Source organism: Vipera ursinii (genome assembly GCF_947247035.1).
Source record: "Vipera ursinii genome assembly, chromosome: 3".
In the NCBI taxonomy this organism is placed as follows: Eukaryota; Metazoa; Chordata; class Lepidosauria; order Squamata; family Viperidae; genus Vipera; species Vipera ursinii.
This window is the reverse complement of record NC_139516.1, coordinates 31,071,808-31,134,989: the sequence shown is the minus strand read 5'-3', so window position 1 is coordinate 31,134,989 and position 63,182 is coordinate 31,071,808. Positions and strand designations below refer to the sequence as shown.

The window sequence follows — 63,182 nt, the reverse complement described above, 5'->3', positions numbered from 1 at the left end:
GAAAAAAAGGAGTAGGGGTGACATGATAGAAGCATTCTAGTATTTGAGGGGCTGCCACAGAGAAGGGGGGTCAACTTATTTTTGAAAGCATCAGAGGGCAGGACAAGAAATGATAGAAACTAATCCAAGGGGAGAAGCAACCTGGAATTAAGGAAAATTTCCTACATAACAGTAAGAACAATTAAGCAGCGGAATAGCTTGCCTTCAGAAGCTGTGGGTGCTTCATAACGAGGTTTTTAAGAAGAGACTGGACAGCCACTCTTCTGAAATGATATCCCGTCTCCTGCTTGATCAGGGTGCTGGACTAGAAGACCTCCAAAGTCCCTTCCAGCTCTATTCTAAATTGAAAAAAATTCAATCTTCTATAAAATCAGTTTTTAAAATGTATTACATTATAGTTTAAAACATTTTAAAATACAATTATATACTGTTCCATAATATTTTAGTACGATGTGTATTTCAGTACTTGATCCTTTATATCATTCCCATTAATCAATTTGAGAAGAGACGAACCAATCCCACTTGCATTAAGTTTTTCCTTTTCCTCACACTGAAAAGAACAGGCTTGTGAGCCAAGCTTGCTATGAGGAAGGTGAATCTGTTGTTTGGCCTTGTGGCAGGCAGGCCTCAGCCTTGTGGAAACAATTTAGGCTGGTGTTTTCTATGTATTTTAAACTTTAATACTAACCAGCATACTAGTTACAAGTGATTGTGACACTTGATTAAAGCATCTGGAAAATAGTGGGTTATATTTTGCCAACTTAGTCTATGGACAAGGCACGTCTGCCTATTGAATTTGTAGAGAAGCAGCTCTGTCAGCTGAACACTAGGAAGTGAGCATTTAGGGTCATTGTTTTCTTTCTCAGCTACTTCTGTCTGCAAGTCTTGCAGCTATTGGGAATGAGTAATGTTACAATAACTATTTTTCAATGATAGTTTTGATACCAAATTCAAACTTACAGACAATTGAATGTTCAAATTTTGTTTTTCACTTAGTGTCATATGAAAAACTAATTGTGCTTTTTAGACAGTGGAATACTTTTTTTCTTTTTTGCGTAGGAGTTGTCCCATTTACAGTATGTTTCAGGTTAAACATTTGTATTTCATAGTTAATGAATTGTTTTTTTAAAAGTCTATGCCCATGGCCTGTTGTAAGTCAAGGTTTATGGCTTTGTATGTTATTAATAAACCATTGTTAAATTAAAGCTTAGTTCAGTGTGTGAATCAGAGCTACATGTCACTGAATATGAATTGTTCTGGTACCTCGGAAAGGGAGGAATTATCTCTATGATTTGCTTATGAACTATTGTAATTAATAATAATCATAAGTTGGAAGGGACCTTGGAGGTCATCTAGTCCAACCCCCTGCTCAGGCAGGAATTGAAGTAATGTATTTGACAGTGCCAGATATGGGAAATAAAATGCTTTGATTGGTGGAATTTTCATCTGTATGTATGCTATTAATGTGAACTAACACATTATTCTACCTCGAGATGGTGCTTGGATTAGGACTGGGAACTAACCTGAAAGGTTGTCTACCATAGATTTCTCTTACCTGATGCCCTCTACTTGTGTTGGGACTGCCTCTCTTAACATTTCTAGTCATTTGACTGGAAATTCTGGGAGAAGCGATGAGTTATTGGGGGCACCAGGCTGAAGAAGGATGGTCTTCAGATTCAAGACTTCAGATATCCTGTTTCTAGCTAATCTCTTATTAACTGCAAGAATTTCTTCTAAATAGCCTCTTCTTTCCCCAAAGCATACACACACAGAGAGAAACCAAATGGAAAGCATTTGAAATAGGACAAAGGATAAATCAGCTGCATCTGTCTGGTAATAAGGGTGGGTAATGATGAATTTCTCATTATTTGATTTGACTTTCACCTTCTCATGGCCTAAAGTCAGCACAAAAACAGATATAGAGACCATAGGAAAAATAACTTAAAATCAGCAAGCTATTTTGCAAACATCAATAAATACAGCACACAAAGTAACTAGCAATTAGATTGTTTAATTACCTGATGAGTGGTAGAAGGAATAGTTGAAAACCTAGCTAACTTTCCCATCATATGGTTTGACAGGACAAAAAACATACATACCTGAAAAATATACATAATATTCATCAGATCTTCCTGATAGATTTACACAGAATAGATATCAACGGATAAAGTGTGTACACACTAGTCAGTGGATTATTATTTTTCATTTCAACTGATCAGTAATATAAATTCAATGCAGATAATCTGGATCTCTTAAGTCTGAAGCAGAGTTGATGGCAGAACATTAGAGCATACCAACGAAACGGCCCTTTGTTGATTCAAGCCTAAAAGATTTAAAAGATTCCATATTCTCATAAGTCATGTGATAGTCAAATGAAATGTTCAAGACGGCATGTTCGGAAACCCTTGCATTAAAACCAGTGAAATAGTGTAGAAAAGATGCACAGCAAGCAAGGCCACTAAAACACAAGCATCAGGAGCATGTTTTCTTTCTTTTTAATATAGCATTCAAGTCTCAGAAAAAAACGACAAAAGTCTTTTAAACCAACCCCTTTTAAAAAAATCTCTTTGAAGCACGTTATTTACGTTGTGATATCTGAATGCTGCATGAGTTGGGACTTTCGAAATTTATACATAAAACGAGGCAACTAATCACTGATTTTTATGGATGACGCTATTACGACGACTCAGGAACTGACGAAACAAGAATAATATTGTGTGTCTTAAGCACATTTATGCAACAGCGTCCCTTCTCAAGCAACACTACAACTCCCGGCAGCCTTTGCTGGTTATTTACACCCACTGAGCTGAGAGGGGGGGGGAAGACGGAGGTGGGCGGGGTTACCGCTGTTGCCATAGCTGTGTGAGTGACGTATTGGATCGGGGGCAGTTCTAAGACGGGCCGTGAGTCAGTCGGGGGGCGCTCGGGGCTGATGCGCTGCCGAGGGCTGGTCTAAGAGGGCGGTCAGCGTCGGGCCTTTGGCCTGGGCGGCCAACTAGCCCGCTTGACGGTTCGAGGGCGGGAGGGGACCGCAGGGATCGCCTTTCGCCGCCACGTCCACCTCAGCACCTCGGGAGCAACCACCGCATCTTCTAGACTAGAGACCCTCCTTCTCCTCCCCGTTTTCCTTACTTCCTCCGGGCTGGGGTTCTCGGTCGTTCGCTCTCCTCGCGCGAGGTCCAGCCATGTCCGGGCTGCTGGGGAAGTTGTTCGGGATCGGCCCGGGCGAGAAAGGCGGCGGGAAGGGGCCTTCTCCCCAGGAGGCCATCCAGAGGCTTAAAGAGACCGAAGACATGCTGAGCAAAAAACAGGAGTTCCTGGAAGAGAAGATCGAGCAGGAGCTGTTGGCGGCCCGCAAACACGGCACCAAGAATAAGCGCGGTGAGTCCGGCTGATCGGAGCGATGGAGGAAATCCCACCTAACGTTTGTGGGTGGACTCGGAGGAGGTGAATTTGAACGTCCTCTTTGGATGCTCAAGGGAGAGCGGGTGTACACACACACACACACACACACACACTTCTCCCAGAAGAACGAAGCTGAAGCCACCAGCCTGAGGATGACGGATGAGATTTCGTTGAAACGTTGCCCTGATACCTCCAATTCTACGTGGGGAAAAAACCCGAATGACCAAAGATCTACACACACACACACACACACACACATGTATGTATGTATGTATGTATGTATGTATGTATGTATGTATGTAGGTTCAGAATTGTGGACGTTGTGCACTTTCTTCAGCTGCCTCTTTGGCCTCAGAGTTATGTGATGGAATGGGTGCGATGTGAATGCTTGCAGAAGCAAAACGCACCAACAGCACATAAGCAAAATTTTTGAGAGAGGTTTCTACTGTTTCTGAAATCCCATTGAGGAAACAACCTTTGATTGTAAGGTGTAGGTCTCTTGGTGAAAAGCACCCTCCTTAGAATGGTTCCTTTATTCACATCTCAATATTATCGTGCGTGTTGGATGTTCAAATAATTTTGAAGGGAACCTCCCCACAACTCCAATAGCATCAAGGGCACAACAGGTATCTGGGGAATATTGTGTGGAGTTGTAATACATGTAAAAAGCCACTTTGGATTTTTAAGAATCTTTTAGATGTACAGTATAGTATGTAATCAACCATTTTATAATGCTTTTAGTTGATTTGTCTTTTATATTAACATTGGTGGTATATCATTTTGACCATATGAATTCCTAAGTACTAAGCCAGTTTGGTCTAGTGGTTTGGGCATCAGGCTAGAACCTGGAAGACTGAGTTGTAGTTCTGCCTTAGGCATGAAAGCCGGATGGGTGACTTTGGGTAAGTCACTCTCTCTCAGCCCAACCCACCTCACAAGGTTGTTGCTGTGGGGAAATAGGAGGAGGAAGGAGTATTAAGTATGCTCATCACTTCGGGTTATTTATAAAAAAATAACAAAGGCATGATAATAAAGAATAGGTGCACATGTAAATTGAAGTTACTAATTTGTCTGTTCCAATTCTTTCCAATAATATATCTCCCAATTCTTCCTCCCAAATTAAATTCTGTTATGGTATGGAGATCAGATATTGAAATAGCCTGAGTGGGATACTAAGGCAGTGGTCCCCAACCTTTCTGGCTTTGCAGACTGGCAGTGGCAGCAGTAGAGGGTGGGAGAGGAGAGGAGATGGCTCCACATGAGCAGCAGGTGAGCATGCTTGTGTGTGCAGCTCCATTTGTGCAAGCAGCAGGCTTGTGCAGCCCAGAGTTTAGGGACACCTGTACTAAAGGAATACTTTGGATTCATGCAAAATTACACAATACTGTGTATGACTCTGCTCAACTTAGCTTGCTTCCTTGTTCCTATTCGTAGCCTACATGGATTCTGTGGCTTAGTAAGTATGACCTGCAATTTAATTTCACACTGATACGCTTAAGTTGAATCCAGTCATAGGTAAAGTTAAAGGTTTTCCCTAATCCAGTCATGTCCGACTGTAGGGGCAGTGTTCATCTGTTTCTTAGCTGAGGGAGCCAGCATTGTCCAAGACACTTGGTCATGTGGCCAGCATGACTGTATGCTGAGGTGCTGTTACCTTCCCACCAAAGGTAATCTATTCGCATTTGCATGCTTTCAAACTGCTAGTTTGGCAGGAGCTAGGGTAAGTAATGGGAATTCACCCCAACATGTGGCGCTTGGGTCTCGAACCCGGGAAGGGCAGTCGTGTTGTAGAGGGTTCGGAGTTATTCTCACAAGCTCCACAAGGTAAGACTAGAATAGCATGAAACCTCAAGGATGTGGACATTAGGAAGAACATTTTGATGGTAAGAACTCTAATCAGTAGAATAAGTTACTACATGGACTTCTTTCCTTTCACTGGAGATTTTCAAATAGAGGTTGGTTAGTTGTTTACAAGGGATGATATAGTGCATCTTGCAGTGTAGATATGATGGATATGATAATGATAATGTCCCTTTCACTCTATGATTCTATGAAAGTACACATCTAGGGAACAAATTAGATATCTGAATGTCTTGCTGGTTCTGGTTCCCATGTTTAACATAATTATTTTATTGTTTTTCTGAGAGTCTACTTCAGTTTAGGGATTGCTTATATGTAAGTATAGGCTGTCACTCAATGCCTGAGAAAGAGTAGTATCATTTGGATTGCAGAATGGGTTGTATATTAATAATGTGTTTGAATGGCTTTAACTGTGAGTTATGACAACTAATGATCTATTCTAGTTTTTTTTGTTCTCTTTTGATATGTCTTTCCTGAGAATTGATGTGACTTTTATCAATTGCTTACTGATTTGATTGGGTAATTCAGTCCCCCCAAATCCTGGCTTAATTTCATCAATTGAGCATCTCAGAGCAAATGCATAGTTTCTAGTAGTAAATACTTGTTTGTTTTCTCAATGGAAGCTGGAGGCACGTGGCTGTGCATTATGACCTGTAGGTTTCCTGTACAACACGGTGTTTGTTGTCTATTGTGTAATTTTGTGTGATGTCAAGAAAGTGAACTTTTGTATAAATAGGTCAAAACTAAGGTTTGTGATGCAGTGTAAATTAAGATTTTGATGGAATTTAATGAGGGATTAAAGTAGATTAAGGGCTTTAGGATGTAAAATTTGAGAAAGCATGTCCTAGGTCAGCTGTGAAGATGTAGACACATTTTGGAGCCTTGAGTGCCATTCATTTGCAGATATGTTATTGCCAAAGATGAGGGTGAATACTAAGTCATGCAGCCTAATGGCAAGATAGGCTTTATTGACCTCACTTATGATATTCCTGACATTAAAATCTATAATTAATGGATGTTGTATACAATACCTCAATATCCAGGATAGTTAAAATGGTATGGGAAGGTTGCCAATGGATTTTAGGTGTTTTAGTACACGGCTTTTCAACCTTTTCACCCATTGTACCACTTTAAGGATAAGGCAATGTCCGAGTAGCACCAGTCGCCCAGCAAGGTGTCAAAAACTTGACCCCCCCAAAAAGGAAAAAAAATGATAAAGTACAGGTAGTCCTTGACTTACAACAATTCGCTTAGTGACTGTTCGAAGTTACGATGGCACTGAAAAAGTGACATGACCATTTTTCACACTTAGAACTGTTGCAGCATCTCCAGGGTCATGTGATTTACATTTGGATGCTTGTCAATTGATTCATGCTTATGACGGTCACAGTGTCCCAGGGTCATGTGATCACCTTTTGCAACTTTTTGACAAGCGAAGTCAATGGCCGGGGGGGGGGAGCTCATCACCCAGGTTGCAGGGTGCCTGTGTGTGGGGAATCCATGGGTCGCTGGTGGAGGGGGGTGGGACTGGGGTGGGTGCCCTTCTTCCTCCCTCTCTCCCATGTCCTTTCCTTCCTTCCTTTCCTCATTCTTTGTCCCTTCCTCCTTCCCTCCCTCCCTTCCATTGTCCCTCCCTCCCTCCCTCAGGTTGCAGGGTGCCTGTGTATGTGTGTTGGGATCCATGGGTTACTATTGTGAGTGGGCAGGAGGGAAACCAAACTTTCCAATATGCATGTTACTGTTTATACTCTGAAGGGTAAATATCCCTACCTTTCTTCTTTCCTTCCTTCCTTTCTTCCTTCCCTTTGTCCCTTCCTTCCTTCCCTCCCATTGTCCCTCCCTTTCTTCTTTCCTTTCTTTCTTCCTTCCCTCCCTTTGTCCCTTCCTTCTCTCCCTCTCTCTCTCTCTTTCTTCTTTCCTTCCTTCCTTCCTTCCTTTTTTTCTTTTTCTTTTAACTTGATCGTATTTGAAGAAGTTCTATTTATTCCTCCACCAACCTTGGTTCATTCTCAGCAGTTCACAATTCTGGGCTTCTTCTTTTGTCACCTTTTTGTTTTTTCAGTTCTTCCCTAAGATTTTTGGGTCGCTTCTTCTCTTCTTTTCCCCTCCATTCTCCGAGCAATAGTGCTTTCAACGACTCCAACTCCCCCACCCCACCCCACCTCGTCTCCTTTCCCCATTATTTCCTTTTCCTACCAGGCAATCTCGGTTTAGGAAAACTGCTTTCTGAAGTCCAAGATAGGGAGATATCAGACACAGTCACGCTTCCATTGCAGTTGCCATTAAAGTCCTGAAATTGGGCTTATTTTGCTTCCATAAAGATCGTTCTTTCCCACGCGGGCTTTGGCTGCCTCAGAAGGCGCAAGGGGCCTTGCTCCTTATCGGAGACACGCTGAGGGAGGCCAGAAATCCACCCTCAGACGGCGTCATTGGGTGGGGGCAGAGCCTGGAGGGAACTCTTTGGAGGGAACTCGCTACCCGCCCGCCCTCCTCCGCAGCTCCTTCCCCAAGTGCTTCACATCTAGCTCTACGGCAGGCCTGCAAAGGACGATGGGAGAGGAGCAGGCACAGGGCCAATCAGGAGCCCTGCTAGGGGGCAATGCTGCATAAAGAGAGAGAAAGAAGGGAAGTGCAAGTGCCTCTCTGTCTCTCTGCAAATGGAGAAGGACTGGGAGCCGTAGTTGAAGGCTGAAATGCCTTCAGCTGTAACTGCTCGCACATGTTTGTGTGTGTGTGTGTGTGTGTGTGTGAGGAGGGATCAGTGCTGCTTTCCAGGTGATTGGTGCTTATTCGGGGCTCAGCAGCTCCAGCTGGAGCCTGGCGCTGATCCTGATGCTTCCACTGAGCCCTGACAGCCCCTAAGAAGTGCTGATCAGCTGGAAAGCGGCACTGATCCTTGCGGAGCCCTGGCAGCCCCAGAAAAGTGCCGATCAGCTGCAAAGTGGCGCTGATCCTTGCGGAGCCCTGGTAGGCCCGAAAAAGCGCCAATCAGCTGCAAAGCGGCGCTGATCCTTGCTGAACCCTGGCAGCCCCCAAAAAGCTGCAAAGTGGCGCTGATCCTAGTGCTTGAGCCCTGGCAGCCCCAGCGCCATGCCACCACCTCCCTCCCAGCCTCCTCACTGGCCGGGGCTGCCGCCGGGAAGCCATCAGCCCGCCGGGAGCTCTCTGTGGACTGGAGCCCATCAGCGGAGGTTGGGGCTGACCGTATGGAGTTGCCAGCTGATTGGTGCATACGGCCGGCCCCGACTTCCACCGACAGGCTCCAGTCCACAGAGAGCTCCCAGTGGGTCAACGCAACAAGGCTGGTGCATGGCGTGACGCAGGCGGGGGGGAGGAAGGCAACGCTGCATACCACCAGCCCGGTGCTCGCGTACCACCAGTGGTACCCGTACCACCGGTTGAAAAGCCGTGTTTTAGTAAGTCTATGATGGTTCTTACATAGCCGGACTGCTGGTTGGTTAAGATCAGAACACAGTCTGTAGAATCTGATTTTGTAGTATGCTGTGGTGGTTCTAGTGCTTGAGACAATGGGATGATCAAAATTTCTTAGTTTATGTAATTTGAGGATTAGGTAAAAATACCCAACTGGGGCATCTGAGTTATTTCTATATAGTTCTATATGTCCTTAGAAAATTCTTTCATCAGATTACATAGTTCTTTTTGGTATGTTGTTGTGGGATCTGAGGACAGACATTAGTAGAATATGGTGTTATTTGCTTTTCCTGGGCCTCTTTTTTATAACTTCTGTTAATTTACTTGATACTAAATAGTTCTGGAGACCTTGGAGCACCTAGTTCTGCCTTACTAAGATTGTTACAGAATGAGAGGTTTTATTTTACTGATGAGTGTGGCTTCAATTTGTGATAAACATTTCATGTAGAAATCCATTGTAGTGTTACATCCATGCAGTATATTTAAAATGTGTTTGGGATTTGATGTGATCTGTACTTATGTGTTGTTCCAGGATGTATTAGGTTCATGATGGTTGTAATTCTATGTCTTGTTTCTTGTTTTGAAAGTACTCCTTAAACCTCAGGTGGTGAAAGTAACACAAAGGTGTATATTTTTTGTAGATTTGATGAGGCAAAAGGATAACTCTCATTATGATTTGCATATCATAAAATTAAAGGTGAATTTTATCATGATTTCTGTAGGTGAGATTTCTCAAGAATTGAGACATTGGAAAGGACTGCGTAATACATACTTCTGAATAGAGAGAAAAATGGAGAAAATTTATGTGGTTGCTAGGAGTCGAAAATGACTCAATGGCACCTAAAATGCAATAGGTATGTAATAAATTGCTGATAAGATAAAAGCTGCTGGTAATTTAATGGGCAAAATAAGTTCTTTGTCCTGTTTGTGTAGCTATTGACATTTGAGATACCAGTTCATATTGTATTTGTCATGGCAATTGATCAAACAGTTTTTTTCTAGTACAGCAAATTCAACCCTCAAAATTAAACAGCTTCATAGAAGGCATATAGGCTATTCATATAACTACTTAACTCATATAACTTCTTAACTCATTAGGCTTATAGGTTATGCACGGTGATGGTTTCCTGACTGGGTAATGGCATCGTTCTTCTTTCATAGTCTCTTAAAAATGCATTGTAATAAAACACCTTTCTACAAATTTCTTTCTTCCTTCGCTCGTATATTCTGGCTTCTTTTTAAGCAGTGAGAAAACTTTATTGCCTTGCTTTTTCTTTGTGATTTCCCCCGGAAACAGACTACCTTACAGCCTGGTCATCCAAAAGTATTTTTGTTGACCTGAGTCTCCTCTTCCGTGGCTCTCCATGTTTTCATTTGATTGACATATCATTTATCTTTTTTTTAACTCCATAGAAAAAGGGGAAAAGAAACTAAATCATGCAAAAGTTGTGCATTAGAAAAGAGTTATTGTCCTTAATATTTTTATATATGGGGAGTAGGTTTTCCTTTTTTCCAATAATTTTATTAAGAATTATATTAAACAGGTAAAACTAACAAAGAAATCTAAAATAAATATACACCCAGGTAGTCCTCAGTTAATGACTATTCACTTAGTAGCTGTTTGAAGTTATGACAGATCCCCCAAAGCTACTTACAACTTTGTTTTGAAGTTATGGCAGCTACAATGCCCCCGTGGTCATTCGCCCGTAGGCCTTTCTCTGGCCTCTCTTACTCCCATCCTATCCTGCCAAGTCCCCGTAGGCCTTGGGCTACTCCTCACCCTCGTGTCACCCAGTGCATGCTTATCTTTTGATTCAGAAATCTCATGTTGGGGAAGGAGGGCAGGCCACTTTATTGCTGGCTGCCTCCTAGAAGTGGTCATCCTTTCAGCACACATACAATTCCTTAAAAGTCCACTTAAATGGTGGCCATTCCCAGGAGGCTGCCATGTGGGCCAAGGAGCAACTGTCCCATTTTCCTTCCCTGAAGCAGTCTGCACAGCCTCCTCCCAACCATCCTTAAGTCCCATAGATAGGATTCTAATTCCTGTTTTCTTCTAGTTTCATTGTTTTTTCTCTGGAAGTTCTTTTCATCTTTATCCAAGTCCATTTGTACTTTCCATAAACACCAGTAGCTCCAATAAATCTTTTCTATTTCAATTTAAAAAGATACTCCACTTCGCTCCTTGAATATATTGTTTTTTATATAAAACTATATATGTAAAACAATATTATATATTGTTTGATTTTTAGTTTTCTTCTTTTTCACCTCCTGGTTTGGAGAAAAATGGACTGAAAGCTGTTCAGCATGCCTATTTGAGTTCAATAGGATATCAGTCTGTCAATGCTATGAATCTGATATGGCGTGAGATTTAGAGATAATAAGTAAAATTTATTTGCCTAGGAAAGAGTATCTGTTGGTAATAATAATGTTAATTTTGGAACAAAATAAAGAGAATAATTTTGAGCACACATTTGAAGTGGTTTTATATTCTGGGAAGCATTCTAGCAAAGACAGTTGTAGAGGCACATTATATTATCAATCATGCTTTGTGTTGTTTTTATCCAGCTGCACTCCAAGCTCTAAAACGAAAGAAGAGATATGAAAAGCAACTTGCTCAAATAGATGGCACACTCTCCACAATTGAATTCCAGAGGGAAGCCTTGGAGAATGCTAACACAAATACCGAAGTGCTCAAGAATATGGGCTTTGCTGCAAAAGCAATGAAAGCTGCTCATGATAACATGTAAGATATCCTTCTCATTGGTTTTCTGGAGGGATAAGTACAAAGCAAGGATTAGGATTTTTGATCATTATCTAAAAAACCCCAGCTTTTTAAAAATTTCATAATTGATCCAGGGAAAACAAATCACAAGTCTTAGAATTCAGATTGCTCCCCCCCCCAGCGTCTGAGTACTATAAAGAATTGGGAAATTATTAACATGCAGCATTATTGAAAAAAGCAAAGAAATACTAATTTTGCTTAATAATTACCAATCCCTTTGTTTTGTAAAAAATTGAACACTTATTATAGCTCATTTCTGTGATTATTTATTCATAAATGCATTCTACATTGTATACCTGAAATCATTTTTCATGTAGCATAAAAGGCATTTCATTCTATGATCTCAATTTGGATTTTAACTGGAATAAATCCTTATTGTGTTGCAGATAATTATAGTAACTCATCTTCATAAACTGTTAAGTCTAATATTAAAAGAAATTTAATTTAAATCAGTGTTGACATGATTTCAATATAGGTTTCCAGAAATGCCTGGTAATTTTAATTGCTCTCCAAGATACTCCCTGAATGGATGAAACTTACCAAATTGGTCTCTTACAGGGATATTGACAAGGTAGATGAACTCATGCAAGATATTGCAGAACAGCAAGAGTTAGCTGATGAAATTTCAACCGCTATCTCCAAGCCTGTAGGAATTGGTGAAGAATTTGATGACGTAAGAATAAATAACTAAAAATAATTACATTCTGTGTCAGACATACAGTGGTTAGGAAGCTCAGTGATTTAAAATACTTTGATAGAGTGCTAATTACCCACAACTAATGCATTATGATGGTTTAGAGAACATTGGACATGATGTGATCACCTATTAAGAACCACAGTTGTTAAAACATCCTCACTGTCCCTAACCTCTTGGCAACCTTCAATACCATCAATCATGGTATCCTTTTGGGTTGGCTACAGGGCCTGGGGCTGGGTAGCACAGTCTCGTCCTGGTTCGGCTCCTTTGTCCACAGCTGTTCCCAGTTGAGGTTAATAGGGAGTGAGAGGTCCAGCCCTTGACAGTTGTATGTCACAGGATTCGGTACTTTCTCCACTCCGTTTTGACATCTTCGTGAAGCTGCTGGGTGAGATCATCTATCACCATGGGTTGAGATATTGGTAGTAGACTGACAATACCCAAATTTATATTTCCACGCTTGGTGACGCAAGTATGCTGTTGCTGCCCTCTTGTGGTCTGGGCCTGGATGGGGGATGAGAGACTGACTGAACCCTGGAAAGACCGAACGGCTTTGGGTGCATGGGGCCCCGAGATCCGGTACTTTGTCAGTTTTACCTCTGGATGAGGTGGCACTGCCTTAGGTGGATCTGGTCTGCAATTTGAGGGTTGCCCTGGACTTGCAACTCCTCAAAGAGCTGGTGGCAGTTGCGGCTAGGAGAGCCTTTGCACAACTTCGGGCTGTGCACAGTTGCATTGTTTCCTGGATCAGGAGCCCCTACACTCAATCATTCAGGCCCTAATCATCTCACAATTGGACTATTGTAATGCGCTGAACATGGGACTACTCTGGAAGAGCATCTGGAAGCTATAGCTGGTTCAGAGTGCGGTAGCACAAATAATTCTTGGGGCCCAAAGAATAACCCATGTAACAATGCTCCAGAAGCTGCACTGGCTGCCAGTCGGCCTCTGGGTGCAATTCAAGGTGGTGGTAATCATCTTTAAAGCCCTTCATGGGATGGGTCCCACTGGGATCGGCCCGCCCCACCCATGCTGGCAGAGAAGGCATGCTGTGGACCCTGTCAGCCCAAATATTCTGGCCAGCAGAGTCCATGAGAGGGCCATTCTCTGCCATTATGCCTGTGCTCTAGAACATCTTGCTCCCTGGAGTAAGATTGGCTCCAACCCTCCTGACCTTCTGTAAGAGCCTAAAGGCCTGGCTTTGTCAGTTATCTTGGGGCTCCAATGCGGGAGCATCACAGTGGAGGTGGCTGAAAGATTAACAACAGATCTCACCTCCTCCCCCATTCTGCTCCTTCTCTCCTCATCTTTAATTGGACTGTAGTGTTTGGCTTGTATCAAGTTATGTTTTTAGTATATGGTAAGCACTTATATATATAAATGCTCAAATTCATCAATCCATCCATCAATCAAATAGTGAGACTCTGAGAAAATCCAGTTGCACCCAGTGGGTCATAAAAATTAAAACTATTATTCTCATAATACAATATTAATAAATGTGATTACAGATACTAATATAAGCAATGAAAAATTTTCTCACTTGTTCCATTACAGGATGAACTTATGGCTGAATTAGAGGAGCTAGAACAGGAAGAACTGGATAAAAACCTGTTGGAAATCAGTGGGCCAGAGACTGTTCCACTACCCAATGTGCCCTCTATAGCTATACCTTCAAAGCCTGGTAAATGTTGGAAAGTGATGTCCTATGACAAATGTAGATGCTGCACAAATCTATTCATATGTACACTATTTGCATAATTTATTTTTTTAAAAAAAATCTTGCCATACCTACATCTAAAATTTGTTTATTTTATAGGAATATCTGATCTCTTTTCCAATCACAATTTTATAGCACTATAAAAGTACACATTAATATTGTAAGCTACACTGGAAATTTGAGATTAGGACAATATTACAAATTGTGACTGGTACATGACAAAAAAGTTGATATGCCATTAAATGGTTCTTGGAAAATAGACTCATTATAGAGTGCATAACATTTGTACCAAGCTATTGTTCTTAAAATGGGAGTGGAAGGAGATTTATCTAAAGATGTATCAAGTAGACTTTAACATAGAACTATGAGAGGGGAAGAATAAAATTTAAACTAGGATAACCTTAAATCTGGATATGATATCTCGTTCATAAAAGATTTATTCATAGTGTAAGTAGTGAGACTATATTTTCATTTGCCAGTTTTTTTCTCTTGGTTGGTGTAATTTCCTATTATATTTTGATTTAATTTAACAATAGGTTTTGCATAAATTTTTAATTTCATTCAGCATAGCAGTCTATCTAATGATTTTTCTGACTTATAGGGGTTTTTATATCTTGCACGCTATGTGGTAATTCAGTCAATATTGAAAGTGAAATGCTTAATTCTTTACTATTGTGCCTTGCTTCTAGCTAAGAAAAAAGAAGAGGAGGAGGATGATGACATGAAAGAACTTGAAGCCTGGGCTGAAAACATGTAACTGCACCAGCATTGAGCTGGATAAATAATTCGGACTGGTCACCTGTTGCTAAAGGTGCACATATACTTGGGAAACTTCATTAAAGCTCAAGGTCTTTTATTTCTTTAAGCCCCAAACTGGGAATTACATTCTACAGAGCTTGTGTTGAACAAAGTAAAGAAAACTTTCCAAGAAGGGCACCTATAATATAGAGTGATGAATTCCTTTACATAATAAATCTTATTGGCAAAACTCCATTATTCAGCTTCTGGACTTAGCTAATGCCATTGCTGGATCCTCATCTTTCAGAATTATGACTGTGTTGAGACTTGGGATGTGAAAGTGGTAACTTAAGTTGAATGAAAGTTTTAGAAGTTCATGTAAAGCATTACAAAATGAAAACTCATAAGCCATTATCGGTTTACTGTGTTTAGATGTACAAATGCATTAGGCTTTTAGTACTTTAAAGTCTGTATTTATATTGGCAACATTGAAATGCCTCTCATAATGACACTGAACTTGGTCACTTTCCCCATTTTTATTGGTGAAGTGGATTTGGAATGATAAATTATTTTGTTATGGAAATAAATTAAATTTACACTTCTGTTCTAGCTGTATGTTTTTCTAGATAGCACTTGGATGATTACTATTTGTGACAACCGATAGCCCATGCAGAAACAAACATACATTTATTTTAAATATGAATGCACTGTATTAAACTGATTTTCATACTGTCTGATGTGTTCATTTGTGTATATATTACAAAACTTTGAAAAACCTTTTGGATTTTCTTCTAGTTTCTCAGTTTTTTTCCTCATCATTCTCTCAAAATCTGCCTTTGAGATAGAAATATGGTACAGATATTCCAAGTAGTTCTCCACAAGCTTTTCTTTTCTTTGTTTTTTATTCTTCAGAGAGAATGACCTAGAAACGAATATATTTCAGCATTAAGCAGAATTTCTGGGAAAGTTTTGAATTCATCTTCTTTGGATTGTTTACTGTGTCTACGTTTTTAACTTATTTTCCATGTGAGATTTCATAACGAGGTCTAAAAGAAACTTGGCACTAGATCAAAAAACAACTCCTTCCTAATAATACTAATGAAAAAATATTTTTTTCAGTTTGTATGTGCATATATTTTACAGTTATGTCATTTTTATATGAAACTGAGTGGGTGTTCACGTATACTTCATAAATGCATTTAGTCTTTACCAAAGTGCTACCAAATCCCAAAGCAACACACTTGATCCTAATGCTGGCTAATCATGCCAGGTTTTTTTTGTTCTTTAGTATGCTAGAACTTTAATTGGAAAACTTTACCAAGTTATAATTGAACATAATATTCTGATATGTGGAAACAGAAGTACAACATTCCTTGGTTTTTATTGGAAGCAGGATACAATTTTTAAAAACCCTAAAACAGATCACATTCATCCTTAGTATTGCTAAGGATGTATGTGCATGCCATGTTTCTCACAATTGTTTGAGTATGGATCTTCCTATTCATCTCTATGATTTTTTAATATCCTTCAGTGTTCTTTTTCTCAGGATTGTGAGCCCATTTTCTCAGGAAAGAAGATTATGTACTATTATACTGATGTACTGCTTTCCTCCATATACTTGCACCGGATGGTGAAAGCAAAATAAAAGTTACTAAAATACTCTTGGGTTTCAAAGTAACTGCAATTTTGTATAGTTGTCTTCAATAGAGACATAATGGCCTTGAGGGTGGCTGTAATACAGTGCCGACTTACCCATTCTCAGTAGCTGATTCTTTGGTTCATTTTCTCTGATGTATTTACTGTAATTCACTTTGTTGTTTAAGATTTATCACCTTATTGCCGATCCTGAATGAAAAGTCCTACAGAGCTTGTATGAGATTTTTTATGAACCCCCAAACTATAAGAATTCTAATTGATAAAATTGGTTATATGTCTTGCTTCTATGGAATAAACCAGAGAATGATACATAGATCTAGCTTTTACAGCTCTTTCCACAACCATGTTTTTCCTTCTGATAAAAGATTCAGCTGGATTGTTTTTAATTAGAAAAGTAATTAGAAAATTTACAAAAAACTAAGTTGTTTGAGCAAATGTAAAGGCTGTGTCACAGGCTCATTTTTGTTTGATAAATGGGGTGGATTGGATTTCACTAACACAAGATACTTTATTGATGAGCAGTTACAAAATTACTGTAAATTTGGTTCTCAACAAAAATAAAGCCTTTATTAAGTCTGTCATACCCTTGTGCCTATCTTATTCTTGCTTTCTACACTTCAGGCCTTTTTCTATTATTCTGGAAATATTAGGTACTTAAGTACATTTTATTTAGCTTCATATACTGTATCTCTTACCTGTTCCCCCCTTTACCAGCTTTCAGGTTGGAAGCATAAGCTGACTATACAGTAAAGCAAGCTGTTGCACAATCTCTGCAAAATTGGTGACTGACTCCTTTATATGTTGCGAAGTCAACTTCACCTACTCTGTTAGCATTTGGACTCTTCAACACAGCCTTTTTTATCAGCCAGTGTCCTGGATCGTTGCAGATGTGTAGATACTAGTAGATGTGTAGCTATGGCTTAGCCACTAAAGGATTCGCCTAGTGGCAAATTTCAGTTCTGTTGTGCTGCTGTTTTTCTACTCTTTCTGTTATTGTTGCAATGCATTGCTTTTCCTTTAACCAGACTGTCTATAGCTGCCTCTTCTTCCTCTTTGTTCCCGCCAATTTGCCAGTTGCTTCTTGTTCTTCACTTTACTTCTTTCTTCCTCCCAAACCCAAGTTTGCAGCCTTGAAATATGCACCTACTGTAAAAAGCAGAACTAGTAATATTTTCTACACCTTCCTGCTTTTATTGTAGTTCCTTTTCACTCCCAACTGTCCTGCTAGGAAACGGAGAAAAAAAATGGAAATGGAGGTTCTAGGAAGGCCATATAGCTTAATGAAGGAGAAAGGAGGAGGAAAGAACTTGCTTCTTTTAGAAGCTCTCCCACTCATCTTCCCAAAACAATAGAAAAGAGACAAAAGTACTGTTCTTTCACAACTATATTCTCCTTCAAAAACAATGGATTCAGATTTTTCTATGTGACCTCTCTTCCACGATCTGAACTAGCCGTGCATATATTTACATATTAAATGCATGTTATGTTTTATTCTAGATGAGGAAAGTAATATTTTATCTTTTTAAACTACTATACAGTGTGTGTGTGTGTGTGTGTGTGTATAAGCAGTTTCACACCCATTGAAATTATATAGAGTCCCATTTTAAATCAATCAATATATTAATCCATTAGTACGCTTTGCCCAGTATTTATAGACTTCAGAGCTCTTCCACTTTGGAGCTACACATGATTTTGCTACTATTAATACTCTTACAATTACTTTTATCATACAATCCCCTCTCCATCTTTCTAATTGCCAGAATAAATAGATAACTGAAATTCAGCATGAATGTTCCTGTTTCTTTGGTAGATTCCTAATTTGTCAATCTGCTTAGTTTCTTATAAACAAATTGTACAGTAGGGAAAAAGGGGCACATAACTAAGGCAGAATATCAGCAAATAGCCCGTTCCTGCAAAGATGAAGTGAGGGAAGCTAAGGCTCAAAATGAACTAAGGCTTGCGACCAAAGTAAAAAATAACAAAAAAGCTTTCAACATATAAAAAACAAGAAAAAAGTTAAGGAAATGATTGGTCCATTAGTGGGGGGAAATGGCAAGAAGGTGACAAACAACAGAGAGAAAGCAGAACTATTTAACTCATTTTTTGCATCTCTTTACACAAAGGGAAAAAAACAGTTCAACCTACCAAAACCAGTGCCATAAAAAACAGAATAGAAATGCAAGTTAAGATAGGCAAGAAAATGGTAAGTGAGCACCTGTCCAGCCTAGACGAGTTCAAATCACCAGGACCAGATGGATTACACCCCAAGGTTCTCAAGGAACTGGCAGACGTGATCTCAGAACCACTGAACTATATTTTTCAAAGATCCTGGAGCACTGGGGAACTACCAGAGGACTGGAAGAGAGCTGATGTAGTTCCCATCTTCAAAAAAGGGAAAAAAATAAATCCAGGAAATTACAGACCTACCTATCAGCCTGACCTCAACACCTGGGAAGATTCTGGAAAAGATAATCAAACAACAAATCAGTGAACACCTTGATGCAAACAAAATCATCACTAAAAGCCAACATGGGTTTGTCAAAAACAGATCATGCCAGACAAATCTTATTACATTCTTTGACCAAGTGACAAAATTAGTGAACCAGAGGAATGCTGTAGATATAATTTACTTGGACTTCAGTAAGGCATTTGATAAAGTAGATCACAACCTACTACTTGATAAGATAGAAAAATGTGGGTTAGATAGCATCTCCACCAGATGGATTCGTAGCTGGCTGACAGGCCGTACTCAGTGTCTGGTCCTCAATGGAACTGCATCTACATGGAAGGAAGTGTGTAGTGGGGTGCCCCAGGGCTCTGTTCTGGGCCCAGTGCTCTTCAACATCTTCATCAATGATTTGGATGAGGGGATAGATGGGGAACTCATCAAATTTGCAGATGACACCAAGCTGGCAGGAATAGCTAATACTCCAGAAGACAGGCTTAAAATACAGGAGGATCTGGACAGACTCGAACATTGGGCGCTATCTAACAAAATGAAATTCAATGGTGAAAAAAGCAAGGTTCTACATTTAGGCAGGAAAAATCAAATGCACAGGTATAATACAGGTGGTACCTTGCTCAATAGTAGTAACTGAGAGGGATCTCGGAGTCCTAATAGACAATCACTTCAATGTGAGCCAGTAGTGTGCTGCAGCTTTCCAAAAAAGCCAACACAGTGCTAGGCTGCATGAACAGAGGGATAGAATCAAGATCACATGAAGTACTAATACCACTTTACAATGCCTTGGTAAGGCCACACCTGGAATACTTCATCCAGTTTTGGTCACCATGATGTAAAAAAGATGTTGAGTCTCTAGAAAGGGTACAGAGAAGGGCAACAAAGATGATTGGGGGACTGGAGGCTAAAACATATAGGGAACGGTTGCTGGAATTGGGTATGTGTAGTTTAACGAAGAGAAGGGTGACGGGTGACATGATAGCAGTGTTCCAATATCTCAGGGGCTGCCACAAAGAAGAGGGAGTCAAGCTATTCTCCAAAGCACCTGAAGGCAGGACAAGAAGCAACGGATGGAAACTAGTCAAGGAGAGAAGCAACCTAGAACCAAGGAGAAACTTCCTGACAGTTAGCACAATTAACCATTGGAACAACCTGCCTCCAGAAGTGGTGAATGCTCCAACACTGGAGGTTTTTAAGAGGAGACCGGACAGCCATTTGCCTGAAATGGTATAGGGTTTCCTCCCTGAGCAGGGGGTTGGACTAGATGACCTCCAAGGTGCCTTCCAACTTACTTACTATTATTATTATTAAGTGTGTAGAGATTTCTCCCTTCCCCCCATGTTTAACTACTATAAACCAAAAGTAATGATCAAATATTTTTCATGAGTTTTAACAAAATAATTGGATAATAGATTATGTAATATCATGACTTTTAATGTTATATGTAGAAAAAAAATTAAATTATAAATGCCACCATTCTCAAGTATACTATTTATCTGAGAGATTTTTATAAATTATATTAAGAGAAAAAAGTTCCAGGTTGTTGATTGTTTATATCTTAATACTTCCAAATTGTCTTTAAAGTCCAAATACCCCTCTAGATTTTGTTTGCTGCTTAGAAATTCTCCTAGAGCTGATATTATATCCTTAAGCATTTTATTTTGTGCCTTTGAGCAGTGTTTTATGAAATTTGGCCAAGAAAAAAGTATTTTATAAAATATGTATGGAGTTGTATTTCAAGATCCATTGAAAATATGTCTTAATTATTGCACAAGTTCAAAAACAATATGGCTAAAAATGCATTTTGAGACATGACAATATTTTTAAAGGGATTATCTCCATACCTGCTGCTCTGTGTTCTTTGAGAGCAAATAGATTATTGCTTCAAGTGAATAAACGAATTCCTTATTTCAGACAGTAGATGTGAAATACTGATTTTTGAACACTGGGTGGCAAACTTGCACCATTCCAAATAAAATTCCATCTTGGTGTAAAGTGGAATGAGGAGAGATAAATAATGTATTTTTTTTTAAATGTTGCTGAAATTTCTTAACATGAGTTATTTTTAAGAAAGACAAATTTTCCAAGTCCATTTCATTTTTTTTACTGCAGCATAATTTTAAATGGAGCACACTACTGTTTATCAAGCAATATGACACATAAGCACTAATTGTGACTTGGAGTTGCACATCCTCTATGGATCATTTGCATGATTACATACTGCCGTGGTCTACAGCTATTCTGATGGCTAATAAAGGAATGATATGCTCTAAAACAGTGGTTCTCAACCTGTGGTCCACGGGCTCTGGGTGGGGGGCCTGTTATAATGTCACAGGGTCCACGAAGGCTTGAAGAAATGTTATGATTTAAATCTTAAGTCTTGGTGATCCATGGCCATGGTCTGTGGCCACAAAAAGTATGAAAAAAAGGTTGAGAAACCACCACTCTAAAAACAAACCACATGATTTGTACATGTAATCTGTCTGCTGAGCAAGAATCATTATCAAAAATCCTTTGTCCCCCTGTTTGTGCCTACCAGTATATATAATCACTATTGGCTCCATAAGCAGTTCCTTCCCACCTGCCTTGGCGTGTTCACAGTGGGCGGTGAGCAGCACAGGGCCTGGCTTCCTGGGTGATCCTTCCCCCTGGACGCCAGGCCCTGCGCTGCTTGCCACCTCCTGTGAGTGTGCCGTGGCAAGTTCAGCTTCTTGTTAGCTTTGCCTTGCCCAGCCCAACCTCTCCATGCTGTGAGGAGAGTGCTGCACTGCCTGCCAAAACTGGGCAGGCTAGGGGCTGGGTAGCAGATGCCAACTCTCACTCCGCTCGTGGCATCCCTTCCCCTGGAGCCCACAGACCCGTGTATGTGAAGTGGGCAAGGGCAAATTGCTAGTCACCTCCAGCCAATGGTGTTTTTCTTTATTCCTCACGGAGGGTGACACTTCCCCAGCTTGCCTATTTTTCTCCCTCTCTCATCGCAAATATCTTCCTGCCACTCTGCTCTTAAGGCTGTGTGGCTCTTGTCCAGGAATTTACAGTGGCCTTTCAAGCCATGGCCACCAGCAGCACAGCCACCAGCCGTGCTGGCAGCCTCTCCCTCTCCCCTTGTCCCTCCCTGGGCACAGAGGGAGGAAGGAAGGAGATGGGAATGAGAAAGAGAGAGGAGGGAAGGAAGGAGGGTAGGGATGGAGGAAGGGAGGAAGGAAGGAGATTGGAATGGGAGGGAGGAAGGGTCTGAGGGAAGTCCTGCCTTAGTCCTACCCTGCTGCCCTTTTGCCATCCCCTTGCCCCCTCCTCCTGGCCTATCCTGGTTGTCTCCCATCCTATCACTAAGGATGCTTTGGTTATAATCACTATTTTTTTTCCAAACTATAGTCCACCCCCCTAAAAATCTGAGGGACAATGTACTGGCTCCCTGTTTAAAAAGTTTGAGGAGCCCTGTTTTAGACCATTCTTGGGGCCAAATAGAAAAGAGTCTGACTTGCAACAGACAAATGGTCATTTTATCAGTGATAGGTGCAGCTGACAAAATAAAATATAATAACATCCCTCACAGTGCAATTGACCTAATTCATATTGTATTACCATTCCTAACACTAAAGTAATTGCTGTGACCATGAAGGCATTGATATTTTTCCCTTAAGGCTTAAGTCTTGTCCATTATGTTGCCATCTTCTTGCAAATCTTCCATATCATAGCATTTTTCACATATGGAGCTGAACCAACCTTCCTTCCTTCCTTCCTTCCTTCCTTCCTTCCTTCCTTCCTTCCTTCCTTCCTTCCTTCCTTCCTTCCTTCCTTCCTTCCTTCCTTCCTTCCTTCCCTCCCTCCCTCCCTCCCTCCCTCCCTCCTTCCCTCCCTCCTTAATAGTAACAGAGTTGGAAGGGACCTACTTGCTGTCTGCCTGCCAGCCTGCCTGCCCGCCTGCCTTCTGTTTCATCCTCTTCCTTTTGCCCATTTCCATGCATTCGTTCACTTTTCCTACCTCTTTCTTCTCCAGTCACTTTCTTTGCCTCATCTGAGCTGGACTTCAGGGCATCTTTATCTTTTTAATGTCAAATATACCTGCACCAACAGTAAATTTCCTATAGATGTCACTCTTCTCCCAGCCAAATTTTAGAGTCTCTCACTTTAGACCTGGGATTATGCCTGTCTATATGGTACTGCTGCATATTTCCAGCTCACAAGACTATGTTATTATAGGCATCAGTTAATTACCTGAACATTAATGTGAACATAAGGCTTCTCTCAGCAGAAAGTTCATCCCCATGATAACAGTCTTTGAGGTATGTTGAAAGGCAATTAAGATTTTTGACAGCGAAGATTTCTGAGCAACTGCTGTGGAATTTGGTCTCGTAAATCTTTTGATAAGCTGAATGACAGATGAAATTTTTGGTTAATCCAGACAGCTAGTCTGTATGTAATTTTTCCCTTGAATTACAGAGCACATGGGAAGGTAATGTGGGTTTTTAGACATGTTTCCCATGTGCCCAAATAAGGATTTGTGATGCCTGACAAGGCTTGTCTTCTTTGGACACTGTGTTTATTGTAAAAGTTTGGAAATTCAAATTGTTGTTACTTTATTTTGCACTCTATAAAAATATAGCAATACACTACACATGGCAATTCTGAGAGCATTTATGAGGTTTTGGTGTGCAGGGAGAACATCACACTATCCTCTGTCAATGAAGCAAGAAAGGGGAAACTGTTCAAACTAAATCACTTTGACTCAATATTTTGAATTTGGTTTATGACCATGGTAGGTATGAAGAAACCTTGATGTATGTCCACATAAAGGAAAACTTTAATCTGTCAGAGAGTAAATGCTTTTCCTACTTTATCTCTCTGATTCACCATATAGTATTACATGTACATTTATGATAAAACTTGTCCTCTATTTTGGATGACCAGTCTTGAATAAGTGCAGCTCAGTAGACAGGCTGTCTTGTTTTGAGTCTCATATAGTGGTACAAGAGATATAATCACATGGTCCTGGTTCAAAAGCCAGTACAAATAGTCATTGGGTTACAAAGGCAATTGGGACTGGAATTTCCACTGCTAAGCAAGTAGTCATAAAACTTGTCATCATACAATCACATTGCTCAGCAATGACAATCCTGGCAGTCTGGTAGCTGACATAACCCCAGGACTGAATGGGCCTTAAGTGGGAAAAAGGCAGTAGTTCCAGGCCAACAGACCAGCAGATGAGAGCTGTGGATGAGAACAATGAGTGGGTGGTTGAATGCAGATGCTACACAGTGTGGGCACTGCAAGCAAGTGCCATCAGGGGTGGGTGCCACTGGCAGTGCTACAAACATAGGTGAGTGGGTGGGGGCTGCAAGCAGGAAGGCAGGCAAAAGTGGGAGTGAATTGCGACCTTCTGCTGGCTTCCCCATTGACTTTGCTTGTGAGAAGCTAGCAGGGAAGTTTGCAAATGACATTCAAATCATGATCACATGGCAGGGCTCTGTGATGGCTGCAACTTTGCTGATTAATTATACATGCCCCTTGTTCACAGTCTTTGTTACTTTGATCAGTGAGCAGAGGGTGATAAACTGAGGGCTGTCTGTACAAATATTTACAGAAAAATAGGAAAACAAGAGCATCATAATTTTTCAGTTCAGAGTTGAAGGCAAAACCTATTCACAAATCACAGCTGAACCATGAAACCAGGTTTACAGACTACAATAGCTTGGTTCACATATCAGAGCAAATCAAAATCAAATAAACCATGCGACAGCAGGCCAGATACTTTGGCTTTTCACAAACATATTAGTACCAATGGTCCAACAGAAGCAGCCAGAAATGACACTTTAACTGTAATAACTTTTTCATAAAGAAAAAGAGCCTTGGTGGAGCAGTGGGCTAATGCCTCCTTAAGTAACACCAGCTGCCTTCAATTATTGCAGGTTCGCATCCCACCAGGCTCAAGGTTGACTCAGCCTTCCATCCTTCCGAGGTAGGTAAAATGAGGACCCAGATTGTTGGGGGCAATAAGCTGACTTTGTAATAATGCCGCTTGGGGGGGGGCGGGCGGGCGAAAGCCCTAATAATAAGCAGGCATATACATAAAATGAAGGCTATTGCTAAGCACATTGATTTGTGCTTAGATTGTAAGCTGCCCTGAGTCTTCGGAGAAGGGCGGGATATAAATGGGATTAAAATAAAAATAAAGGGTTGGTTTTGCAAAAGGAGAAGAAGAAGCAGGAGGAGTAGGAGGAGAAAATAATATTTCTGCTTTTCTCTTCACATTTCTCTTAAAGAAATATTAACAAGGAACCATAGCAGTTTCCTGCAATCTTGACCCTTAATTGGTTAATTCTGAGCTCAGCACCATTTCTTAATTTGTTGTCTGTAGGAAAACAGCTCTTTATTTGTGGATATTTTTAGGCTCCCTTCAGATCTGGATGGCATTCACAGCTACCAGATATTGCTTGTTTCCTATAGGCTGTAGGTGGCACTACAATTACCACAATGCAGAAGGGCACATTGTTGTTGTTTTAATTTATCTTTCATTGTTCCCAACTACATTTATGAATATGACATAGCTATGGGAATGACAAACCAAACTAATTAAGCAGTATGTTTTGAAATCATATTTAGTACTGAAATGCTTCCATCAGGATGCTATTTATTTAATTTCACATATGAATTATTGTAGAAAGTTAGTTAAACATTAGTTTGTAAAAAAACATTTTAAAAAGGAGTAATTTTTTTAAAAAAAGCAATAAATATAAATACATATAATAATGTAACATAATATTATTTATTTGTCTACCTTTCTATTTGACTATTCCTATCCATAATTGGACTCAAAATGAGGTCAGAATTATTGAAATATCTGTAAGTAGTGGAATGTCAGATGGACCATTAATGAGGATGCTCCAGATCAAGAAGACTTCTCTCTTGTACCACTTGCCCCACTTCACTTGATAGGAAAACTCCTAGTAAAGCGTCTAATAATGACCAAAATGTACAGTATAAGCAGAATATAAACTACTAAGACAATCTGTGCTATTTTCCTGCAGATCAGATGTTCTGTGAGATTTCAAAAGATACAGAAGCAGCATAGAGACACACTTCAAAAGAACCATTTGAGGATAATTCCATGTTGATGTCTTTAAAACGAGTGAACAATCAGCAGTAATTCCAGAGAATACATACTTGAATTAAGCTGTTTGTCTAGTGTCATCCAGGTGTAATCCTGTTATCAATACCTGCTTAGAAAGTTGCTACATCGTTTGAGCTTCACCCTGCTCATTTGTAGAGTCCTTGCAGTATCTGGAACTCTAAAGCATTTTCAGTGCCTCTTAAAGGGATATTAATTTTTCATGAATTAGAATGTTTTAAACATGTCTTATTACAGGAGAGAAATTCACCAGTCATCTCTGTTAATTAAAAACATTTTCCCTTCTTTTGAATTCGAGAGAGAGATAGAGAGAGAAACAAATTTGATTCAACAATGGGAAAGGCAAAAGGATATTTTTTCAGCTAATATAACTATAGCTATATAGTAATATAGTAATTTTTAGCATTCTGTTCATCCATTTGGTCTTTTTTCCTGATTTAGGGCAGATGGCATGTGTGTCTGATGCCCCAGGTTAACTTAAGAATTGTTTTGTCCCTGAACTTCTGTTTCATTAAAATTCAACTTCAGTGAGAAACTTTTAAAAATGGCAACAAAGTTTTCAGTGGGTCTTTGCTGTCGGCTAGTAGGCATTTGGAACTTCCCAGTCCAGACATGGCAGTTCTATGATTATAAGCCAGAATCAACTGAAATAGTAGTAAAAGCAACATGATAAAATAATAACACATCTATAAATTTAAAAACTGTGCAAATAAGATCTATGCATGTCTCACTCTTTGGCTTCTACCTGCAAGTAATGTCATTCTTTTCCAAGCACAATTCTCCTAGGCTTTGTTTAGCAGCATTTATTGAGAAGAAAGGTATAACATTACTTTTTCTCATCTAAAACTGATATATCCCCAAAGTGTAGTAGGGTGGTGATTTCTTTATTTTAGTTTTAGCTGCCTTCCTGCAAGTGGATGAATGAGCAGATCTTTTCACTCATAACAAATAGTAAGTAGCTGTTTATATAATGATCTCCTGATTTTTTAAATGTTTGGGAACCAATAATTACAGCATACCTTGCAAAACCTGTAAGACTGATACTCCTTCTTCCCCATGCTATATGCCCATGTCTTCTGAGATTGGTTATGACCACCTATTTTTGTTATGTATGCAGGCACCTGCATAGCAACAGCCACCAGGGGGCATTGGCCTGAACGGGTTTTGGTGGGAAACCCAGTTTTCGGCAGGAAACCTAGGGCCAACCCCATTGGCTGTCCGCTTACCTGGCTAGGTATTTAAGGAGGCCAGGTAACCCTCATTCCCCAGTACGCTACCCCCCCAATAAAGAGCTGAACACGTACTCCGGCTGGCGTCTCTTCCTTGCGTCGGCGACGAAGGTGGGATTTGCTGCCGACAAAGAGCTGAAGTCACTTGGGGAGCGCCCTGCACGCTGAAGGAAGGAGGAATCTTCCCTTCCTCCCAACACGACCGCCAGCCAACCGGACCACGCCGGTCACCGCAATCCGTGACGCAAGACCCGAACAGCACCGCGATGGCAAGGGCCGGACAACCCCGTGAATTCGACACCCGCCACCCCGAGACATGGGCCTGGTACCTGGCTCACACCGAACTGTACATGCGGTTCAACCAGATCTCGGAGGACGGCGCAAAGGTGGCAGCCCTGCTCTGCATCGGGGTACCTGCACTCCTAGAGATCGCCGCAAACCTGTTCACCCCAGAAGCCTTCAATACCGTTGTATACCGGGACCTCATTGCCAAGCTCAACACCAACTTCCGGCCCCGGCGCTCCAAAGTGGCCACGAGCTCACAGTTCGAAAAAAGGGACCAGCGCCCCGATGAGTCCGGTGCCGAATTCCTCGCCGCCCTACAAGAAGCCGCTGTTGCCTGCAAGTTTTCGAACTTGGAGGAGCGGCTACAGGACCGGCTGGTTTGCGGCCTACGAGACAGGCGGCTGCAAGAGCGCCTGTTCGAAAGAGAGGAGGTTTCGCTCCAGGAAGCCGAAGATGCCATCCTGGCCCACGAAGTGGCCTGCGGGGCTGTCCAAGCAGTCCAGAAGACCTGGACCGGCAGCCAGGCAGCCAGCATCCACCAGCAGGTTGCCACAGCCGAGGACGAGCAGAGCATCGACCTCCTCCAGCGGAAGTTGACCCCCAACCAGCAAGGCAGACGTCCAGACAAGCCCAGGCCTCCTAGCAATGCCACCAACCCTCAGAAGTACGCAGGGTGTGGTGGAAACCACGTGCACAGCCTCTGTAAGTTCCAGGCGGCCACGTGTCGGGCCTGCAAGAAAACAGGCCACATAGCCGCGGTCTGTCATAGCCGCCGCCCCCAAGAGGAGATCCATGAGCTGCAACTGGAGGAATCATCGTTCGAAGCTACTGGGGCCCCAACCAAAATGTGAATTGGCTATGTTGAGAGCCGACTGGTCATTAACCACACGGGTAGCCGCTGGCTGCTCAAACCCAAAATTAGATTAACAATCTGCTTGCAAGGCGTTCCTTGCAGCATGGAGCTTGACTCTGGATCAGCAGTCTCAATCATTTCAGATGAGACCCTTAACTATATTAATAGCTGGAGCAAGCAGCAGATTAAATTACGGCCAACAAATTTAACCCTGACCGATTTTCAGAATTCACTGGTCAAGGTAAAGGGGGAGGCTACCATTTCGGTGGGGTTTAAGGGTCGCGAAGAGCACCTGGAGGTTGTAGTGGTAGAGGGCCGGAGACCCAGCCTGGTCGGTCTAGACTGGTTTGAGGCCCTGGGAATCACAGTCTCCGGGATCCACCGGATCCAGGGAGACTCCATCAAGGCCGTCTGCAAGGAGTTTGCAGATGTCTTCGATGGAACGCTGGGCAGGTACACAGGGCCCCCCATCTCGTTCAAGCTTAACTCGAATGTTCCCCCTGTTAGGGTCCGGCCGCGGCGAGTCCCCTTCATGCTCAAACACAAAATCGAGTGCGAACTGGATAAGCTGGTGGCCCAGGGAATCTTAGAGCCCGTAGATGGGGGGAGTGGGAAACCCCAATCGTCACCCCCCTCAAATCCAACGGGGAAATAAGGATCTGCGCCAACTACAAGTGCTCAGTGACTTATGACTGTTTTTCACACTTGATGACAGTTGCAGCATCTTCATGGTCATGTGATAAAAATTTGGGCACTTGGCAACTGGCATATATTTATGACATTTGCACTGTCCCAGGGTCATGTGGTCACCTTTTGTAATCTTTCCAGCCAGCTTCTGACAAGCCAAGTCAGTTTTACTTAATGTTTGCACAATTCACTTAGGAACTGCAGTGATTTGCAAAAGTTGTAAAATGGGAGAAAACTCACTTAACAACTGACTTGTTTAGCAATGGAAGTTTTGGGCTCAATTGTGTTCATAAATCAAGGACTACCAGTATACCGGGAATTACTCTTCTTATTCCAAAAGATAACAGAAACCAACATAGATTTGGGGAACAAGCATAGCCTCTATCATGGGGAATATGTCATCATTCTTTTGCTCATGTTAAAAATTACCTGAGCTGTTCCTGTACTTCTCCTTCTTCTATCCCACCACCACAAACTCTGTTTTCTTGAAATGTCACTATCCTCTTCCCATCCTGATAAGGTAGGAAAAAAATAACCCTTTACTCATGATAGTGATTCATTACTTTGGTACCCTTGGCTTAAAAACAGAAAAACTCTAGCGATACAGAAGAGATATAGACAACTCTTTATATCCATTTAGTGGGCCATCAGATGTTAGCAAGACAGATGTGATATATCTAAGAAATAGTGCAGTTGAGAGGTAGGATCACCAGCATGCCGATATCAATACACTCTGTGTCTCTCATTTCTCTTAATAGTTTTATGTACGTTGAAATAATATTGAAAGATATGATAGATTTCTGTGGAACTGCAAGAGCACAAGGGTGGTTCTCTCCTTGCCAGTTATTTTGCTGTTTGCTCAGGCACCGCTCTCATATCTAATCCTGGAAAAAGCATCTCTGGTTGTCAAGTATTTACCTGACCATGTGGCAATCTGAACAATAATTGTTTATCATGCTAGATTGGATCAAAAATTGTCTTCCTGTAAATAGGAGAGCAAATTCTGATTGTGGAAGGCATGATAGGGAATCTATAGGTATGAAATATGTATATGTGGCAGCTTATCCATTTCTTATACTGCACTGCACATTTCTTATACAGTTTTGTAGAATGTGAGATGCTGAAGGAAGGGAGAAGCCCAACCTCAGTCATATTTATTCCAAGTCCTTGATGGCATATATTTTCTCCTTAAACTTTGTTTTCAAGTATGTGAAAGTGTTTCTGAGAGTATTTCTAATAATATGAAAAGTGCATTCTTCAGTTTCTCTGCTTAAAGTTGGATCTTTGTATACATTTATTTTTTCCAGTGTTATGTACTAGAAGAACTGAGGCAGTACTGTAGTAGGTGTTTTAAGGGTTTTGTTGTTACTTTTCACCAGAATTCTATTTAGTTTGTTGTGACCTATTTTGATCTTTTATAATATTTATCTCTCGGTTTACAGTGCAATAGTTTCTCTCAGGAAACTGGAACAAAACTACTTTTGAAATAGGACAGTTCTGAACAAATTGGTTAATACTGCTTACAAGTTAGGACTGGATGAATGTGATCTTGTTAGATCTGACAATTTCCAGAGGGGATACCTGAGTTAGTTCACTGCATTAAAATCAGCAGAATGTCTTCTGAAATTTTAAACAGATGAATATATTTATGATGGCATAAGCTTTCATGGGCTGCATTATGTTGAGATGCAAGTGGGGTTAAAGAGAGGTGAAATGCAAAATGCAATTACCTACATTTAATTTCACTGACCCATGCTTTACTACTTAAACCTTGCCTTCGATATGCATTTAAGTGTATGTACACACACATACATACACATTCATAACTTCATGGTGAAGTAGGCTGTGGTCCATGAAATTTAACCATAATAAATTTATTATTCTTTCAGATGTTCACCTGACTTTGTTCTTACAGTTGACAGTATATGCTGTGCTAGGGCAGTTGTTTGGTTCATTTTTGCAAGCATTGGTACCCTTTATGTTTATTATATATTTCAATAGTTTATTAGTTATATTTACACAGCAGGGATGAAATTTTTACTTTTTTATTTGAACTGGCCAAATGTGCCACTCATATTTTCTCAGCTGAAATTTCTCATGGTGTTGGAGTTTTTGTTTCAGAACCCTAAAATGGTTTGAAAAAAAGAAGTAATCAGATATAATGCCCATACCTGATTATGGAGCATGTCTCTGCATGCTTAATTTTCCAATTTATTTTGTTCTCAATCTTTATTCAATCTCTTTCCATTGCAGGTCCATTTACAAGCTACACTCGTTCCCCTCCACAGAAACAAAATTTGCAAGGTGTACATAGTAGATGGACCAAACCCCCAACTTAGTATAAGGGTTCATACACATCCTCCTTTACAAAGACAAAATAAAACTGACCATATGTTGTTTTTCTCAGAGCACCTTGATCAAATCTGACAATGACTTGTAGGTAAAAGACACCATTTGCTAGCCATCTGTCCAAGCAGAGTTTTGCCATATACAATTGGCAGAAGCCACTTGATCCTTTTAGCTGAACACTATGTGGTGTCAGAGATTGCTTACAGCTGTAAAATATGATGAGGCTTTCTCTTTCCAGTCATTTTTTCAGGATAATACTGAAAAATTGGGTGCTGTAGAAATGTGACATTTGCCAGAGGGTAAGCAAAATGCAGCAGGAGCTAAGCTAGATTTGCCAGGACTGAATGCTAATCAGGGAAATTGGTTCATAAGAAAGAGAACCTCAGAGTCCATTCTCCTTCTATCTCATTAGGTTACTTTGTGATAATGAGATATTAGCAGGATGTATATCAAAGCAGGCTGCCTGAGTAAAGAATTTCTTGAGTAAGCCATTAGCCAGAATCTAACCAAAGCTCCTATAAATCTGACAATACTTTACTAAAGTTAGGTAGGTTCATAAAAATAGTTCTTACTGATGTATGTATCTATTTTAATATTACTATATATCTATTCCTGAAATCTCCAAGCCTTCTTCCCCTGTGAGACATTTTTTTTTCTTTCACCCTCTAGGTACTTCAGTACTTCTTTATTCCTGGTGACTTCACATAGTGAATACCAGAAAAAAAGCTACCTTGGCACCTGTAGGACTTCCCTCTTGCAGTGTACTCCTTCCTCATAACTCCAACAAACCTAAGTGTATGGGTGTGGCTTCTATGTTTGAGTTGGGAAATCCACAGTTGGAAAAATCCAGAGGACCAAAAGATGACAGCAAAAAGATTAGATGACAGCTTCTCCAGCAACATATGAAGAACGGTTGCAGGACTTGGGTTTGGCTAGTCTAAAGAAAAGAAGAAATAGGGGTGACCTGATAGCAGTATTCCAATATTTGAGGGGCTGCCACAGAGAAGAGGGGGTCATGTTATTCTCCAAAGCACCAGAGGGCAGAACAAGAAACAATGGTTGGAAACTGATCAAAGAGAGAAGCAACCTGGAATTAAGGAGAAACTTCCTAACAGAGAGGACAATTAACCAGTGGAACAGCTTGCCTTCAGAAATTGTGGGTACCCCATCACTGTAGGTTTTTAAGAAGAGACTGGACAGTCACTTGTCTGAAATAGTATAGGTTTTCCTGCTTGAGCAGTGGGACTGGAAGACCTCCAAAGTCCCTTCCAGCTATATTCTATTCTATTCTATTCTATTCTATTCTATTCTATTCTATTCTATTCTATTCTATTCTATTCTATTCTATTCTATTCTATTCTATTCTATTCTATTCTATTCTACTCTACTCTACTCTACTCTACTCTACTCTACTCTACTCTACTCTACTCTACTCTATTCTATTCTATTCTATTCTATTCTATTCTATTCTATTCTATTCTATTCTATTCTATTCTATTCTTTTTGTCCTCCTCCTTCCTGCTTGTAAAGTGATGAAAGAAAATACATGCTGTATATGGGCTGTAAAACTCTGGGCAACCACTAGAACAGTTCTACCTTATTGCTGCCATGTAATGGTTTTCTGCACTTTTTTTGCAGTAAAAGATTTTCAGGTGACTGAGTGGATGGTCTGAGTGGTAAGGGAGAATGCTGTGTGCATGGATGCATACAATCTGAAGGGATGTACGGAAAAAGCCTACTCTGAATTCAGTAGTGGAGCACGAGAAGGGAAGATATATTCTGCATTTAGAACATGAGAAATCTGTCACTAAAATGAACACTGACTTGATGGTGCTTAGTCAATCATCATTGTATAAGTATATTTTGTGGAGACTAATTTTCATTGGGTTCTTGTAGAGAAACCCAAGAATTATACTATGTATCTCCTTTATTGTTATATCTTTTCAAAAATCTAGACTTTGCTGCCAATCATATAGATAATGATTATTTTTTCAGGGGTAGGGGTTGGGAACTTAATTGAACTCAAACAGGTTCATTACTAATTTCCTGCATTGCCATAGTATGTTTATCCTTGTTTTTAGTTAATATTTGGTTTGTGTGAGTTTTTTAAGTTAGGTGTCCAGGGTGTAGTTTGCAAGTGGACAGCCATGTAAATCAATCAATCAATCAATCAATCAATCAATCAATCAATCAATCAATCAGCAAGCATTCAGATTGATCCCATGTGTCCTTTTCAGAATTGTTTGAACAGGGGAATATAACTAAAATTAGGGACTTTCAGAGTGCAAGGCTGAAAGAAAGCAGAGAGAATGGGGCTATAAAAAGAGTGGACGTTCATGGTAAAGTCTAAGCCATTGGTTTCCTTTTGGAAAAATAAACAATCTACCACTTAAAATGTGTAAATGTAAATGTAATTTGCTCTGAGCCTTTGTATGAGGCAGCCTATAAATCTAAGTTCCCTCTGGTTTTATATATAATATATTCTATATTCTTTGTCATGTTTAATGGGCTTTAATTTGCTTCTAATATTAGCATGAAGTTTATTATGTGTGCTAACCTGATTGTACTTTACCACTTCCCATATCATTTATTTCCCTGCCTGCTTAAAAAAGAAAGATGGATTTTGAATGGAAGTGGTTTAGATTCAAATGTGCATGCTGACACATGCACTGTGTAGCACTGAATTTAATACAATTTAAACTAGAGGTGACATTTTTACTGGTAAAGCAAATTGTGGAGTTGCTGTATCCATTTTAATGGTTCTAACAATGTCGGTTCTTAAATTCTGCCTCTCTATAATCTGAACACCTTTCTTCTTCCTACATTATTCAAGCAAATGAAAATATTTGCTTGTGGAGTGTTTTGTTCCCATGTCTCCAAAGTGATGCTATTCTCTTGAGCCAAACTCTAGGGACACACATACTATTAGCATTCTTATGGACACACAAACATCTGAACCAAATGTGTGCTTTTCTAGTTTATTTGCTTTAAAAAGGAATTTCATTTTTCTCCTTTGCTACTTATTGGCCCTGCACCTAAAATTGCAGCATGGTTAACAATCCTCAAAATAGGCTTCCGGTTTGCATGCGTGGTGCTTTCGGACATTCAGGAACACCTCTCTCTCTGCCGTCCAAATCTTCTTCATTGGAGGACCCTGAAAAGGGTCAAAAGTTTTCCTGGAGGGGTGACCACCACAAGGAGGCCCTCCTTGTGATTGTGGAAGGGCAGCAGCCCTCCACTTGAATCCGGAGCAGCTCCTTTGGCCCGAAGAAGAAGAGATCCGCCATCAAGATGGCCTATCATTAAGCCGTTCCCTGCCGAAAGCCAAAAGCACCATCTAGCACAACAAAGCAATCTGGAGGACCTGGGTGAGACCTTACCTTTCTCATCTCCCTATCTGCCTTTCTGTGAGACTTTTCCAAAAAAATTCTCCTTTTTTTGAAAAAACGGCATTTGTATACTTGGGGAATAACATTTTAAGCCTTAAAGTGTCGAAGAAAAAAACACCAAATGATTAAGCAAAGAAATTAAGCAATCTTATTTCTACTTATTAAAAAGCTCCTATTTTTGGTGGGGATCTACTACCCTATTTTCTCTTTAAGATGTGAATTTAGGAAAAAAGAATGGACTAATTATACAAAAGCTTTATATTAATTTGGGAAAAAAAGAACTTCACAACTTATTCTATATGCTATTGATGACATCTTGTGGCTAAACTTGGAATAGCAAGTAAACCTTTTGCCTGTTGTGGGAGCTGACTGAATAACAGAGCTGTCCTTGACACTATCTTCAAAGATAAGTGTGGGAACATCTGGCACTGAAAACAACTTTTAGGAACATTGGAGGTGGAAAATTATTGACTCCTATTAAAATAGCCTCCATGGAAGACTTAGCTGTAAATACCAATGAAATGGATGACTATATCCCACTACTTAATTACAAACTGATATTGGACACAATCTTGGCAATAACTGAGCAAACTAAAGCCAAACTGCATGATAAACCTGACAACTCAAAGCCACCAAATCAAACTTTGACCTTAAATGATGAACTGCCAATCTAAAAACAAATAGAATAAGTGGAAACTAACATCAAAATAGGAGACTTCAAAGAGCAACAAATGCAGCCTACAGAGAACCTTGAAGTCCAAACTCTAACTTCAACTACAAAACTTACAACTCAAAAAACAACAATACCCGAAGAAAGCAACATTAAGAGCGAAGATATCAAAGGCCTTCAAATACAGTACGTTGAGGATTCAGCTAATCAAATGATAACAACATCAGCTACTACTTTCTACCTAAACCAGATGGAAATGGAAGAAGAAAAAGACCTGACTGAATTAATGACAATTATATTACATCAAACATCAAAAACTGAGCTATTAAAGCAATATTTCAATGACTATAAAGGGGACACCTGCTTTGCAAAACTGTCATTTGGATGGTCTCCTCAGATTCACATAAGAGGTGAAGGAAGAAATGGAGACACATTTAAGAATTTAAAGGCACTAAGATGGAAGCCTGATTGGCACAAAAGGAAGGCGAGAGTTAGATTTAAAAAATTAGACTTGTCTCTTTTTTGGGATTTGTAAGGACAGAGCTTAAAAAATCTCTTTTGATGGACTAAGGGAAATCTTTAAAAAAATATATATAAACTGATTTTATATTTAGGTTTTAGATTTTTAAAAGAAAACAAAATTAAGCTTCTAGAAAATATTTTGAACTATACTATAGAATCTACAATTTTATAACAAAAGATAGTATTTTAATAATTGTTGAACGGTTAAGACAAAAATATTTTTCTAATAATCGGTGATTTGTTAAGATGAAAACTAGACTTTACTCGTAAAACATAAGAATGTTTTGTAATGAACAATGTAAGTTTTGTAGACAAGAGAATTATTCTTTATTGAAATTAAGTTTTTGTGTATATTATAGGCTACTCTAGAGTATTTTATTGCAATTAGGTAAAACTTAAAAACAGGATATTGATATGTATTAGTGAAAATATATGAAAATTCTGTTAATTGACTAGGTCACAACTAGAAATGTATTAACTTGATTATTTTGACTATGTGATAACTAAGGGAATCAGAGAGGGAATCCTTGTTGATGCAACCTGAACTGTCTACAAACAACTTGTTATTTGTTACTTTGACTACCCAACCACCGTATTGCTTCACAAATACATGTATATGTAAATATTAAAAAATCAATAAAACTTGTATAAAAAAACAATCCTCAAAATAGAGAAGAAAGTAATGGTCAATGGTCAATGAACATGGGCAATGGTTGAACCTACTTATCCTCCAACTGTGTCATTGCTAATTGTCTTAACTTTCAAGGAACAAGTCATCTGAATCTGGCACATGGTCTGGGAAGCTATATTATATACTGTGCAGGAACAGTGGTCCACATTTTCACTGATTGCCCCCTTAACTGCTGCATAAAATTGGCAATCCCACCCCATCCCTTAATTTTTCGCTTGAGTAGCTTTGCCCAATATCTTGTTCTGCAGAATCCTCAGAAATTAATAGTTCAAGGCAACCAGCCATTTTGGAGGCTGGTGCCCAAACCAGAGCATTCTACACTATGAGTATACAACTTCTATCTGCTTAATATAGAACAATCCCTGTTTATCAGAGAGTTAATATGCGGCCCTACTTGGACCGAGATGCCCTGCGCACAGTCACTCATGAGCTCGTGACCTCCCGATTGGACTACTGCAACACTCTCTACATGGGGCTGCCCTTGAAGACCACTCAGAGGCTCCAGCCGGTGCAGAATGCAGCCGCACGGGTTGTGATGGAGGTTTCCCGATACTCCCATGTAATACCTCTACTCCGCGAGCTGCATTGGCTTCTGGTTGCCCTCCTGGTGAGATTCAAGGTGCTGGTGATGACCTATAAAGCCCTAAATGGCTTGGGTCTGGGATATTTGAGGGAACACCTGCTGCCGGCATCAAGCTCCCTTCGTCCTGTGCGCTCCCACAGGGTACCGCCGGTAAAAGATTGCCGACGGACAATACCCAGGGGGAGGGATTTCTCTGTGGGTGCACTGGCCCTTTGGAACCAGCTGCCTGTAGAGCTTAGGACTGCCCCTGACCTTCGCTCGTTCTGCCAGGACCTGAAGACCTGGCTCTTCGAGCTTTCTGGCCTAGACTGAGAGTATTAACTGGGGTTTTAATTGTATTTTTAATTGTAATTGGGTTATGTTTCAAGGTTAGTGTAATTATTTTAATTGTTTTTAATTTTTGTAACTTGTTGCATTGTTTTAAAAAACTTTGTGAACCGCCCTGAGTCCTACAGGAGAAGGGCGGTATATAAGTCTAATAATAGATAAATAAATAAATAAATAATTTCACTGACTTGAGAGGCACTCACTTCTGACTAATATATATTGTTGTGTAGCCGGTTCTTTGCAGGCAATAAGCGAGATGGAAGGTTGCAAACAGGAACATGCTTTATTTGAGTCAAGCAGAACAGAACTGAAACAGTGGCTGCTGCTCAGCTACTTATACGGTTGGCCACTAGGCAGCGGCCAATAGGTTTAAAGTAACTCATTCCCACCCCAAATCTACCAATGATCTTCTTGGAGACAACAAGTCTGGCTTAGTCAGAGACCATTACACAGATACACCATTGAACAACCTTTATGCAGCATTTTGAGAATTTATTTTGTAATGCATCTGTAAGGTTGGTGCAATTCTGAGATGAGTGGAAGACAAGTGATCTCCAGGGAAAGAATTATCAAACTATTTTTCCCAATGGGCTTCCACTCAATATATTCTCTGCAGTTTTTTAAAGATAAAAAATAATTCACAGACATTTCTACTGGCATTGTCTCTTCTTTTTGCATCTATTGAAACTCTAAGAAATTGATTGAGGGCACCCTCCAAAACTGGGTGGGGGAGTAGTAAGAGGAAGAGTAGGGAAATCTTTCCCCATATATTAGTGGGGTTCTTGGTTGGATGGAAAGTACTTCCTTAAACAGAAGGAATCCTATGGGTAGAAGAAATAACTAACATCCCAAACTTTGCAAAGTAATATCTCATGCTTGGAAACAAATTTACTTTGTTCATAACATTATTTTCTTCTGCCAAATGTCAGAGCATATTTTAAATTACTTTTTAAAGTTACTTTACTAAATTACTCTATGAAGTTATAGTAATAATACTAGACCTTTTTGGCTTTTCAAAAAGCTTTAAACGCCTTGATGCATAGAGCCTTTAAAAGGCATGGAGGTTTTGGAGGCTAGTGGGAGCCTGTGAGATATTACTATTTTACTGTTGATAGAGTTTGCCTCCAGCTGCTATTATAGGCCTTATAAATGTATGTTGTTGTTTTTCTTTTTACACTATTAACAAAAATCTGATATTAGCCACTATGGCCATATAATATTTTTTTTTTTATGTTGGCCCATTCTATGAATCTCTTCTTAGAAAACTGATTAGGGGGAAATGATCATGCACAGAATTGATAGTGAGCAGGAAGGAAGAGCATGTATGAATGCAACTGAGTGGTATTTAATGGGTCAAATTTTAAGCAGAAGAGTGAGCTTTCATCAGCCAGGTATAGATGGGAGGAGAAAACTTTCGTGGATTGAGATTTTATGAATTCTGCTGCTGAATATTCATTCCACAGAAGAGGAAAAACTAAACAGAAAGCAAATGGAAACCTTTTAAACACTTCAAATTGGGCAGATTGGAAGAAAAACGTGTGCAGTGTCATCACTTTACAAGGGTCATTCTGTAGGTGCCTGTCTTATTTTATTATTTATCTAACGCATTTGATATTGCTTCCTGTTTAAGTATGTAGAAATTCTCTAATGAATAATTATGTAAAATAGTATTATAGTAAAATAAAAACAGCTACTTTAAAAGCTGCAAGCCAGGTATTAATTTGCATGTCCTTTGGCTGAGACCTTGGCATTTAGCTTGCACCGGTACTTCAAGATGAGCTGCTTAATTGGAACATTTCTCCTGATGGAATGACAATGGTTGCATTCCATGTCCTTGTTTATCTGTGCACCATTATTTCTTTAACAAGCAGAATTCAACGCCTCTTTTGTCTCTATTAACTGAGGAAGAATAGGAATAAATCTGTAGCACATATGGACAAAGGGCTTCACATAAAAAGTGGTGATATATGTTTCTAATTAAAGTACTGCTCTGAATTGCTCTTTGGAAGGTAAGAAGGAAGGATGGTGCTGTGGAGTCTCAGAATTTTCACAGAGGACCTGTGTTCTAGACTGGAAATGGGGAATAAAGAAATTGTGCAATAGAGTGATTTTCTGTAGAGGGTAGAGAAATAGACGTGCGTGTCTGGATGTCTCTTTTGCTCAGTAACTCCTGTACATTATACAGGTAGTCCTCAACTTATGACCACAATTGAGCCCAAAATTTATGTTGCTAAGTGAGACATTTGTTAAGTGAGTTTTACCCCATTTTACAACCTTTCTTGCCACAGAATCACTGCAGTTGTTAAATTAGTAACATGGTTGTTAAGTGAATCTGGCTTCCCCATTGACTTTGCTTGTCAAAAGGGAGCAAAAGGTGATCATATGGCCCCAGAACAATGCAACTGTCATAAATATGAGTCAATTGGCAAGTGTCTTAATTTTGATCGTTTGACCATGAAGATACTACAACAGTCATAAGTGAGAAAGATGGTCATCAGTCACTATTTCCAGTGCTGTTGTAACTTTGAACACACTAAATAGATTTACATGTCTAGGACAGCGTGTAATCTATTTGTCATCTGGACAACTTAATTATTTTTTTCCATATAACTGGAGAGGTCTGGTTGTTATTTCCCCCCCCCAAAAGAGAGCATAAATGAAAGAGATCAAACCTTGTTTTATTCCTTTTTATTCTACTGCTGTTTTATTAATTTTTATGCTTGATTGGCTTTGATATGGTATAGTGCTTGATTGTAGTTGGATAGTCTTACGTCCTATTTTTTAAAATATGTACTAAAAATGGAGTTCCAATGAAAAATAGTGTTTACCTTTTATTTTATCCTAGACAATAAAAGAAGCTTGATTTATCTATCCTATCGTAGCACCTTCTGATGAAAAACAAACTTTTATATTTTCCTTAAATAACCTTCCCCTGGCTGATCATGTAAATCTTGCATGATCAACAAATCTTACAGCAAAAAGTTAACTGTAACCTAAGGTTACTTAAATTGTATAATTAAAGCTGAGTATTGTATTGAAAGACAATTTCAAAATGCTTTGAAGTATTTTATAACATAAAAATGCTATGCACGCCTTGAGGAAACTTCATTTTGTCTAATCAATATGTTTGCTTACAAATAGAAAAATCAAATTTGGCACCTTTTTTCTCCTCTCAAGGAGTATGTGCCAATTTCTTTATCAGGGGAAAGAGAAAGATCTAGGTGTTTATTTGTTTTAGTTGTCATTCACATTTTCTTAATTAAAATGAACTTTGATATATTAACGATGTGATTTTCATTTTAATTATAGTAGGGAAAAGATTCACAATGTTTTTCATAATCTTGCACGAAAGTAATATAAACCATCTGCCAGATGCAAATCCATTGTGTGATAAAGTGCTAATCAGGCTGTTAGCCTATAGGAAAACTTTGGCAGGGAGGAAATTGTCTAGGAGTTAATTATTCTCTTAGGAATTTTGATGGCTTGTAGCTGACATTGATGATATAAAATATTTTGACATCACATTCCACACTACAACCCTTTGCAAGACTGACTACAAGAGTTTCAATATATCCATTTCCCATTTCATTGATGAAATTTGTCACTTTTCATTTTTTGCTTCAATCTTTCTTATGATGGACTGGTTAAGTTCCTCCCACCATATTATTTAACAGCATTATTTACTATTTTTGTATTGTACAGGTAGTCCTCGACTTAAGACCACAATTGAGCCCAAAATTTATGTTCCAGAGTGAAACAGTTAAGTGAGTTTTGTCCCATTTTAGAACTTTTCTAGACACAGTTATTAAGTGAATCACTGCTGTGATTAAATTAGCAACATGGTTGTTAAGTGAATCTGGCTTCCCCATTGACTTTGCTTAACAGAAGGTCACAAAAGGTGATCACATGACCCCAGAACACTGCAACCGTCATAAATATGAACCAGTTGCCAAGCATCCAAATTTTGATCAGATGACATGGGATGCTGCAATGGTCATAAGTGCAGAAAACAGTCATAAGTCATTTTTCTGAGTGCTGTTGTAATATTGAACAGTCACCAAACAAAAGGTTGTAAGATGAGGACACCTATAATTGCCGAAGATTGCTAGGTAAAACACTAAAATATGCCCAGCTCTGCAATTCCCAGTAGGCTCCAGAAGGTTAGCTAAGTAACTTTATTGTAGAAAATTAGGAAATCTTATAGAAGCTGGAGTGCAGAGTAGAGCAACAAAGATGGTAAGAGGCTTGGAGGCTAAAATCTATGAAGGAAGTTAGTACATTTAGCTTAAAGAAGATATATGATGGCAGGCTTCCAAAGCAAAGGGAAGGAAGAGTAAATTTATTCTCCCACCCAATCAGTGGGAGGAAGCTTTGTAATGAGAAATTCTCACTTGAACTAAGGAGGAATTTCCTGATCGTTAAAACAGTTAAGCAGTTGAATAGCCTGTCTCCTGAAGTTGTCAGTGCTCCATCACTGGAGGTTTTGAAGAAAAGACTAGGCAAATGTTGTGAGGATTCCTACAGGGGGTTGGCTAGAAGATCTCCAAGCCCCCTTCCCATCCTATGATGTTATGATTCTGAGTTAAGCATATACCAGCACACAGGCAATTTCTCTATCTGTCTCACTTTCAGACCCATGATTTCAGTTCTTTGCTTTTTCCTTCTGTCTTTGCAAACCAACCAATTTCTGGCAACTCTTTTCCTAATGTTGGAGTTCTTTACCAAATGTTTACCAAATGTTTTTCTCTGGTATCAGAATCAGGGGTGTTCACCTCAACCTCCTCAGTCCTTACCATAGTCATATCAACCTAGCATGGAAAATATTCCAACAAATATTTAAAAGAAATAATTCACATGTATATATAAGGAATGAACAGGGACCTGAGGAAAAATGAACTGAGAGGTAATTTTAACTTTCTGGATGTATAATACCTATCATACTACATAATACCGGTAGTCCTCATTTAAGAAACACTCATCCAAGTAACCATTCAAACTTACAAAAACATAGAATGAGTGGTTGTTTTGATTGGACTTTGTAGTTACAGCTGTTACAACTTCCTGCTGTCATATGATCATGATTTGCAGCCTTTCCTGCTGTCTTCCCACAAACAAAATCAATGGGGAAGCCATCAGGAAGTCAGCAGTTGTGATCATAGGAAAGCTTCACTTAATGGAGCTTTGCACTGTCATTTAATGATAGCAACTGAGGCAGTTTTTTTTTACTTAGGATTGACAAACTTTGAGTGAGGAATAAAAAGCCAAAGAAGTAAAAGAACTAATTAAAAGTATAACAAATGTAATTAAAACTAGCTGATGCCAGCATTTTTCATTTTACTTTTTCATTCCCCCTTCTCTTCCTCTTCCTTCTCCTCCCACCCTCAATTTCACATGACAAAGGGGGCAGAAGTATGGTTTTTATAATATATTCACGTTCATACCCACACTTCTTATATCTTTACTACTACTACTACTACTACTACTACTACTACTACTACTACTAAAGTTGGAAAGTACCTTGGAGGTCATCTAGTCCAACCCCCTGCTCAGGCAGGAAGCCCTATACCATTTCAGACAAATGGCTGTCCAGTCTCTTCTTAAAGAGTTCCAGTGTTGGAGCATTCACAGCTTCTGGAGGCAGGTTATTCCACTGATTAATTGTTTTAACTGTCAGGAAATTTCTCTTTAGTTCTAGGTTGCTTCTCTCTTTTTAGTTTCCATCCATTGCTTCTTGTCTTGCCTTCAGGTGCTTTGGAGAATAGCTTGACTCCCTCTTCTTTGTGGCAACCCCTGAGATATCGGAGCACTGCTATTATGTCACCCCTCATCCATCTCTTCATTAAACTAGACATACCCAATTTCAGCAACTGTTCCTTCCTTATATGTTTTAGCCTCCAGTCCCCTAATCTTCTATATCTAACATTCACTGCAAATCATGGCACCTGACCTTCGCTCCTTCCAATGCGACTTGAAGACCTACCTATTTGAACAAGCCGGCCTGGCCTGATGGGGGATGCATTGGGGTTTTTATTGGGGATTTTTTACATTTTTCTACTGTTTTTAGTTTGGCTCGTATTTAATTCTCTTTTTAATTTTTGTAATTTGTATTTTTATATATGCCCTGTTCACCGCCCCGAGTCCTTCGGGAGAAGGGCAGTATACAAATATAATAATAATAATAATAATAAAAATTTGGATTCTCAGCCAGAAACACAGCCTCACATATGTAAAATGTACATATACATTTAAATCCACAATTAATTCATCTCTAACATCAGCACCAGCATTCCTGAAATATTTATTCATATATCTATTAAAGAACTAAACAACTAACAGTTAAAACTATATATCCTTGTTTTACTTTCTGAACCATTTGCTAAATCAACAAATGTATAATAAACTTTATTTCCCAGATTTATATGTTTCCTAATGACATGCTAAAGCACCACGTTCTGGTATTAACATCCTTTGCCTGACATAAAGCTGAACTGCACCTCCCAAAGTGTGTTCTTTGTCCCTTTGATCAGAACTCTGCCAAATATTTTCCAAGGGTCATCTAACAAGCGAATACCTCTGTAGTTTTTTTTCTTGTTATTTGTGTCCTTCTATACAGGGAAAATAATAGAATTCTTCCAACCAGAAGGCAAAAATGCAGTCATCATACAAGCTTCACAGCCACTACATAAAGAAACCATATCCATATTTTAACACACCATTCATTCATTCATTCATTCATTCATTCATTCATTCATTCATTTTTATTCTGCCTTTCAATCAGAATAAAGCTGGAAGGGACCTTATAGGTCATCTAGTCCAACCCCTGCTGAAGCAGGAGACCTTTTACCATTTGTGACAAGTGGCTCTCCAGTCTCTTCTTAAAAACCTCCAATATTGGGGCATCCACAACTTCTGGAGGCAGGTTGTTCCACTGGATAATTGTTCCAGCCTAACCAAAGGACCACCAAGACCATCATCCCCACCAATCCTGCCCGGGTAAGGCCCACAGAGCTGAGCCCGTTCTTCCCAGCACGGATGAGGTTACTTAGTCCGGCCACGAGACGTCTGCCAGAAAATCAGCCTGCACAGTGAGTGCAGCCCCTCTGCTCCCAGCCTGGTCTCCTTCCCAGCCTCCCTCCAAGCTGTGCAGAACAGACTTCAGGTGATGGAGCTCCTGGGTCCTTTTCCTCCCCAGCAGGCTCCTTCTGAAGCCCTGAGCCCCTCTCCCTCCCCAGCCCCTGCCCACCATGGAGAGGCTGGGGCAGGTGAGGAGGAGGAGGGCTGCCTTCCCTCCCTCCCCAGAGCCTTCCAGGTGAGTCATGGGGCTGAAGGAGGTGGACTTGAGGGTTGGGCCCATCATTGCAGCCCAGCCACCCAAGACCGGCATGGAGTGCCTCAGAGGTGATAAACTCAAGACAGCATATATCCCAAGTGCTTCTACTTCCTTTCCCCCCCACAAAAAACAACCCTGTAAGAGAGACTGACTGGCTGAAAGTCACCAAGCTCACCTAAGGACTAGAACTCAGTCGCCTAACTTCTGACCAGTCCCTTAGCCTCTACACCAAACTGGCTCTATACATTTTTACAACTTACACCATCTCTATCTGTATCATTACCATATTTTAACATTCTACAATAGGTAAGATTACAGCTTGTTCATTACTGATGTTTATAGCATTTCCCCCCCAATTTCTCTTCTTCAGCATATCCCATGCAAATCTCCTTCTAGCATTCCTTCACATCAGTTTCATCTTAAATGACTTCCATGTATTTCATTGGCATTCTGTAATGTAATTCTTTTCAAATGGCTCCTGCATTCTCTTTCCTTATATTCACTTACCATTCATTCCGCTGTGAGATTAAACTATATTTTTTTCCTATAGAGAAAAAAAAATTACACTCACTCATTTCTTTCACTTCACACCTTTCCTTTCCTACACATTTCCCCACAAATCCATTCTTGACACTACAAAAAAACTGTCTAAATTCTGTTCCACATTTGGGTTCTTTCATCAGCCTTATATCTTTCATATATTCTCTCAATATTTCATCAACATTTCTGTGCCACATGTAAGTATGAATTGCCTTATGCTTAATTCACATGTTCTAAACAGATAGATACTTTTCTAAGCGGATATTCACCAGTCATCATTCTAATTTATTCTTGGGTCTTCAAATGGTCCAAATACCATCCATCCATCCATCCATCCATCCATTTTCATTTATTCATCACCAAGCAGAATAATATTTTTTACATTGAACTGCATTTATTTAGAACATTTTCTCAGAACCAATCTCTCCCCACCACCCATAAACACATTAGGGTATAGTCTCTGGGAGGCATATATGGATATCCCCCTATGAAAAAAAAAGATGGGTGAGATTTTGTTTAATAGACAGCAGAGAAACTGAGGCCCATGAAAATATGCAACATTTGTTCATTGAAAGGAAGAGCAAGTATGAGAAACTTGGCATTATGGAAGACATTCCCTAACCACAGAGATATGAGAATAATAAATATTGCCTTAAGACATCCATTGAAGCAACTGTGATAGACACCCCCGAAATGTCACCCATAAACATGATGTCTGACATTTGCAAGGGATGACATTTGAGTAAAATATAAAAAGTATTTTCCCCTCAAAAGGACAGTTTTAACTGATAACAACAGAAGCCTCCAAGCATCTGAGTTTTAAAACAGTAACTAGAGATAAGGAGCTCAACTTGAGGTGTCTTTTGCAAGATTCTTTTGGAAAAACAACATTCAGAACATCCAGAGCATAACATCCAGATATGATACCACTTGCTTTTAGCTTTCTTGTGGAATAATAGATGAATGCACATCCAGGCACTTGGGCACTTGGAAAGGGTGCTCAAAATCTTACAGCAGGTATTTGGGATAAATTTAGAATTGACGCTGAGCTTGTCGATCAGAAGGTCGGCAGTTTGGCGGGTCGAATCCTGAGTGCTGCGTAACAGAGTGAGCGCCTGTTACTCGTCCCAGCTTCTGCCAACCTATCAGTTCGAAAGCACATAAAAAAATGCAAGTAGAAAAATTGGGACCACTACGGTGGGAAGGTAACAGCGTTCTGTGCGCCTTTGGCATCTAGTCATGCCGGCCACATGACCATGGAGACGTCCTCGGACAAGCGCTGGCTCTTCGGCTTTGAAACAGAGATGAGCACCGGCCCCTAGAGTCAGAAACGACTAGCACGCTCGTGCGGGGGAACCTTTACCTTTACCTTTAAACATGGAATTCATTTGTTTCTGTTATTGTTAGAATATCATCTGAAATTTGCAGAACAATATCAAGGCAGGAAAACTTTGTCATAGAAGTAAAGATAAGGAAAATTATCCCTTTGAGGATGACTTTGAAGTCAAGAGTGAAATGTTGATCCTAAATAAAAATAATATGTATGCTGGTCTTAGCAATACCTACAGAGATATCTATATCCGTATAATCACTATACCTAGGACACTTTTCTATACCTGAAGGAAAAGAAGGTAATATATACTGTAATGCAGTTTTCCTTTGTTTAAGACATATTGCTTAGGACTTATCCTGAACAAAATTAAATAAGAACACTTGTTTCACTCCATCTTCCTGGTTAGCTAATTTCTCAAATAGTAAAAATTAAAATGAAATAATAATGAAGCTTTCTTAGTTTCTTCACATGGATTTGGAATTATTTGATTAAATAATGGACACCAGTTCAGATATGATTCCTGGAAAGTTTGATTTCAGCTTAATAAAAATATTTTCCAATATATCAGCTGCAAAAAAATTGAACATGTGAAGATGACTTCTTTAAGATCATTAACTGATATAGCACAATATCACCTTTTCTGATCAAGAGTGGTTCTCCAAATTTGAGACAAGTTCTTTTCCAGCTATCTCCATGAAACCCCTGAACTCAAGGGTCGGCAACTTTCTGCAACTCAGAGTACCCCATTTGTATCCTCTTATCCACCCCCCACGCAGTTTTGAAGACTTGGGGAGAAATAAACTGTCAGTGATAATGGGTTTCCCATGCTCATTCCCTTTATTAATTTCTCACAAAATGTTTTTTAATGAAATCAGTAAACGAGTGGAAAAAATGGATTGATTATATCCAGAATAAATATGGGACTAAAAAGTTTCACTTAGCATTTGAATAAGTATTGATGTGATATTTATATTGCTTGTAGTTATTTTATAAGAGTTAAAGTGCGATAGATTTAATAGTTTATTGTTGTTTGCATATGGTAGACTATGATTGTTTGTACTTTTATACCTGGTATTTAGCTCTGGGAAGTCAGGGAGGGGGGGAGGGGGAGGGAGGGAGGTGTTGAGGAGGGTTGGGAAAAGGGGAGGGGGTTGGGAGGGGTTTTGTTTTGTTTGGTTAAAAATAAAATGTACTGTAAAACTTTTCAATAAAAAAAGTAAACAATCTTTCCAGTGACACTACCATTCCTATAGCTCAAAGAACCAAAAAGAGAAAGATGGGCTTTTTCAGATAAGATATTTGTTGTGCCAGTTTGCTAGGATACTTTAAAATTAGATTTATTTTTTGTTTTTTTCCAGGAGCTCCAGGTGGCTTATAAGGAGACCTGCCTTCATTTTATCCTCACAACAACTCTATAAGCAATTTTTGCTGAAAAAAATGAGCAAGGAAGAATGAAAATTTGAATTTCCTTGATTGAAGATGAACTTGAACTTGATCTGAGATTCTCTCTGGTCTTAGTCCCTCTTTTATACTATACTGACTCTGCTTTTTTTTGTTTCATTCCTTTGAAAAGATAATACTAAATCTTTTCCTGTATATCTCATTAGGGTCATTTCTATGAGTTATAATATGATTATTCCATACCCTTACTTCTGTTATCATATATCAATAGAATCATTGACTTGAGAGGCTTGTGAGATAATATAGAAAATTGCTGGGGAACCATAAGACCCAGATCTACAGTTTCATCTAAGTAAACAATGGATTAAAATTATAGTAAATATGATATTTAAAACCCGTTCTAATAATAGCTTTATACATGTAGCTTCCATATTTACTGGTAGGAATTGGTGCTAGAAATCTCCCCTTCTCTCCCCTTCAAAAAAAAGTCAAGGCATTTTTTATGTCTTTCAATAACACCTTGAAGATGAAAGTAGTAGTCTCCTTAAGTTGAAGGTTTTAAACTTTTTGTATGATTTGGCAAGTATTTTCTCTCTGTCTAAGACCACAACTGCATTACGTGTCAAACCCATAAGGTTTGAACAGGCTGCATTGATTTTATTGACTTAGAAGCAGGCGTCTTAGATGCAAATAAAATAACAATGAGTTATCCTGTTCCTTGAGACATTAACAATCATTGTTTCTTCTCTTCTTTTAAAACATCACCATTGTGGTTTACTGCCTACACAGTGTTAAAATTGATCGCTACTGAGAACATTTTTCCTAGTTTAACAATTGATAGATAATTGTTGAGAATTGGTAGAGCTCTGAACATTCTGATCCACTTATATGTTTAGAACAAGGGTCAGGGAGCAGGCTTGGACAATTTTTTCTTGAATTCTGTAGGAATTCTGTAGGAAGGACTGCATTGCTTTCATGCTTTTAAAAAGAACATTAAAAATGGACTGCATTGATCCTCATTATTTCATTGTTGTCTCAGGAAAGATGTGATCATAAAGAGAAAATAGTTTATTTTACAATATAAGATACCAAGCTATTTTTTAGAAAGTCCACTTAGAGAAGAAACCATCCTGTCATCCTCAGTGCTACTGAAAGCATTGTCAAATATTCGTCTTGCCACATTGGAAAGCATAAGTCTATAAAGCTAGCTACAGTACTTTGCTGAACCTGGCCAAAAGTTCATTTAAGCACAAATTGCTATTCCCTACCAAGTGAAAATTTAGCGATAAGTTGTAAGGATCCACAAAGTACATAGGGAAAAATGCCACCTACTATATTGCTGTTTCTGCAGTATAGGTAGTCGTCAACATATGACCACAATTAAGCCCAACATTTCTGTTGCTAAGGCATGACACTTGTTAAGTAAAGGTTGCCCCATTTTATGACCTTTCTTGCCCCAGTTGTTAAGTGAATCACTGCAGTTACCGTAGATTCCGGTGTATAAGACTACTTTTTAACCCATGAAAATCTTCTCAAAAGTCAGGGGTCGTCTTATACGCCGGGTGCTGAAACTTTAGGGACAAGCCTGGCTGGAAAACCTGGAGCGGATCTTCCATTTAGTCTGCGCAGGGAAAGCGGGACCAATTGGAGTAGAAGCTGCAATCTGTGATTTTTTACAGGCTGGGGTCTGGGCTTCTTTCCTTCTAAAGTTGAAGAGCAGCTGTAGGCAGGTGGGGAATGCAAGAGCAATTTGAAAGGCAGGTGGGGAATGCATAGCCAGAGCAGCAGCTTAGCTCTAAGGACACATTTGACTCAGGAACTGGGCGGGCTGGCTGGAAAACCTGGAGTGGATTTCCCATTTGGACTTTTTTTTAAATCCCATTTATATCCCACCCTTCTCCGAAGACTCAGGGCGGCTTACAATTTAAAGCACAAATCAATGTGCTTAGCAATAGCCTTCATTCTATGTATATGCCTGCCTATTAGAGCTTTCACCCCCCCCCCCCACAAGCAGCATTATTACAAAGTCAGCTTATTGCTCCCAACAATCTGAGTCCTCATTTTACCTACCTCGGAATGATGGAAGGCTGACTCAACCTTGAGCCTGGTGGGATGAGAACCTGCACTAATTGCAGGCAGCTGGGGTTACTTAAGGCTCTGCGCAGGGAAAGCTTTAGAGTGAATTAGGAAAAGTGAAAAAGTGAATTAGGAAAATAGGAAAAGGGTTGCTGGAATTGGGTACGTGTAGTTTAATGAAGAGAAGGGTGAGGGGTGACACGATAGCAGTGATCCAATATCTCAGGGGCTGCCACAAAGAAGAGGGAGCCAAGCTATTCTCCAAAGCACCTGAAAGCAGGACAAGAAGCAATGGATGGAAACTAATCAAGGAGAGAAGCAACCTAGAACTAAGGAGAAACTTCCTGACAGTTAGAACAATTAACCAGTGGAACAACCTGCCTCCAGAAGTGGTGAATGCTCCAACACTGGAAGTTTTTAAGAAGAGACTGGACAGCCATTTGTCTGAAATGGTATAGGGTTTCCTGCCTTAGCAGGGGGTTGGACTAGATGACCTCCAAGGTCCCTTCCAACTTCTACTTCTTCTTCTTCTTCTTCTTCTTCTTCTTCTTCTTCTTCTTCTTCTTCTTCTTCTTCTTCTTCTTATTATTATTATTATTATTATTATTATTATTATTATTATTATTATTATTATTATTAAGTTTAATCCACTTGCACTGTTTTATGTTTACATGTTTGATGACAAACAGCCTTATGTTTATAAGTGACAGTTTTCCTACTAAGTACCTGCATGTCATAAGAATTTGAATTAAAATTACCATATTAAAATCAAATCTGATGTTTTTTTATTTTTATTTGGTGTGCGTTGGAAGAGGGGTAGTCTTATGCGGCGAGTATAGCCCAAACCCTATAATTTAACAGGAAATGTAGGGGGTCGTCTTATACGCCCAGTCGTCTTATACGCCGGAAAATACGGTAGGTTAATAATATGGTAGTTAAGTGAATCTGGCTTCCCCATTGACTTTGCTTGTCAGAAGGGAGCAAAAAGGTCATCACATGACACAAGGACACTGCAACCGTCATAAATATGAGTCAGTTGCCAAGCATCTGAATTTTGCTCGTGACCATGGGGGATGCTGCAATGGTTATAACTGTGAAAAATGGTCATAAATCACTTTTTCAGTGCTGTTGTAACTTTGAATGGTCATAGTTGTCAGTCAGAAGCATATGGTTCTACTTCAGAAGGTTAATATCCTCGTTTGGCACCTTTGTACATTTTTACACATATGCCCCTTTTAAAATTTTAACATTTTATTTAAACATAAACAAGGTCTGTAAACTCATTATACACTGGATGGAAAAGTTCTTATTTTTATTTATCCTGTATTCAGTTTTCTATGTTTCTACTGAAATAATGAAAATTTTTACATCTATTTAACTTTAAAAAAAACACGGGTCAAAATCTGATAATCTGTTTCTAGAATATGGTCCTTGAATATTTTAGATACGATTTTTGTACCATATTAGATATGGCTTTTAAGTTCATGAGATAATAATAATAATAATAATAATAATAATAATAATAATAATAATAATAATAATAATAATAAAGTTGGAAGGGACCTTGGAGGTCATATAGTCCAACCCCCTGCTCAGGCAGGAAACCTTATACCATTTCAGGCAAATGGCTGTCCGGTCTCTTCTTAAAAACCTCCAGTGTTGGATAGTAAAAGCATGGTCAAGGTGCATCTGCCCTGTCCAATTTTGGAGCTTCCAGAGTCCCCCAGAACCATTTTGTCACTATTCAATGGGGAAATTGTGATTTTTTTAATGGCACATTGTTTCCCTTCACATTTTTTCCAGAATTAAGCTATATGTATGCTAATTAAGCAGGAAACATAATAACCTACCCCAATCATACTAAAGAAAAAACTGCTGAAATATTCTCTGTTCACTCTGGTGTAACTGTCACACCACCAAGCTATTTTGAAGGTGAAAACAAAGTTGTATAGTCGTGGTGTTGGCTTTTATTTTGTGCTAATTAAATTTTTCAATAGGCCACTAGATAATCTTTCTAGTGTGGCTTTAGGTACGTATGTATTTGAAACATGTGCAGATAAGTTAGAAAAAAATCTAATTGCAATGTTATGCCCATTTACTTGTGACTATGCCCAGTTAACTCAGAAGGTGTAATCTCCAAGCATAAATACATAAGACTCAGCCGCAGGCTTGATGGAACAAAAACTGAAATTAATATGTATTCTAACAATTTTTTAATGTTGTACTTTGCCTAGAGTCTAGGCAACTGAGGCAATAAACAAATTCCATAAATAAATAGCAATAAATAAATACATGACTTCAGAGAACCTTGAAAGCTAAATATTCTCAATATGGCTAGAATTTATTTTATATACGTTTTTACACTCTGATAATCAAAGAAAACCTAATAGTATTTTTTATTATTTAAAGGTTGACTTGCAATGGCATGTAGCATTTGTTGCTATGACAGCCGTTTTCAAGTATCATAATCAAAATAAATTTAAAACATTTTGTTTCTGTTTGTTTTCTGTTGGAACACTCTCCATGACACTGTAGACCAGAAACTCACTAAAGGGACCCAGATGGGCAAACCCTAATTGCTTCCACTCTCCTTCGTGGGCAAATCCAGGATCATATGGCTATCCTACCCAGTGCTTTTTTTGTAAAAGAAAAAGGTGCCGGAACTCACACGTGTCATACAACCTGCCTTGCCTACCCTACAAGGTTCCATCCAAAAAAGGTGCCAGAACTCCGTTCTGAGCATTTTATGACAAAAAAGCCCTGATCCTACCATTGGGTAAAATCTCTGGGACAATAGAAGAGACCACAGTGAAGAAGAACCAATACTAATGCTAATAATGCTGCAGTCATGTGCATAAGTTGTCAATTGTCCAGTGTCTTTCAAGTCTACCTTTTCATTATTATCCCCAGCTAGGTTAGCTTTCTGGACATTAATTCCATAAATTCCTTCAAAAGTGTGATAAAGCAACACCTCCACCTCCTAACAGTTAAACTAGTACTCACAAAAGCACTTCATCCTCATCTTTCCAACAACGCAAACTTAGAGTAAAGCTAGATGCTGCCAAGCATTATATTAATTGCTTTGAGAAGTGTGGAAGTAGCTTTACTGACTTTTGAGCAGGCACTGCCTTGATGGGGTACACCCATCCTGCAAATTGCTGTGACTAGTCCTTCCTTCTTATAACTCCTTGCTACATTGATTAATTCTGAGTAGAGCAATGAGTGATGCTGAGAACTGACTTATTCTTAAGCTTATATATTCTAAAATAGGCTGTTCTTATTAAAGAGACATATCTATCTAGTCTGATTTCTATTTGAAAACTAGTTCTGGACTTTGTACTCAAAACTGAGAAAAACAAACTTTGATTTTAGGTTTTGACAATTAGAATGACTTTGTTGTTATAAGAATAGCTTGAAATAATTTAGAAATGTAAAACAAAAAGTTGTGGTTGTAACTTTTTTTGTCTTCTATTGCACTGAAAAAGTCAGAAGTCACTTCTTTTCTTCTTCCTTTCTTTCTGCACTTCTCCATTTTTTTCAGTTTCTTAATTTTTGTTTTTATTTGTACTTTATCTTACAATAAATGTTAATACAATCTATTTAAAATGTTTTTATTAAGTTTACAAAAAACAAAGCTAAACAAGGAAACCTCAAACTTTCAAAGTGTTCAGTATAGCATAGTAAAACTTGATATCAAAGACCTATCTGCGATACATGAAATTATGCCAATGAACTCTGCATCCAAAAGCTACAAAAACATGTTCTATGTCTCTGTCTCTGTCTCTGTCTCTGTCTCTGTCTCTCTCTCTCTCTCTCTCTCACACACACACACACACACACACACACGGACACAAGCGGGGGTGTCTGCAGAGGTCTGGTCAAAAAAGTGAAGAAGGTCTGCTGTGTTTTTTTTTTACATATAACATCTTAAATGTGAAATAAGCTACTTTCTAAGTGAATCTTTCAGTAAATTGCATTAAGTTCCATTTAATATATAAATGTTTGATTGCCTAGCAACCTGACTTATTTTGGAAGTTATTAAAGCACTCTGTTTTTGCAAAATAAAAGTGATGGCTGAATGAATTAAGTTTTAAGCTTTTAAAACAATTATGTCATGTTGTTTTACAATCCTATCTTTCCAAAATAGAAAACAACCTCTAATAAGATATTAAATAGCTGTCTGTTGTGTTATTTTATATGAAAATCTTGGACAACACTATTTGAATATTGGAGAAGTATTTATCTCATTTAATTCAAATGTGAATTTTGAAGTTGATTATAAAGTGCGAATTTTTAGAGAAGTGAAATCACATTTTTCTTTTATTATTTCTTTTTCTTGTACAACAATTTTTAAACTGTCTATATCTGTTATTTAGAAAAATGATTACCAACATAATGCTTGGCAAACTTTTTATAAGTTTTGTAAGTTATAAAAACATTGTCCAGTTTCTTGGAAAAAAAGTTCCATTGTATGTGTAATGTCTATTTATTTCTGTATCTGTGTCTATTCAATTTATATGACTACCATCTAGCCAATTAACTCTGAAGACCAAACAAGATAAAAATGAAGAATTCCATTAAACCAAAAACCAACCAATCAAACAAAACCCCAAATAAAACAGTATTGAGGCTCAATAAAACCACAAGACTGCTACTGTAATCACTTCAACTATGCTAGGGCCCCATGCTATCACCCTGAACCCAATGCCTTTGGAAATATCCAGCTATTGTTTGCTTAGCCTTGAAAAGCTGGATATTTCCAAAGGCATTGGGTTCAGGGTGATAGCATGGGGCTCTAGCATAGTTGAAGTGATTACAGTTGAAGTGATTACAGTATAATAAATAAATAAATCAGGTTATTTGAGGTTCATTTTATCAATCATTTTTAAAGAGATAATTTTTGTGTAACATAAATATTTTAAAGCATTTCAAGGTTAATTTTTTCTCTGCTTCTTATTGGGTGTGAGTCACCTTTCTTTCTTTCTTCACCCCCCCCCCCCATCCCAAATCTTCCTTGATATTCCCACTCAAAACTGATCCCGGGGCTTAATTCTTGGCTCCATTATAAATGATGCTACATTTTTATGGTCATTTATTGATGGAAGTTTGCAATTCCTCTCTCCCCCCCGCCCCCCGAGTTTAATGTGCTTTCTGAAAAGACCTGACCTGAAATGGGTTGCAACATTTATTTCAATAGACTGTTCTTCTAGTGAGGCATTATGTATGAGGCAAACATATCACAGTAGAATAAAAACTGTCTCTGGCAATAGAATGATGCACAGCAGCACATACTAATTAAGAGAAATTTAATATCTAGGCTGCAGCTTTGTTTTGCAAATGAGAAGTAGAAACACTACTGGTACAAAAGACAAGAATGGAAAAACAGTCTTATAAAAGGCAGAGAAAGGGCTGTTAACCTTTATCATTTTTATTTATACATGCATGTGACCTGCATGTCTATAAGTATACTCACCTTACCTAGAAACACTGAGCATTTTTTTCAAAAGAAGCAAAGGTATTGTATCTATCCATCACACATACAATAAATTATGAATTGCACACTGCAAAGTGGGAGAATTAGCTTGCCAGGAAAGATTTAGATTAAAATATATAATTTTTATTGTGCCATAAATATTTTTGTTGGGTAGAATTCAATGGTCAAGTCTATCAAAACTGTGTAAATTCTTGTGTATTAACAATCCCTCCAATTTGTTTCCTCTGCCAATATTAGGAGCATCCCTCAACTAGGACATTTACAAAAGTATTGAAGAGAATTAGGCCCAAGACTGAACACTGAGATACCCAAGTGCACACATCCCTCCATATGGGCATAGATCCAAAAAAGAGCATTGGCTTATTGCATGGATTGGCTACCAGAATCTATCTGACAGTGGGTCCTTGTCTCCAACTTGTTCCAACTTAAGAAGAAGGAGACAGTGGATGATTTTATCAAATGCCCAAGTCTAAGAATACTACATCCAGGTCATTTCCTTGTTCCACTAATCAGTCACATTGTCAAAGAAAGCAATAAAATTTGTCTGGCACAACCTGGCACAAATTGATGCTGGTTTTTAGTAATCATCGTGTTCATTTTTAAATATTTGCATATGTACTGCTTGATTCCCCCCCCCAGGATTTCCCCAGGTATTGATGTCTGTCTTATTGGTCTATCTTTACTGGGTCCACTTTTCTCTCCTTTTAAAAATACTGGAATAATTTTGATTCTTCTCCATTCTCCACTCTTCTAGCACTTCCCTTGACATAAACTGTTTTGCCTGGATACAAAATCAGGCTGCATAGAAATAGCAGGTCCCTTATTTTTGTTACCTCAGAATGCTTTCAATAACGCCTACCATTCAAATCTATAAAAATAAGAAACTGTAATATTAGCCTTAAAACAGAGTTCCCAAAGCCTCACTCTTTTATGTAATGCTCTCTGATCTTTTTTTGTCATCCTTAATTCCTGCCCATTGTTTAAGAATGTTACACAGGCTCCCTCTCACTCATGATCTAACAAAAGCAATTTCTGATGTTTTGTTATCTTTAGATTACAGTGAGACTTCATTGGATTTAAAATGTTATTTTCCTCTCACTTTCTAGATTTTACTTTAACATCTCTTTCCCCCCAAATAATTGATTAATCTGTTTTTTTTAAAGTTGAACTCACCACATTTCTCTTTAAACTAATTTTCAAAGACATCTATGGTGAATCAAACTGTATGAAAAACTGTGAAGCAGCATTTTGGTTTAATTTTTGCCAAAACTCATAACCAGCAACAACCTGGTTTGAAATGAATGGGTCAAAAAGGAATACTTGATTCCAAACCAAAACTGGCTCATCCTCTAGCTAAATTACTTATTTTAAATGTTCACAAGTGGAGAATGATTATAAAGAGTTCGTAGTTTTCAGTTCCCCAAAGATGCTGTGTGTGGAAAGGCAAAAAGTCAAATGAATGAACAAGGCATTACAAATTAAAACAATAAAATTTTCCACATTAAGCAGGGTAGTTGTCATATGGAGTTCATGAAGGATATAAATATCTCATTCCCATTAGTCCCCTCCCCCCTAATACATGCATTGCGATGCTTGTAATTACAGTGGAAATGCTATTATAAATAAATGGGTGATTGCTACTTAAGGAACTGTTGAATTAATAACATTTGGCTATTACTCAAGTAATTAGCTACAGTTTTAAAAGAGGCTGTGTTTCAATGACAACATGTACGATTAAAAAAATTGCTGGCATCATTTCTTCTTCCCTGACCTTCCCCATTAGGAGGGTTAAAGAGAGAGGAAACTCTTCAGTTAAGATACATTTCATTCCTCCAAACTGGTAGGAAGTATAACAATTCTGGCACTGTTAGTTTCTTTTATCCACATATTGTGCTAGCAATATTTAGATATTTACACTGAAGTGACCATATGATGGGGGATGAATGTGTATGTTAGTCTGCCCATCTGTGTATCCATCATCACATGTCCTTGTCAGCTCAGGATGTCTTTTAAAAAATCTCATAATTCAATGATGAAAAATATTATTTAAAGTATGAAATATAAAGCACTAAAAACTGAAGCAATAAAGTCTTAAATTTCAAATGCCATAATAGTAAAGACCTGGGTGAATAAAAATGTTTTTAACTCCCTCCCTAATGGGAACCATTTGTACTATAACATGAACCCTTCCTCCAAGCAAGGAGAATTAACAGTGGATATCAAATGCATCTATAAGAGGATTTGCAAGGAGCATCTTGCTTATCTAAGAATATGAGGTAATGCATACAAAAATAGTCAGCCCTTAGTTGTGGGCCTAAGCTGTGTAATACAGGCTCCAAGCTAGAAACCAGGGAATAGTGAGTTCTAGTCTGGCCTTACATATGAAAGCCAGCTGGGTGACTTACATATGAAAGCCAGCTGCTCACTCTTAGCCCCAAACCAGCACACAGGCTTGCTATTATGAGGAAACTAGGCAGAGGAAGGTGTGTTATGTATGTTCCCTGCCTTGAGATATTTATAAAAAATAATAAAGGCAGGATGAAGCCTTCCAACTGCTATGTTCACATGGACTAACACAAGTCACCTGCTGCAGTTTCCAGTCTGTGTTCAAAAAAGCACATTACAATGAACCAAACCTGAGATTAGCACAGTAGGAGTTACTGATCTTTCTCTTTGCAGCAGTAGCACATCTTATTTATCAGCTGTATCTGTTTCTTTTTCTTTTTTTCTTTTAAAAAAAATCTTCATTGCATCTATTGAATTTTTTCAAATTGCAATACCCACTCAATAAAATAATAGAATAATCATGGTAAATAATCAAATGTTCTTCACTAGTGCCAAGGGATAATCTACTCTAAGGCAAACCCAGATAAGAAAACAACAGAATACCACTTATCACTTAAGGCTGTCAGCTAAAACTTCTCAAACACATTACTGATCCTCTACTGTCCATTCTGAACCATGACACTTCCTCCTCACAATCTTGCAATTTAGAGTATGTTCACAACCCATAGCTTCTTAAACAAGAACAACTGCCAATAGACACAAAAAAAGGCATGTCAAAGGGACACAGACATAGGATATATAAAAACTAGGGTGGGAGAGAGACGCCAGTGACAACTCTGCCTATGTACCGTATCTATTCTAATCATTATTATAGTACTGAATTATATTACCAGAAACATTAAGGGAGAAACATTAAGGGAACATAAGAGGAATTATCAACACTAACTTTAGCATGAAGCAGTGGAGTTAGAATTCATTAAAAGGTTTAATGTAATATCTCATGGATTCAACAAAGACCAAGACACTTTCCCACTTTGTTTTATCTATCAGAAGATCTAAGATTCAACACGTTTATTGTTTATATGTTTGTGAGCCTGGTGCTCTCACACTGAACTTACAGCCAACCACTATTAAGTCAAACTAGGCAACAACTGATTAGCACAATCATTCACCACTTCTACATTTGCCATTCTTTACCTTGAGTGCCACTCAGTTTTCAACAGTGAAAAAATAAACATTTCTTCCCTCTCTTTTTTTCATAAACTTGGAAAAATTGATGGGGGTCTCCCGATACTCCCATGTAACGCCTCTTCTCCGCGAGCTGCATTGGCTTCCAGTTGCCCTCCAGGTGAGATTCAAGGTGCTGGTGATGACCTATAAAGCCCTAAATGGCATGGGTCCGGATTATCTTAGGGAGCACCTGCTGCCAGCATCCACTTCCCATCGTCCTGTGCGCTCCCACAGGGAGGGCCTCCTCAGGGTCCCACTGGTCAGGGAGTGCCTGCAGGTGATCCCCAAGGGGAGAGCGTTCTCAGTGGGTGCGCCTGCCCTATGGAATCAGCTGCCTGTGGAACTCCGGATCGCCCCCGACCTTCGTTCGTTTCGCCGGGATCTAAAAACTTGGCTATTTGATTTAGCCGGCCTGGACTGAGAGGTTTTAATGGTTTTAAATTTTAATTAATTTAATTTATTAAATTAAATTAATTTTATTTTAATTTGTACATTGCACTGTTTTAATTTGCCCTGTAAACCACCCTGAGTCCTTCGGGGAAAGGGCGGTATATAAATTGAAACAAACAAACAAACAAATAAATAAATAAATAAAATGTTGCTAGGTTTTTGGCTCCAAGTCCCTGTCAAACCTCGTCCTGCAGCAAGCAGGGCAGAGTGCCGAAACCAGCTGTTGCGCGGCAGTGGAGGAGGACGATTGAAGCGGCGGCGCGGCCCCCGGAGTCTCCCGGACCGCTACAGAGCCGGTCCCGTCCGGCACGGTCTCAGGAACCTCGCAGCCCGCCGGGGAGGCAGGCAGGTCCAGCGGGCAGCAGGTGGGGAGTGCTGGGGAGGTGGAGGGACCCCCCCTCGAGTGTCGGGCTCCCGAGGCCCGACAGTCCCCAGCTCCACAACAAATCAGGCATATTTTGGGGGCTTTGTGGCAAAACTGGTCCTTCTTTTAGTCTGTCATGGGGACAGTTTCAAGAGACACTTAAGATTAGAAACTGTCACTAAAATGCAAAGTCTTTCATCATGGAGCCAGATCAGCAATCCTTCTGAAGCAAATCCTGAGACATTAGCAATGAAGTCTCAAATGATCAAAACTCCATTGTAGGGGTTTTCCCACAGCTGAACTGAATGAGTGCAACGTGAACTGGTAGATGAGAAATATGAAGGTAGTTTACAATTTGGGCGAAAAATAGCCTTAAACGCAAGATAAAACGCATTGAAATTATATCTGATTTTGGAAGAAGAAGGGGAAGAGATTTAAATAACTGATTTTCTGAAGATGGCCATGAACTGATTTTTTTCATTGTTATTGGCATCATTTGATGGACTTAGGTGTGTAAGCAACATATGTACAATAAATTTAGAATCATAGAAATATAGTATACTAGTTAGAAGGACCTCATAGGTCATCTAGTTCAATCCTCTGTTCAGTGTAACAATCTTCTACATCATCCCTGACAAGTGGCTATCAACCTAAATTCCTGTATCTTCTTCGTTCTTGTCCTGCTCTCAGTTTCTAGTGCAAACAGGTTTCTTCTCTTACATGATTTCTTCTTACCATATTTTCCGGCGTATAAGACGACTCGGCATATAAGACGACCCCCGACTTTTGAGAAGATTTTCAAGATTTTTCGTCTTATACGCCGGAAAATACTTACATGCCAGTTGCCAAGTGTCTGACACAAGCCCGATTCAGCCCCGTCTGATGCAGATGGTGCAAAGCCTCCCTTTTGAAGCCCAAAGGGGCTTTTCCTTCCACCCACCCATTTGAGAGCACATTTGCAGACGGAGCAGCCGCGCGTCTGGAGCCAAGCCCCGCCCAGTAGGCGGTCAGCCAGGTGGGCTCAGAAGACGCGCTGGAGAGCCGGGCTTGGGGCAGCCATGCCGAGGCCGGCTGGTGAGGGCTGCTGCGTGGTCTGCGGGTGAGAGGGGCACCAGGCCCGCCGGAAGTCTCCGGAAGTTCCTGGAACGGGCTGGCAGGCACGCTCTTCCCCGGCCCGCTGGAAGTCCCTGGAAGTTCTTGGAATGGCCTGGCGGCGGGCGGGTGCTCCCTCCCCGACCCACCGGGGAGCATCTCCCAAAGCGCAGCATCTGGCGGCCAGCAGTCCGTCGGCCTGGTCGCTGGCGAGCTGGCCTGCAGCTAGGGCCGGGGCCCAGGGTAAATGCAGATGTGATTGCATAAGTCTGTGGTCACAAGGGGACTGCAATTACCTATAGTGAAGAAAGCTCATACATAGTAAAACTGATTACTGGTTCACATGGTGTGGTAGTATGGAGGGTTTGTTGTCACTGTGTGTTGGGGGGAGGGAGCACGGGGGGGGAGGCTCAGCTAATCTCAATGTATACAAGTTGTACTTTGACAATAAATGTTTATTATTATTATTACTGAGTTACCTTTACAAGTTGCTAGGTGTACTGATGCATCACAGGTGATGATCTGCTTTAAAAATTAATGTGCTTACATGATTTTTCATCATTTGATCATTTCAGATGTGATCCATGCACAAGCCAAACATAAAAGAATATGTATTGTGCTGGTTAGGTCTAATTTTTGACCTGTATAAAAATATTAAAATGTTTGAAGAAACGGCTTGCATAAGGTACGTGCATGAGCTCTATCCATTGGGGGAAAAAATGCTGTTTTAAAGAATGCAGCACAGACTGATTTTGTCCTGGCCTTAAGAAACATCCAAGTGTTTAATCCATGTGATTAAAGACTTTGCAAGAGGTTTGAAAAGTGACAGGGCAGCAGAAATTATGAACTGGATCCACTGAAGTGACAACACATAGCTTGATGAGAATGTGATGGGAAATGGATTTTCAACTAAGTGAACATGTGCCCCATCATTTTTCCCTCAAGAATAAGGCAGCAGCTGCAAGGAGCAGCCAAAGAAAACCTCAAGGGTAGGTTGAACTAAATTCATCAGGATCTGCTTTTTAAAGAAATCAACTTTCCTTTAACTTTGCATTCAGTTCTGATCCCCTAATTGCAGACTTACAATGGATGAATTAATCCATTATTATAAACTTACCTGGGAAAATCACCTTCCATTTCTGAAGTGAACATTCAGCAGTTCAATGATAGGAGAATATGTAGCAAACTGATTTACTAAGGTGTTTGAATAAAAGTATACAAAGACATATTTCCTCACAATCCAAAGAGTATCTCCTTTTGCCAAATGATGCCATGGAGGATTTATAGGGGATGAAGATGTTTCACTGCCCCTAAAAATAAAGCATCCAGGGTTTTTAATGGGGGTTAGTAAATTAGATGGCCCATGAAATGTTGCTATTGTTGAGTATTTATGACTTGTGCACGCTTTCTTTAGGGTTAAAACCTGACTCAAAGGCATATATACATGTAGTGTGTAAGATGCAGGCAGGAGCAATATATCTTGAATGGCACAAACAAGTAACTGGCATCGTGTACAGGAACATCTACACAGTATATGGGCTACACTCTCCCAAGTCCAAATAGGAGATTTTCCACAGAAGGTTGTGGAAAATAACAAGGCTAATATCCTGTGGGACTTTCAGATCTAGATGAACAGGTAGGGATTGGCCAAACACTGTGGTAGTAGACAAGGACCAGAGTAATAGACATGGAATGGGCCAACTTGCCAAAGGCCAACTCACTATGGCCAATTTGCCACAGGACAACTTGCTGCAGGACAATCCAACAATTCAATTTAATTATTTAAAATAATTAAAAAGTTATTTTAATTTTTGTCATTCACATTTTATTTTGTCCTTCCTTTGACATCTTTTCTTTAATGATTCTATTCCACCATTTCTTCAACATTAGTGTAATACTTTTCCTATGGTGAGTTGTCCCGCAAAGGGGATGGCCATGGCAAATTGTCCTGCAATTAGTTGGCTGAGGCGCATTGGCTGTGACAAGTTGTCCTAGACCCTAATATATATTCTCATATTCCTTCTTCCTGATTTGCTGTCATTTGGCACCATCTATATATCAAGTTCTAGGACAACTATATATTATATATTATGTATTCACAACACATATATACACATACAT

The 63,182-nt window shown here is 39.3% G+C and overlaps 1 protein-coding gene across 1 annotated transcript; it reads left to right on the top strand.

Moving 5' to 3' along the window:
* The first annotated feature begins 2,849 nt into the window (after positions 1–2,849).
* On the top strand, positions 2,850–16,868 carry CHMP4B (charged multivesicular body protein 4B). Its single transcript, XM_083359556.1, has 5 exons — positions 2,850–3,381; positions 11,266–11,443; positions 12,041–12,155; positions 13,734–13,860; positions 14,586–16,868. The coding sequence occupies exons 1-5, from the start codon at positions 3,186–3,188 to the stop codon at positions 14,651–14,653; spliced, it is 684 nt and encodes a 227-aa protein (XP_083215682.1). The 5' UTR covers positions 2,850–3,185; the 3' UTR covers positions 14,654–16,868.
* Positions 16,869–63,182: the final 46,314 nt, after the last annotated feature.

What these genes read in the sequence shown, in the direction of transcription:
- CHMP4B (XM_083359556.1), top strand. Translation starts at nt 3,186, where the DNA reads ATGTCCGGGCTGCTGGGGAAGTTGTTCGGGATCGGCCCGGGCGAGAAA. An exon ending in CGGCACCAAGAATAAGCGCG is followed by an intron (nt 3,382 to 11,265) that starts GTGAGTCCGGCT and finishes GTTTTTATCCAG; the next exon opens with CTGCACTCCAAGCTCTAAAA. An exon ending in AAAGCTGCTCATGATAACAT is followed by an intron (nt 11,444 to 12,040) that starts GTAAGATATCCT and finishes GGTCTCTTACAG; the next exon opens with GGATATTGACAAGGTAGATG.